Below are 54,145 nucleotides of genomic sequence, written 5' to 3' on the forward strand. Positions count from 1 at the left end.
TAAAGGTTTACAATCTCTTTTTCGTGTTTATTTCTAGAAAATAATTGACATGTGTCGGAAAATTTTCAAGAGGCATGTTAATAACCTTCCTTAACAAACTATTCAAACAAAACACGAAATTAAAAATATTTCCATGATTTTTGTTTTATTTCGATAACAAAACAGAATAATTTAGTCGTTCTTTAGATCAGTTTGTGAGAGACCATCGATGAAATAAAACGTAGTAGTAAAAAATTAAACTTTTATAAGAAAGAAACATATTTGATATGTGCTACGAAATTCAAAGTTTATGTTTTTTTGTTAAATAATTTGTTTGTTTTTTGCGAAAAAATATTAAGCTTCCAAACTAATTGTGCTATAAAAACTGAATATTAATAATATTAAATACTACAAATTATTTTAATAATAATATCATTAGAAACTATTTTAAGTATAAATAATGTAATTAAACATTGAAGTTTCGTTTTGTGTTGATTTTTTTTTAAAACTGATAGAAATTGAGTGACTTTTTACATTTTATCAGATAATGTTTAATATAATAATAAATAATAGCGAATAAATTTAATCTAATAATGAATAATATTATATTTTTAATAATATTAATGTAATATTTTTTCCAATTCGTTTTAGACATTCTAATAAGTACTACTAAAAATTTTCTGATGTTTCATATGAAATAGGTATTAAATATTATTAATAAATTAATATTAAAAACAAAACATATTTTTGAGATAAAAGTGAAAGTTTTGCGATTCGCCTAAAATTATGTATATAAAATAATATAAAAAAACAGAAATGTTTTATCGAAATTTTATGAATAAAAAATTATAAAGCATATTAAAAAATTAATTACAATCTATATGATTTGGAAATAAATATTATTTCAGAAATAATATATATTTTACCATAGAGTTTCCAATATCAACTTAATTTTTATTAATTTAAGAAAAAGTTAACGCAAATTTAAACTCTATTTGTTCCTTTTATTATTCTAGAAATAGTTAATAGTTATATAAATTATTCTCATAATTTATAATAATTTAAGTAATAAATTTTGAATCCTAATTGTTCTAAGTGTGTGTGTAAATAATGGAATAATAAAAATTAAAATTTAACAATTTCTTAAAATAGTTAAGGTAAAATCTTAATTATTTATTAGTTCTTAGATAACTAGCTTATTATTAATTATTAATTTTGAACATAAATATATATATGTATATATATATATATATATATATATATATATAGTATATAAAATAATTATCAAAACGAAAAACATAAAACAAAATGCCTGATTTTATCTGCCTTATTAAAATTATATTAATTTTATAGCTTACAATTACAGCATCAGGACTAGATTGTGGCCAAATCAAAAATCTTTTCTGTCTACTAAGAACATCAGAAGAAACTTCTACACAAATCACAGAATTTTTAGAAATCAAAACCGCTAAAAGAATTGTTATAAATTTACTCAAATCGCACCACATAATTGTAAAAAAATTAATTATTTAATAAATAAATAATTACAATTAGTTTTAGTATATCAAACCTTCTACAGTTTTCAGGATTGAATGTAAGGTGAAGAATTTTCTTGCATAAACAAGAGAACTGTTATATTTATTTAACATACGTTTTTTTTATTTTGCTTGAATTCAGGGTTTAAATTTAAATTTGTTATAATAAGCTGATAAAATATTTTAAAACTAGAAATAACTTCTACATTATTTATCGTATGTCATTTAACTTATTATATTGTCTTTCGATTTATTAAATGTTCACTAGGGACAGTTAAAAATTATATGTGATAAATAATAAAAAAAGATTATTTAATGCTAAAATAATACCCCCACATATTTAACTATATTTTCTAGTAATCTTCAAGAATATTTCACATAAGACATAGTCTTCAATATTATTAATATTTTTACGTAAACCCAACAGTAAGTAATTTTTCTCTTAAATAAAAATTCTAAGAACATTTATATTTTTACACCTGTCAAATTGAATTATATAATTTCATCTGCCAAACAAATACTTTATCTCATATTATTTTAATTTCTGGCACATCTCAGCTGCTTTTCGGCAATAATAATATAGACATTTCATTTTTCTTATTCATAATCATGAATTTATTATATTCTAATTTTACTTGGGCTCATATTTTAACCAAAATTCAAATTTCTAGTCAATCAACGTGTCTGGCAGATGACAGTTTTCATTTGTCAAAACGTTTTCGATGTCATATAATGATAAGTAGCTTTTGCAATTTTTTCCATTTATTTCTACAATATTGCTATAGTTTGTAATTCATCACATCTCAACAAGAGTCCTTAACATACTCCAAAAAGATTTATCAAAGTTCGAATAACCGTTCAGGAGGAGTTTGAATTCATACATCCGTACAAAAAAAAATTATATGATATATATAATAGGTTGTCAAATATCTCCCTTCCGCCTTTTTGTATTATAAACCAGGAGCAAAAAAGCGGAAGGGAGATATTTGACAACCTAATATATATATATATATATATATATATATATATATATATATATATATATATAGCTGTTTATCAGGCGTGTTTAATATTTTTTTGCCAGCAAACGAGAAGTCATTTTTAGATTACTTTTCGTTAAGTAATTCATGAAGAAATTTCAAAAAATAATTAAATATCGTGAGTGACTGTTTATGGCTGGACCTGCCTTCGCCAAAAACTAATCAGCACGTCTCCCTATCAGTGTGCATCTATTTTTTTAATCATTCTAATCGGTTGATTCGTGCTTTCGAAAACGTCGACAAAACTGTATCCGCAAATCTATTTTTTCTTATAGTATGCCAATATGTTCAGAAACCTATGAAACGTAAAAATATGCAAAAATGTTCAATTTAGATTTTTGGACAAATACTAGAACTTACCCTACGGGAAGTTAATAAATTTAATAAATTGACTGTAAATTTATAATTCTCAACCTTTGTCAAATCCACTTTTAAAATAAATCGAGTCGTTACGGATCCATTTATTTAAACTAGCAATTAACGCTCTAATTATTTAAACAAATAAATTGTAAACGGTTAAGACATCATCATCGTTGTTCAGGATTAACAGTTAACTATCGACTGATGGATAAGAATAACTAAAAAATAGAATTATTGAAAAAAATTAAAATTAAACGTGATATAAATAATTTTTAATTAAAATTAAATGTGCATAAAATTGTTTCACAATGATAGTAAGGTAAGCTTAATAAATTTATATCAAATAATATAATTAATAATAAATTTGTAAATTGTAAATATTTAGTAATTTCAAAATGTACACTTGAAATGAGATCGATGATGATTTTACAATTATAATTTAGAAATAAATTTTACAAAAAAAAAATTTTTGTTTTAAAAAATAAGCATAATTATGTATTAAATTCGAATATCAAATATATGTTAAATCTCTAATTCTAAAACAGATTTTTCAAGAAAAAACTAATGATTTATATTTTTATGCTTTTAAATTTAATATTTATAATAATGGCGCCTGATTATAAAAATGACTTAATACAATAAATTTTAATATCTAATTCGTTTTTTTTTCTAGATTATTGAACGTTTTAATATTGATATTGCTCAATATGGAAGTTATGGGAAATTCTCCAAATCACAACAGAATGGGAAAATATCTAACATTTCCACCTGGTGACAAAATTACTACTCCACAATTTGCAGTGAGTTAATTTATATGTTATAAGTATTATAATATTTAACTAATAGAACATCTTCAAAAATATATTTAACTTCCCGTAGGGTAAGTTATAGTAATCGCAAAAAATCGAAAATGAAATTTTTTTATATATCTTTACGTTACAGAGGTTTCTGAACATTTTGGCACACCTTAGAAAAAATGGATTTATGTGTGTGTGTGTGTACGTGTGTATATGTCTGTTCGGATACAAATTTTCGTCGACGATTTCGGGAACACGGATGAAGCAATTTGAATAACTCAAAAAACATTCGATTCGTATTGATAAGGAGACGTGCTAATTAGTTTTTGGCGAAGGCAGGTCTAGCCGTTCCGAAGATACGGGGCAAAAAGTGCCGAAAACGGTAACTCAGTTTTTAGGAGAACGGAGCGTCCGATTCGAATACAATTTTTTAAAAAAAGTAAATTTTTGTCAAATGTTCTCAAAAATCTAATTTTTCAGAGTAATTTGCCTTAAGGCACGATGCCATGCGTCCCACTAGTTTTTACTAATTTGAATAATTCCTATCAACCCTTTATCTATCTCTGACAATAATTTTAGTCATCTGATAAAAAGTAATCTGGTAATAACCCACAATTTGTTTGACTGATGATTATTTTTTTTTAACTAAATTCGATATTTGTGTAATATCAGTATCTTTGAGAATATAGTTGTAACTACATATCACCATACATACTATAACTGAGATATAAAATTTTCTATCAAGACTATCTCTAATAGAATGTAACAATCTCAAAATTTCAATTTAAAAATTAGAATATATTGGCATTAACTTTTTCTTTTTGCTATAATGGAATAATGAAAGCTTTTAATTTTTTTTTTTTAGTTTTTTGTAGCCATCGCCCTACCTTTGGCCAACCGTCAGGACATTTTCTTATCCTACAACTACGAATTCAACTACGATTTACCAGAAAATCACACCGAAATTTGGGAAGACGTCCCTACCACATGGGCGGTTAGTATAAAATACACGTTAGATAAACGAAAAAAATTAAAATCTAGTTTCACCAATTTTATACAATAGGAATTAGTGAGATAATAAAAAGGGATGCCACTTCCATCAAACCTGATACTTCTTATTGGAAACCCAACTAGTTCCAATTTGTAACTATGGGCTTTCAATCAGAAGTTCTAAATTCTATAGTAGTGGAATCAGTTTTAATTTGTCCAATTTATAAAAAATTTAAATTAAAATTGTATCTAACTTTTTTTCCCAGATTGAGGACCCTCCAGACCACCAAGACTTCTTAGAACGCAGAAGAAGAAGTCTGAATCGCACTACCGCCTATCACACCATACAGAAACATTTCGAACAGTAAGGAATGAAATGATAATAATACTATATAATATACTAAATATAATGAATGATTATTATTTATAATGATAATTAATAAATATTTTGTAATCCAGTGTCGGACTGGAGGGCAAACACTGTTTGCTGAGGACGATTTGCGAGGCCGCCGAAATGCCATTACATCATAATGGATTAATTGGAGATTTGTTTCATATATTTTTACTGTGAGTATTATTTATTAAAGTAATATATATATATATATATATATATATATATACATATATATAATAGGTTGTCAAATATCTCCCTTCCGCCTTTTTGTATTATAAACCAGAAGCAAAAAAGCGGAAGGGAGATATTTGACAACCTAATATATAAGGATTAGATTTTTTTGTTCAACGTTGAGACATATCTTGAATATTGATTTTCAGCCAATCATCGAAATAAAAGAAAACAAATAAATAATAATATTTATTTATAATATATGTTTCGACACGGATCGTGTGCCATTCAGCAATTTTTGTTAATCAGTATCACACCGATAATCCTTAGATATATAAAATAAATATAGAAAATAAACATATCAAGTGAACATGTTTTGTTTTTCATTTTAAAATAGAAACAATTTATTTATTTTCTATACTTATTTTATATATATAAGGTTTGTATGGTTTATTTTCTATAGATGTAATTAACAAAAACATATTTTTCTCTGATACTGATTAACAAAATTTGCTGAATGATGACACACAATCCGTGTCGAAACGTATATTATAAATAAATATTATTATTTATTTGTTTTCGTTTATTTTGACGATTGGCTGATAATCAATATTCAAGATAATAATAATTTTTTTTTGGAAAACTAATGCATATTTTCTCAAATTTGTTTTTTTATTTGAAAGTACAATCCTTTCAGTTAATGATGAAATTAATTCAGTTAATAATGATTATAAAAAATTCATTCAAAAATGAAAAAAAATCCTCGGCTGACCTTTGAAAAAAAATGAAAATGAGAAATGTTAGATGGCATACCCTATATATATAAATATAAATATATATATATATATATATATATATATATATATATATATATTAGGGTGGTCCTTAAAATGGTCGTTTTCGAATTTCCTTGCTCCAAGGGGCTCAAATGGTTCCAAATAGATGAAAAACAATTCTCTGAAAGTTTTAGCTCTTAATATTAACGTTTAGATAGAGGGCAATTCAATCAAAGTTTTGTATGGAAATAGCATGGAAAAATTTTCAAAAATTTTAAAAATGTTTTTTAGATGTAATTTAGCGAACAAATAAATGAATAAAACTCATTTATTTGTCGCTAAGTTATACCTAAAACATGTTTAAAACCAAAAACGCATATAATATAGAAATTAATCACTTACCCATTTATTCATGTCTATTATCCACTTCAACAATCACTTTTACTCCCTTTTTCACAAAAATTTAATATTTTTCATTTTTGATTTCCAAAACATTTTATGTAATTATGTAATCTTCTATGCAAGTCTATCAAATGCATTTTTAGGGTTGCATCGTGTTGCATTTGCATTTGGTGTTGTATGATGCTAAAAAGCTGTTGAGATTTGAATTGAGATAAATAATAAAATATTGTGTATATATATATATATATATATATATATATATATATATATATTTAAAATAGTATACTCACATTCGCTAAAATTGAGAATAGGCTGCCATTTCTTTTTTTTTTCATATAAGTGATAGGGGCTATCCACCTGGACATTTTTTTCTTATTTTTCGCGGCTATTATTTTCATTTAATTATTTTATAAAGCACAATAAAAAATATATGAAATCCTAAATTGTCACCCTGCTATATTGTTTGAATCATGCTTGATAACGTATCTTAGTCTTTTTGTAAATGTTTTTCAGTTTGCTTCGATTATAATTTTTCTGGGATGAAATTTTTTTGTAATTTTTTTTTATTGAAATACCAAAAATTTACCTCAAGTTACCAGTGATAGATTGTTTTAATTGCGATTTTTCTAAATCTAGACGTTATTCAAACATACCGGGCTTCGAATCCTTTGAATAACAACTGAGACTAAGGATAAGAACAAAGCTGATATCCTTTTTATTACAATCATGCATCAAATTTAGTAATGTACAATTCAATCAAATTTTTACTAACAATCCGTCATTTTATCCCTGAAATTCCCTGGAAATAACTTATGTGACAGAATTAAAAAAATCTAGATCAGCCAGTTTTTTAATATCTTATATCATGACCTTATACTACATGAACTGTTAGTCGAGCGCAAAATAAGTGCTCAAACATAGAAGGGTATGTGACATAACATGTCTGAGCGAACATTGCCGACGACAGTCGTGGACTCTCCCGATTGATCAAATGTCATATGTCATATGTTTTATTTCAATAACATAATGGTAATAGTGTTGGCTGATTCATTTGTAAGAAATTATATCAATAATATTATTAATGTACATAAAATCGAATCCACCTGTTAAAATCGATTTATATATAATAAGGCCTATGTTAGGCACGTAACATATGACATATTACATTTTATCAATCGGTAGAGAGTCTGCGATTGTCGTCGGCAACGTTCGCTCAGACATGGACGTCACATACCCAACTATGCGTGGGCCGGAAAACATAAGAGGACTAGCCATGTAGTGCAATGTCTATTTTTTATATTAATTTGTCTATTTTTTATTAATAGTCCTTCGACGAGCAAAGACGAAGGCCTGCCGAAGTCTTACGCCGAAGCCGAAGCTGCAGGAAACAAAGGCGACTGCAATTTTTACAAAAATAAATGCGATTTTGGACTTTTGGATTTAGTCAGTCAAGTCTTCTAAAAAAAAACAATGAAAAAATAAAAGAATAAATGAAAGAAAACCAAACAGATCGCAAACGCGGTCACTTTGCCATTACTTCAATTTTAATTGCTTTCCCGCTCCATAGAGGGCACCACCAGCCGTAGCACGTAAATTTACCTTTAGGTTCAATTCTAGATAATATTTAAAGAACTGAATTAATTTAAATAATTGAAGTGAGAGCAAAATACACATACTCTCTATTAAATCATAAAAATGTATCACAAAAATATATAATAAAAAAAATAATTTATATGTATTATAGAAAAAAACAGTTCTAAAGACAGACATAAATTTGGACATGGTAGACCCTCTATTGAGTGCGGAAAACACTAAAACAGGATAAAAGCACATTTGTACTAAACCCACCCTCATAATTTGTGACGTGTTTGTAATTTATTTTTTATATTGTATGTAATAATTTTATTTGTAAATATGATAAATAAATAATAATAATAATTGTTAAGACTAAATTTTACTATTATATTTAACAACTTAATTATTTTTATTAATTATAGAATAAATATTATAATATATATATCTTATATATAAAAATGGAGCTCTCGATCAAATGATTCGATAAAACTCGTAAACGGCTAAACCGATTTGGCCAGTCTTAGTCTTGAAAATTTCGTGCTAATCAGAAGGTTGTCGGAAAGGTGAGATATTATTTCAAAATCGCGTAGAAACTTTACATTTTTAATTTCAAATTTTTGTAGAAGCGTAATTTGAATGAAACAATGGACGGTGGCTAATACGTCAAATGTCAAACGTTTTTGACAGATGCTGTTCAATTACGTTTAATAGGATGCTTTACGTGAATATTATTTAATTATGATTAAATTATTATATTTAAATTAAATATTTATACACAAAAACGTTATTAAACGGATCGTAAGTGTTACTAGAAACTCAAAATATCTACTTTTTTGAAATGTTAATATGAAAATGCACTTTTTGGCATATTTTTCTCAAACACGGTGCTCTGAAAGATCTCATTTGTATAATTATATTCATTGGTATTTATAAAACATTTTCCAGGTTATATTATTTTTTATTTATGTTATTTAAATTCATTCAGTTAAAACAAAAACAAAGATTAAATAAAAAAATAAATTACTGATTTGTTATAAAATTAATTTATAACTATATTTATTTATAATCATAACACTTATCTTAATAATAATTCTGTTTAACAGATTTAAACCCTTTTCACTAAAGTGCACATCAATGTCTTTAGACATTACTTCATATTATTATATTTATAAATAATAAATGCATAAGATAACTATTATAAAATATCGCAAGTATCAAAAAATAGTTATTGAATTGAATATTTAGTTCAATTTTTACTCAGTCTGCAAGCAGAATTTAAGCAGTACATTTATTTATTTAATTTTAAATAAATTTCTCACAAAATGCCTAAAACCAAAGAAGAAAAAACTAAACAGAGTTGAAAAAAATCTTCAGAATATTTTTAAGGAAATGCAAGAAATAAGGGAACTCTTAAACAATTTAGAGACATGTGAAGAGGAACAATTTTTAAAAGTTAATAATAATTCTTATGTCGATCGCAGAAGTCCCCAAATACATCGGGATAATGTTAGAAACATTATATATCCAGATCAAAAATGCAAAAGTAATGATGATTCAAATATTGATTAAAACTTGTAAATTTAATTAACACAAAAATTAGCATATGCGCGATAGTAAATAGAACATCAATTTGTATGAAGAAGTGTTTGTCATATATTAAATAAAATAGTGAAAAAAATATTTATTTTGATGGTATAATGTGTATAAAACAAGTATAGTAACATTTGTATCAAAATATTTAAATTAATTATTGAAAAAAAACTTGAGTTTTTGGAGCCTAAATCCGCAGTGATACGAATTTATTTGTGAATGTGGAATCAAAGTTTTTGTTAATTTAATAAATAGTAAAAAGTGTTTAATAAAAAGTGTAGTATTTTTGTATCAAATAAATAACTAAAAATGAAAAAAAATATATATATATATACATTATTATATAATGAAAATTGACTTAATATATTTTTAATACTTATTACTTAGTAGCTATTTTAAAAGGCAAGATTATAATATATTTATAAAAATGTAAAATTTTGAATATTAAAATGTGAGTATTTATTTATAAAAAAAATAATAAGAATCGAAGCAAAAATGAACGAAAATCAAATAAGAATAAAACGTTATGAAATGTGACTTATGATACGTAACTGTTACGTACAAAAATAAATATTTAATTTTAATGAAGTATAATTTTAATGGAGTATTTTAATGGAGTAGATTTTAGTAAGTTAGCATAATAAATATTATAAATGATTAGATGAAGTAAAATTAAATTTTTAATATTTGGTCAATTGACAAGGATAAAGTTTGCAAAATAATTCTATATATATATATATATATATATATATATATATATATATATCTTCGATATTGTTTATTTCGACTTTGAAACATATTGTGATAAGAGTTTTCAGCCACAAGTCGAAAAAATAAAAACAGAACGAAAATTCAGTTCATTTGTGAACAAGAGGTTGACAATTCTATATATTAGCTTTTTAGATATTAAAATTTTTAGATTTAATAATAACAAAATTTATACAAAATGGTATCAAAAGCCAACTTGGTCCGGTCGTTACATTAATTATTTTTCCTTTCATTCCCGTTCGATCAAAATTTCTATTATTATTTCATTAATTGATAGAGCTATTCTTTTAAGTAATTACATCTTTTGGAATAAAAATTTAGATTTAATCCGCGAAATTCTTGTAGACAACTCATATCCGTTAAAATTAGTTAATAATATTATAAAAAACCGTATGAATTATTTAATTAATAATAAAATTAACATTAATAATACTTAATTAATTGTTGATACTAGTTTAATAAATTCTTCATCTTTTCTAAATTAATATAAAGGTATTATTATCTTACCATTTTTAGGCAGGTTTTCTTTTTTAAAAAAAGATATTTTCTGAAGAAGGTTTTCTTTTAGTTTCCAAATTTGAAAACAGTTTAAATTCTTTGTATACTTCTTTAAAATCAAAAACACCACACAATAGAATTGTTGGCTCCGTTTACAAAGTGAATTGTAATGATTGTGAAAAATTCTATATTGGGGAGAGTTCACAATATATATCTAATATAAGAGAATGCTTCAACATAAATATAAATCAAAAAATAAAAATTAATACAAAACAATGCTTTCAGACCATATGCAAAATTTTAAACACACATTTGATTTAAACAAGGCTGTTATTTTATATATTTAACAAAATGTTGACCTAAGGAGGTTTGCTGAATCTGTTTTCATTTTTTTAAATTCACAATGTGTAAATAAGAGATAGCTATCAAAATTTAAATAATGTATGTAAATCTGATTTTTTAATATTTGAACAATTTTTTACCACTTGATATTTTCTTTTCTTCTTCTTTTTCAGAATTCGAAATATTTCGATTACTCGATTTTATTTTTCAAAATTATATATATATATACATATTTTTTTGTTTTTGGGACAAAATATTGATGTTTTAATTGTCAAATTTCATATAAAATAATCTTAAACTGGTTTGGTATGTATAATTTCAATTTTAATTCTGTTTTATTTTATTTTGTTACTTTGTTTTATTACTCTGTTGAAGGTTTGCTGAATCTGTTTTTATTTTTTTAAATTCACAATGTGTTAATAAGAGAAGTTTTTCTTCTTTGCTTTTTGACAGCTATCAAAATTTAATTAATGTATGTAAGTCTGATTTATTAAATATTTGAACAATTTTATTACTCTGTTTGTATTTTAGCTGAATGATGAGCTAGTACAATAGCTCGAAACGTATAAAGAAGATTTTATATTTACGTTCTGTTTTTATTTTTTCGACTTGTGGCTGAAAAACCTTATCACAATATATATATATATATATATATATATACACCTAAGTCTGTTTTTACACGGTCTTTTTGTACACGGTTTTGATATAACACGGTTTGAAAAATGAATATTTTTAATTTTTTACACGATTTTATTCCATTTAGCACGATTTAAAATTTTATGTACTTAAATTTTTTTGTCAAACTTAATTTTTGCGAAGTATGTTTCTATTCTTTTTGTTCACAACATAGTTTTTTAGTTCCAGAACTTGCCATACATTTAATTTATATTACTTTTAAGATTAGAGTGCATATCTTATTTTTTATCATTAATTACTATGCTTGTGAAAATAAGCATTACATATTTGATTTAATAAAATAAACATGATTTCTTGTTCTTAAAAATTCTTGTTTTTCACTAATTTTAGAGATTAGGAACAAATCACCCATTTTTGTATAAGATCAATGTCTTTTTTTACACGGTTTTTTTACGCGGCTTCTTCTGGAACCAATCTACAGTGTAAAAACAGACTTAGGTGTATATATAAAATACTTAAAATAAAATATTTACTTTACGAAACGAAGTAAACGCATTGTCATAAAAATTGTTGATTACTTTATGTAAAAAAATACAAACGTATATATATATATATATATATATATATATATATATATATATAATAAATTATAATTAAATCCTACAAACTACTCTCCATCTCCTCCTCATCAGTATATTTCCTTCTCCTAAGACTATCTTCACTCTCACAATCCGAGTTTTCTTCCAAAATCTGCGTCAACCTGGGCTCGAATCCAAACTGATCCTTACCCTGATCCTTTCCCTGATCCTTAACCTGGTCATTATCCTGATCTTTTCCCAAAGAATTATCAACAGCCTCCTCAGCTCCATCAGCCGAATTTTCATCCCCTTCCTGGGTCAAATCGATGCTCAAAGGATATTCCTCCAAATTGACTTCAGGGTAAAAGTCGTCTTCTCGGTAGTAGATATCAAAACTGTCGGCTAGGGATGATGTGGTTGAACAGTCCAAAATATCATCGTGGCTGTTTCGGCAGCTAAAAAGTTGCATGTGAGAGCCCAATTGTTCCTCGGATGTGAATTCGTCGTCGATGTAAAGGTCTTCAATGCTGCGAGCATCCTGGGAAGATAATGGTTGTAAATGTTAGAGTTGGGCGAATTGGGGAATAAGTCACATCTGACTTCTCTAAAATTATCCTGCATTTGTTAACACGAACAGATATTTACTTGTGTCTTTCACTACAATAAAATTTTCGACATGAAAGAAGTGATACTCAGGGCGAGTGTTACACTTTGCCTGTGTTATGTTTGCATCTAAGATTTGATGTTTTCAAAAATATGAACTCCACATGTTTTATTTTTTTAAATTGTTAACTTAAATACGCAATATTATTATTTCATTCATAGGTTCTTTAAAAAATGTGATATTAAACATTTTATTAATTAGTATGTTTTTCCTTAGATTTTGGTTTATTTTTTTATTATATCTTACTTTAGGCGTGAATTTGAGAAATGAAAAAAAATTATCACATTCACATGTTGTATTTCATGGAAGAGGCTAATGTATTATCTAAATGATGAAAAAATCATCAAAGCGAAGAAACTATGGTCTAAATAATCAAAAGGATGAACAAGTTTTCCACAAGTTTTTGACAAAGTCGACTAAACACGGAAACAGTCATCTAAATAAAACCAAGAGTAGTCAGAGTTTTCCAAAAGCAGTCAGAGTTGACTAAAAGTCGACAAAGTCGTTCAAAATCCTCCAAAATTGTCGAATAGTCGACAAAGTCGTTCAAGAGTATCCAGAATCGTCTAAAAGTCGGCAAAGTCGTTCAAAAGTCTTCAGAATTGTCGAAAAGTCGATAAAATTGTTCAAAAGTCTTCAGAATTGTCGAAAAGTCGATAAAGTCGTTCAAGAGCCTCCAAAATTGTCCAACAGTCGTTAAAAATTTTCCAGAATTGACAAACAGTCAACAAAGTCGTCCAAGAGCCTCTAAAATTGTCGAACAGTCGACAAAGTCGTTTAAAAGCCTCCAAAATTGTCCAACAGTCGACAAAATCGTTCAAAAGTCTCCAAAATTGTCCAATAGTCAACAAAGTCGTCCAAGAACCTTCAAAAATTGTCCAACAGTCTACAAAGTCGTTCAAAAGCCTCTAAAAATTTTGAAAGTCGTTCAAAAGTCTTCAGAATTGTCTAAAAGCCGACAAAATCGTTCAATGGCCTCCGGAGTTGTCCAAGAGCCTCCGGAGTTGTTCAAGAGCTTCCGGAGTTGTCTGAGAGCCTCCGGAGTTGTTCAAGAGCTTCCGGAGTTGTCTGAGAGCCTCCGGAGTTGTCGGAGAGCCTCCAGAGTTGCTCGGGAGCCTCCAGAGTTGCCCGCGAGCCACCAAAGTTGCCTGGAGCCACCAAAGTTGCCCGGAAGCCTCCACAACTGTCCATGAGCCTCCAGAATTGTCCCATGAGCCTCCAGGGCCGCCACAGTTGTCTAAGAGTCTTCACAATCGTCCAAAAGTTTCCACAGTCGTTCATAAATCTTCAAAGTTGTCCAAAAACCTCCGAAATTGTCCGAAAGCCTCCCGAATTGTTCAAGAGCTCCCAGAATTGTCCTAAAGCCCCCAGAATTGTCAAAAAATCTCCAGAATTGTCCAAGAGTATCCAGGGTTTTCACAGTTCTCCAAGAGTCTTCAAAATCGTTCAAAAGTCTCTACAGTCGTCCAAAAATCTACTAAGTCATCCAAAAAAAACTCCAAAGTCGTCTAAAAGTCTCCAGAGTCGTCAAAATTTCAATAAAGCGTCAAAGTCAACAAAATCGTCCAAAAGTGAAAACAGTTGTCCAAACATGAAACAATCAACCAATAAACGTCCTAAAATTGTCCTAATTTTGCAACAGTTATCTAAACATCAAAAAAATCATCGAAATATTCTACGAATCATCCAAATATCGAAACAATCATCCTAATGTTGAAACGATTAACATAACTTCGGAAAAAATCATCTCATATAATCCCAACACATAAAAAAATAATCCTAATGTCGAAAAAAAGACTCCACCCTCGGCAAAATTCGCAAAGCCCAAAAAAACATACCAAAGTCGAAAAAAATCATCTCAAATTGAAATAACCATTCCAACGTCAGAAAAAATTAAGCAAATATCGGAGAAAAATATTAAAGCGACTTTCATCTTTCTTACCTGTATTGCTGCAAAAGCTTGACACCTCCTCAAAGAACCTCCATTCTGGGCCAAATCGATGGCGGAACTCAATAAATATCTGGCGTCCAAATCGGCGAATTGATCTCGTAACAAATTGGCACACAAATCTGCCAATTCTGGACTCAAAGTCAGGCGACGTCCTAAAGATTCCCTTTGCTGATTTTTGGAAGTTGTTTCTGGTGGATTGACATGGGAACCGCAATGGGTACACACTTTGTCAGCTGTAAGGAGAAAAGGACACAAAGTCAGTTAACATAAAAATTGTGATAATTGTGCCCATAATAATGAAAGTGGTCTAAATCAAAACTTAAACTAGTTGGTTTGGTATTTAGCCTTGAGGCAAGTTACATGAACTTCCAGATATGTTTAAATAATCGACTTAATCAATAAAAAATAAATTAATTTATAAGTCATTAAAAGTATTCCGAGTGGATTTATTACACATAATTGAAACGAACGAACACTTTGACTCGTAGTATTTTCTAAAAGCAAATTTTATATAATTGAACCAGTTTTCAGGACTTTAATGGTTTATTATGTTCAAGACCAAGTACTCTATCATTATACCAAGTAAATAGTCTAATTTTAATTTTAACAAATCTCAAAAGAACTACTCTTTTTCTCAAACTTTGATGAATTTTTCTAATCAAACTATTTGTCGTAAGGCCGTAATATTTCAGTAAGTTCTATAAGACCATGGTATATATCGCTAAAAAAAATCCATAAAAATCGGCTTATTTTTTTTTCAACAGTTAATTACAAGAAAACGGCTCGGTAGATTTTCACCTAAAATTAATCAGTACCATTCCCAACTAATATCTTTCGAACGGTTTTTGATTCTTTAAAATCGGTTCGGTAGGATGAGGTTAAATGTGGACGAAAAGTTTGACACTTTTTTTCAAATTATAAAGAAACGGCTTGGCAGATCGTCGCACAAAACTGACAAACGATAGTCCTCACCGAAATACATCAAATGGCTTTTAAATTTCTGAAATCGGTTAAGGCGTTTTTGAAAAAACGTCGATCAAAGATTTCATTTTGACAAATGTCAATAAAACGATACCAATTTTTGCAAACTTTGACGAATTTTTAAAGCTAAACGAGTTGTCGTAGGGCCGTAATATTTTAGTATGACCTAGAAAACTATGGTATCTACCGTCAAAAAAAAAATCATAAAAATCGTCAAAATTTTTTTTTTAAAAAACTTTATTACAAGAAAACGGCCCGGCCGATCTTTACCAAAAACTAATCAGCACGATTCCCAAGCAATATCTATCGAATGGTTTTTGAATTTTCAGAATCGATTCAGAATTGCGGGCTAAAACGTGGGCGAAAAATTTTTCACTTTTCTGCAATTTACAAAGAAACGGCCCGGCCGATCGCCGCACAAAACTCAGAAACGATAGTCCTCATCGAGATACATCGAATGGCGTTTAAATTTTTGAAATCGGTCCAGCCGTTTTGAAGAAAACGTCTATTTACGGCAAAAAATCTGTTCACACACACACACAAACACATACTTTTTCCAAATTTGGTCTCAATCGATTCAGAATGGCTTGAAACGTCGAGAAAACATAAAATTAGCGAATCGGATTTTTTGATGAAAACATAAACTTCTCCTTCGGGAAGTTAAAAAAAAATGAGTTTATCAGTTATTTCATACCACATTAGTTTAAACTAATGTTCAATGTAATTTTTACGAAATTGTCAAAAATGAACCATTAGATAGTGGTTGTAATTTCAACACTATGTGGAATTCATTAGGTGTTAATTATGAAAGTGGTCTAAGTCAAAAATTTTTGGTATCAGGTCATTCCTTTCTACCGAATGATCGTGATTTTGGGTTGATAGAAATGAAAATAAAAAAAGCAAATTACTTATACAACCCTGAGCATTATTATGAATTGATAGAAAAGTGCAGAAGAAGCAATACATTTTCGATAAAGCGAATGTCGCAGCCGGATTTTATTTCAACAAAATCATTAGAAGATACAATAACAAAGAGTAATAAATACCGCGGGCGAATCTGTCTCTTGGCTACAAATTCAATAGATGAGATTCTTGAAAAATGAACCTTATAAAATTTTTTATATTTTATAAAACTTCTTTAGACGATTCTACATTTTATGTTTTGGATCTTTCGCCTAAAAGAGGAAGACCAAAAATATACGGAAATATTAAATTACTTCCCTTATACACCAGCATTAGACCAGTATGGGAAGAAAAACAAACAAACAAATATTATGAGTTTACTACCGTACATCCCTCCAGTTTTTCAGGAACATTTTAAGAATCTTAAATACTCAAAATAATGATAAAAATGAATTACCGTTTAAAAATAATTAATAAATGCTCACGAATTATTTTAATAAAATTATTGTTTCAAATAAAACTCAAAGTTATTTATTGCTTTAAGTCATTTATAGGACATTCAGTTAATTTTGAAAATGGTCTAAGTCAATTCAAACTTTAAAAGCAATATTGTCGTATGAAATTCACACAAAATTTCATATTCATAATAAATTTCCATTAATTAAGACTAATAAAATTAAAAATTAAAATGTCGCATAATGTAAAAATATTTTTTAATTTATTAACTTCCCGTAGGGCAAGTTATAGTAATCGCAAAAAAATCGAAAATGAAATTTTTTTTATATCTTTACGTTTCAGAGGTTTCTGAATATTTTGGCATACCTTAGAAAAAATGTATGTGTTTGTGTGTGTGTGTGTGTGTGTGCGTAGTATGTATGTGTGTGCGGATACAAATTTTCGTCGACGATTTCGGGAACACGGATCAGCCGATTTGAATAATTCAAAAAGCATTCGATTCGTATTGATAAGGAGACGTGCTGATTAGTTTTTGGCGAAGGCAGGTCGAGCCGTTCCAAAGATACGGGGCAAAAAGTGCCGAAAACGGTAACTCAGTTTTTAAGAGAACGGAGCGTCCGATTTTAATAATTCAAAAAACATTTGACTTGTATTGACAAGATGAAGAATTGATCAAATTTTCATGAGGGCAGGTCTAGCGGTTTCGAAGATCTAACGAAAAAAGTAAAAAAAAATGCCATTTGGCGGTCAAAAATGATCATTAGACATATGCACATCAAATTATCAGATATTTTACAGAGATTTTAACAATAAGTATAAATTTTGTTTACATTCCTATGGGTTCCGTATCAATGTTTATTCGTTAGACGGCGACGCGGCGCTTACGCGCTTTGACATTTTGTCTCTATGCAGTTAAAGCAGTACGATCGCTTTGAAAAAGAGTTCAGATCTTCCAAAATATGCCAAAATAAAAAAAACATTATTTTTTTCAAAAAAAAATTAAAAAAAAAAAAAATTTTTTTTTTTCAAAAAAAAGTAATTTTTTGTCCAATTTATAGTTTCTCAAAAATCTTATTTTTTCGAAGTAATTTTTTTTAAAAATGTCAATCGTTTTTAAAAAAATAATAATTTTGGTACGGGAAGTTCCAGCAATTTGCCTTAAGGCACGATGCCTTAATTGCCTTAGGACAAAATTCCACTTACAGCTAGTTCAAATGCAATTCATTAAATATCTTGAAACCAGAAATATATGACTTAGACCACTTTCATAATTATGGGCACAATTGATGTTTTGTTTGTAGTGGTACTTACCATCCTCAGCATCCTTTTCCTCCAAAGCATTATTGTAAATAAAAGACTGGTCTAATCTTTTTCCGAACTCCGGAAACTCTGAACTCTTTCGGTTCTTCAAAAATTCAGCCTCGCTCGCAACTTCAGCACTAAACACTTCACTTTTATTAACATTCATTTTCTCAAACTCCTTCACGTTCCTTCTAAAGGACATCTGCCTTGTACGTTGTCGACTCAGGGACGAATCGTGGCTCAATTTTTCGTTTCTGGAATCTCTAGAACGTTTTTCAAATATTTTGGCTATTTCTAAGACACTCACACGCCTATTGATGGGCGATTGAGTTTCTTTCCTGCAAATCTGGGAGAAGAAACCACGATCTGGTGCTACTATGATCCTTGTGGAGATTTTGCTTGGTAGAGTTGTGTATCTGGAGAAGTCTGTTAGGGGAAAGTAGTCAGAAAATCTGGCTGTGGAAGACTTTGGTAAAGTGGATGAGTTATTAGGTTTTGGTAAAGTAGATTCAGGAATAGGCACATCTGGTGCATTAGATTCCAACGTTGCTTCATCGATAAACAGTTTTTCATTAAAATCATGAACACAATCTAAAATATCATCACTAGCCATTTTGGGAACAAGGCTCTTCTCACTTGTATCAAGATTATGAGCATCTAACTTCGAATTATTTTGGTCTTGTTGGATTTGGTCCACTTTTTCATTATCACGAGTCATGTTTGCATCATAGTTGTCGATAATTGGTTGTTCATAAATATTCAAACAATTTTCTTCGACCTGGTGTTCACTTATTTCTTCACAACTGTCTATTTTATCATCTGCAGTTTGTGTAGAGGAAGCCTTGAGATCTTTATCCATATTGTTGGCGATAAAGTCTGCACGTTTAAGTTCACTAAATAAAAATAAGTTGTAATAACAATAATTAATAATAAGGACTAGAGAATTTCAATGCCGGTTTTTCGGTAATTTTTCATTTTAAAACCGGAATACCGGTAAATTACCGTTATTTTTATTATCTTAGACAAACGTAAACAAAATTGAAAGTTACTAGTACAAATATAAAAAATTTCTATACAACTACAACTATATTCAACTAAACAATCAAAACAATCAAATAAAACAATAAATAATAATTTAACAAAAGTATATCCAATTTAATTAATTCATTATCACTATCCAGTATAATGAGACTTTTCACGAAAACAAACTTATGAATAAGAAAGACCAAAAACTCATAAAAAAACATATTACATTATTATAATAAACTGTATTGTCTGTATCCGATGTGTTAAATTAGCATAATCTCCAATATTTAAAAAAAATAATTTTTCTACACTAATTTAAGATCGGATTCTATGTCGAGATAAATAATAAGTTACTATAATTGTTGAGTATTGTTATTTAAAAACAATGTGATGCTTCTATAGTATTTTCAAACTTCGAAACGTTCTCTAAAAATAATATTTTATAATTGTAATAAGAAGCAAAAGTATTTAGTAATTATTATAATTATTATGCATAAAGTTAGAAAAAAATAAAGATTAGGCAGGGGTAATCTGTATGATATAAAATATTTTGGCGCAAATATCACTTAAAAAATCGTTACATTTTTACAAAAGAGGAAACAAACATCATAATCTATCAGTCCAATTCTATTTATTGTAACACGATATGAAGCTCTAAGTAAAGCAATAAATATTCAGTTTAATGACGAGTTGAGATAATATTTGACATTTGTTTATCCAATAGAATCACTTGAAGATATAGCTGTTTATGCGATTATGGAATTTAAAGATAAATTTGTTCCGAGAAATTTAAACTTTAGTATATTATGTATCAAATAGCGCTTATGTAAAAATATCGAAAATACCGGTATTTTTGGGATAAATACCGGTAAAAATACCGCCAAAAAATCGGGCGGTTTACCGTTAATTCGGTATACCGGTATTTCGGTATTGCATTCCCTAATAAGGACAATATTAAATTATTATTTTTTATATTTACCATTTGTTTTTCTCCATTTTCCAAAGCGAGTTTTCAAAATGATCGATGGCTGCTTGCTGTTGAATGTGTTGTACTTTTTTGGCTTCATCAGATATTTCTACCACAGTTGGTGACTGGCGACCAGAACTTGTAATGTGATCTAAAATAAAAAAAAACAATAAATAATTCGAATACAAGATCAGGTGTTACAAGTACTTTCTGTAATATTTTTTACCTCTTGGCAATGTATTGCATTCGTCATGATGATTAGCTGGTTTGATTGCCTCAACATTGTATGGTGGTGATAAATTGGGAAAACGACTAAATTTAGAATCCCTTGTCCAGTTTTGGTTTTGCAATACGAATGTGGTTTCTCGACTGTGACTTGCTGGTTTTACTGGGGACGCTTGTAATCTCCTGAAAATAAAATTATGGTAATAAATTAGCAAGAATAAAAAGTAAAATGTGTAATAAGTTAAATAAATTTGTAAGTAGCCAGAGCGCTGGTAATCAGAATTTTCAAGAACAAAGGTCCCAAAAGTCAGAATTTCCTAGAACAAACATCCTTGATATCAAAATTTCCAAGCACAAAGGCCCTGGAAATCAGATTTTTCAAGAAAGTCAGAATTTTCAAGAAAAAGGGTACTGAAAGTTAGACTAAAGGTAGTGAAAGTCCAGTGAAAAATTTCAAAGACTAAAGATGGAGAAAATCAGAATTTTCAAGAATAAATGTACTAAAACTCAGAATTACCAAGACTAAAGGTGGTGAAAGTCAGAACTTCCAAAAACAAAGGTCCTGTATAACAGATTTTCCAAGAACAAAGGTCCTGGATATCGGAATTTTCATGTACGAATGCCCTGAAAATCAAAATTTCCAAGAACAAAGGAGAAGAAAATTAAAATTTCCAAGAACAAAGATTTAAATATCAGATATCCCAAGGCCAAAGGTCCTGGATATCAAAATTTCCTAAAACAAAGGTTCAGGAAATCAAAATTTCCAAAAACAAAAATCATGGATATCAGAATTTCCAAGAACAAAGGTTCTGGTAATTATAATATCCAAGGATAAAGGTCCTGGATATCAAAATTCCCCAAAACAAAGGTCCTGGATATCAGATTTTCCAAAAACAAAGGTCCTGAAAATCAAGAACAAAGGTCCTGGATAACAGAATTTACAAGAACAAGCATCCAAAATCAGAATTTACAAGAACAATGGTCATGAAAATCAAAATTTCCAAAAACAAAGGTCGTAAAAATCTGAATGTTCAAGAAAAAACGTACTGAAAGACAAATTAAATGTGGTGAAAGTCACTTCCAACTTCCAAGACAAGAGTGCTGAAAATCGAAATTTCTAAGAATAAAGATGCTGAAAGTCAGAGTTTTCAAGAAAAAAGGTATTGGAAGTCAGAATTTCCAAGACTAAAGGTGAAGATAGTCAGAACTTATAAGACCAAGACTGCTGAAAATCAAAATTTTCAAGAAAAAAGGTACTAAAAGTCAGAATTTCGAAAAACAAAAGTCATGGCAATCAGAATTTTTAAGAAAGACCTGAAAATCAGATATCATCAGGTATCCAAAAGCAAAGATGCTGAATGCCAAGACTTCCAAGACCAAACATGTTGAAAATATGAATTTTCAAGAGAAAACCAGTTTCTAAGACTAAAGGTGAAGAAAGTCAGAACTTAAAAAACCAAGAGAGCTGGTAATCACAATTTCTAAGACCAAGAGTGTTGAAAATAAAAATTTACTAGATCAAGAGTGTTGCAAATTAAAATTTATGAGACTCAGAGTTCTGGAAATCAAAATTCTCAAGACTAAAGATGCTGAAAATCAGAATTTTCAAGACCAAGAGTGCTGAAAATTAAAATTTTAAAAGTCTAAAGATGCTGAAAATCAGAATTTCCAAGATTAAAGGTACTGAAAGTCAGAACTTACAAAACTAAAAATGTTGAAAATCTGAACTTCCAAGACCAAGAGTGCTGGAAATCAACATTTCCAAGACCAAAAATGTTGAAAATCTGAATTTTCAAGAAAAAAAGTACTGGAAGTTAGAATTTCCAAAATTAAAGGTACTTAAAGTCAGAATTTCCAAGACCAATAATGATGAAAATCAGAACTTCCAACACCAAGAGTGCTGGAAATCACAATTTACAAGACTAAGAGTACTGGAAATCACAATTTCCAAAACTAAAGGTGTTGGAAATCAAAATTTTCAGGAACAAAGATCTAAAAATCAAATATCCCAAGACCAAAGATGCTAAAAATCTGAACTTTTAAGACCAAAAAAATGTTGAAAATCAAAATTTAAAAGATTACAGGTGCTGAACTACCAAAACCAAAAATGTTGAAAATCAGAACTTTCCAACATCAAAACTGCTGTAAATCAAAATTTTCAAGAAAAAAGGTACTGTGAGTCAGTATTGAATGTTGAAAATCAAAACTTCCAAGACCAAGAGTGCTGACAATAAAAATTTACAAGACCAAAAGTGCTGAAAATAAAAATTCTCAAGACTAAAGATGCTAAAAATCAGAATTTTCAAGACTAAGAGTGCTGGAAATCACAATTTCCAAGACCAAGACTGCTAAAAATCGGAATTTTCAGGACCAAAGGGGCTGAAAGTAAGAACTTCCAAGACCAAGAACGATAAAAATCAAAATTTCCAACACTAAAGGTGCTAAAAATCAAAGTATTTAAAAACGGTACTGGAAAATCGTTGAAAATCTGAATTTTCAAGACCAAAGGGGTTAAAAGTTAAAACTTCTAATATCAATAATAGTACAAATCACAATTTCCAAGACTAAAATGTCAACAAACAGAATTACTAAGACCAAGAGCACGGGAAATATCTAAAACTTTTGAAGGAAAACAATGTTAGATAAGAAAATTTATCCAAATTATTTGTGCATTTGTTAATATTCCAAAACATCTTTAGTTAGGGTTTTCTTGGCCTTAGTCTTAACAAAATAAGTAAATTTACTGTTTTATCTCCTAATATTATTTTTCGATTATTTTACTTACTCTTTCTGTCCAATATCATAGTTAAGAGACGAGCTTTGTATCCTCGAAGGAGTGCTGGTCGTCATACAACTGGCACCACAAGTCAAACTCTTCGACAGCATATCATTCAACTTCGTCTTCACATTATTAATCCTTGCCAATCTTTCCCTTCTTCTAATAGCCCTAACACTTTCACTCCCCTGATTCACAGAATTAGCTTCAGGGGTGCTAAAAACCTCATCAGCATCAGACTTCTCCGAGTGCAACAGTTTAGGAGATATGTGTTTTTTGATCAACTCTTCAGCTTCGGGGGTGCTAAAAACCTCATCAGCATCAGACTTCTCCGAATGCAACAGTTTAGGAGAGATATGTTTTTTGATCAACTCTTCAGATTGTTGATTTTCTAAAATTTTATCAAACGTTTTGTTGATATCGTCTCGTAGACGTTCCATTTCTTCATAGACTTCACCGGGGTTTACAAAAGCGTCGCTGAAGTTCTTGGTTCCGTTGAAATTTTCACTAATGTTCCTGGTTTCATTCAAGTTTTGGCTGGTGTTTTTGTGTTTTGGTTCGGACAACCAGGCATTTTTGCGTATCTTGGTGTTCCTGGCAATCGGAGTCTCCGGTAATTCGTAGTCTTCGATATCAAAACTGTACACCGAATCTTGGCTTTTGGCATTGTTGTAGTTGGTAACAGACAAATCAGTAACCGGTGTTTGTATTTGTAGAGGCGTATAAAATTTTGGTGTAATGTTCAGTAAAAATTTACCTTTTGGATTCGAATCACCGTCAACTATCGGTGACAACACGGTATTGGTTAGATTAGTTTTATCATTCATACTGTAGTACTGTGAGTTGTTAGATTCATTCACAAGTGGACTCGAAAACATGTTATAACTCTGGTTTTTGGTTTTCAGATCTTCAGTTTGGCGTTTGAGCTCATCCAAGAAATCAGAACAAGTCATTCTTCTTACATCTTCATCACTGAACTCGATTTTGTTTGCGTTTAGTTCCGTATAGTATTTTTGCATATTGGATTGTTTTTTGTCGATGCTGTCCTGAGTTTTGTTAAAACAATCGTCGATATTGTATGTATCCTCCTGGTGGTTAAAATAAGATTCCTCGGGTTCAGTTTGCGAGATGGTTCTGTTCTGGATAAGGATGCTCTGAAGACGTGAATGTGAACCAAAATTTTCGTTCTGGTATGGTGTTTGGACATCTAGATCATCAGCACCCTGGAAATTAGTTTGAAGTTCTTCCATAAAATCGGAGACCGTCAAAATCCTCAACTTGGGCTTCAACACGGTCGCTTTGATAATTAAATTGGTATATTTATTGTCAACTTTAGCAGGGATGTCTACGCTTTCTGAATTTCTATACTTTTTTGATATCTCTTGCAAACTTACTCCTCTCCATGGAACACAACCTGAACGAAACAAAACAATCCTTAAAATAAGGTGCCCATAATTTTTTTTAGAGTCTAAACCGGAACGGCAGTTTTTAGTTATGCTGATCCCGGATGGGAGAGGGGTGAACTTTGAAATAATAAATGTCATTTTAGGATACAATGAAAAAAAAAAGTTTTGAAGTAAAACTTCTTTAGGCGCGACTAGGGTGTCAATCCGTACGAATGCAACGGAAGTGCGTTACGGCAGATAAGATAAGATAAGAGTCGAGTGCCAATGCTTCGTCATTCGCTCTCGATGATATCATTTCTATGCGGGTCGATTGTGATTAGTCGTTGTGTATGTGAATAGAGATCTGTCGTTGTATGCGTACCGATATCAACAAGGAAATCGGCATAGATAAATAAACATTTTAATGTTACATCGTAGCACGAATCTTGATTTAATGAAAAATGTCTGAATCGGAAGAATATTTTACCCTGTTCCTAATATTTTTTAGGCAAAACAGATTACAGCTTTTCAAAGAAAATATCCAAGAACAAAGGTCCTAGAAATCAAGAAAAAAGGTCCTGGAAATCAAGAATAAAGGTCCTGGAAATCAAAATTTATGCTAATACAGGACGGGAAGGGGGTGAGCTTTAAAATAATAAATGCCAATGCCAGGATAAAATGAAAAAACAGTTTTTTATATGAATCTTTTTTTTTTAAATCAAAATTACGGATTTTTAGTAAGTACTTCAGTGTTCGATTATATATAATACTTTTTTTTAACTTCCCGTAGAGTAAGTTATAATAACAGACCGAAAATTTTGTATATCTTCACGTTTTAGAGGTTTCTGAACATTTTGGTATATCTCAGAAAAAATAAATATGTGGATACAATTTTTCGAAGACGATTTCGGGCGCACGGATCAACCGATTTGGTTGATTCATTTCCTATTCGATTTCTATTGATAGGGAGATGTGATGATTAGTTTTTGGCAAAGGCAGGTCCAGCCGTTTCGGAGATACGGTGCAAAGAGTGCAGAAAATAGAAATCGAGTTTTCGAGAGAACGGAGTATCCGATTTGAATGATCTAAAAATCATTCAATTAGTAATGATTGGGAGAAGTGTTTATTAGTTTTTGGCAAAGGCAGGCTCAGCCATTTCGAAGATACGGAGCTAAATGTGGAAAAAATGGCAGTTTTTGAGAGAAATAAGCGTCCGATTCAATTGATTCAAAGAACTTTCTGCTTGTCTTAACAAAATAATTGATTTTGGAAAAAAAAATTTGTTTCAACTTTTTTTTTTTTTTTAAATTTTTTGTATATCGAAAATAATTCAGATTTTATTTTTAATTCTGACTATAGTTCTAATATACTTTACAAATAATTTCAACTCTGCAATTCAGTTTATATAATTCTTATAAATATTAGACAATGTTACAATATTGATAATAATCTATTTGAAAATATTCAATATTCCTCGAACATTTCGTTATGGTACGGGAAGTTCCAGCAATTTGCCTTAAGGCACGATGCCACCCACCCCACTAGTTTGTCGTTTTTTCGTTGACGGAATAAGCGATTTGAATAATAAGAAAAACATTCGATTTCTACTGAAAAGATAGGTCTAGCCGTTTCGGAGATACAGGGCAAAAAGTGCCAAAAATGGTATTTCAGTTTTTGAGAGAACTGAGCGTCCTATTTGAATAATTCAAAAAATATTTTACTTGTATTGACAAAGTGAACAACTGGTAAAATTTTTATAAAGGCAAGTTCAGCGTCTCCTGAGATCCAATAAAAAAAGTAGCGAATAATACCATTTGGCGGTCAAAAATGAACATTAGACATATATACAACGTATTATCACATAATTTATAAAGATTGTAATAATAAGTATAAATTTTGTGTACATTTATATGGGTTCCGTACCAAAGTTTATACGTTAGACGTCTGCGCGTTGTTGAAATGAAAGACCAAACGACAATATTACAACATCTTCGAGTCAGAATGTTAAAAATATTAAAAATAATACTATTACTAACGATTAATAAGCATCATACCAATTTTTCAGTCCATACTATTAATGAAGTAAATGAATTTAAATAACCCAAACAATTAATTTAACATTTACATATAATGTATTTCACGGATATACTTGTGTCATTATATGTTAATATCAATTTTAAATTTCAAAAGCGGAAATCGGGCTTTTAACAATACGTAAGCAATTTGACGGCATTGGCGTATTTAAACAATATTTATCTGTAAAAACTCTATTTATATAATTAGCTTAACTAATTACAAGCATCTGTAGAACTGTTTATTTCGAGGGTGAATTAGCACTAATATGTATATCTTCAATTGTGGTAAATTTATAGGTTCCACTGTGATTTTAACCTAAACCTCAAGTGTAAGTAACTTCTGTACTATTACTCCACTTCCTTTGATATTTCGACACCAAAATTTTCAAAAAAAATCAAAATACAAAACAAAATATTAAAAAATCAAATTTGTCAAAAATTTCAAAATTTTTCAAACATCTAATTTATTCGAAGTTTTGCAAAAAAAAAATTTTCTAATTTAGTTTTCGGTATGGAAGTTGCCTTGAAGCAAGACTTCATACACCACTAGTTATCTTTGATATTTAAGTTTTGTATAAAATTATATTCAATTTTCTTCATAATTCATTTGAAAAAATCATGCACTTGTTTATTTTCATAATTTTTGTTAATCACCTACCAATTTTCGAAAAACCAGGACAACGCGGACCAAAAAATCTAAAACCGTAACAAAAATTACTTTCATAAAAAACCCGAGATCCAAAAAGTAAATCCGGGACTGTCTCGGCCAAACCGAGACCTATGACCACCTTACTTAAGATCTATTTACAAACTCTCATCAACCATCCATCCATCTACTTACCAGTGCAGCATTCCAAAACAACCAACCCCATAGAATAAATATCAGACCCTAAACAAGGTCTGACAGAAGTAGAATTGGTTGTGTTAAATAATTCAGGAGCTTGCCATTGGTAACTTGCCAAAACAGTTCTGTCGGTGGCCCTCTGTTCTTCGCCCCAAATACAAAAATCCCAGGCTTCACCACCATTATTTGTCGGATCGATTTTTGTAAATGTGAAATTTTTATTGCAATCTACGGATGTGGTGATGTCTTCGGAAGAGGGAAGCTTTTCATTTGATCTCGTGGCCTTTTTGCGGATTTCCTTGTTTGTGGCACTATGGCGACCTGGGTAAAGGAAATAAATGATTAATGTTGATATTTATATTTATAATATTTATATTTATATTTATAATAGTATTTTCTTAATTGAATTAATTACAGTAAAATACAACTATTGAACAATATTAAGCCTAACATTAGTAATATCTAATACAATAACTTGAAGAAAAAAAAATGTAATAAAATTCAAATAGTTTAATTGTTATAGATCATGAAAGTCTTCTTATGGTAAAAAAAAATCCTTTAAATATCCGTTATGCAATTTTTATTTGAGTATCATATCTGAAAAATAAAAATTAAGAGCAGTATCAAAAAAGAATATACAATATGAAAATACACCTAAGTCTGTTTTTACTTGGTAGATTGGTTTCAGAAGAAGCCGTGTAAAAAAGACATTGATCTTATACAAAAATGGGTGATTTGTTCCTAATCTCTAAAACCTATTAAAATTAGTGAAAAACAAGAATTTTTAAGAACAAGAATTCATGTTTATTTTATCAAATCAAATATATAATGCTTATTTTCACAAGCATAGTAATTAATGATAAAAAAGAAATGCACTCTAATCTTAAAAGTAATATAAATTAAATGTATGGCAAGTTCAGGAACTAAAAAACTATGTTGTGAACGAAGAGAATAGGTTATTACTTAAATCTAACCAGTAAATTTTATTGTATGCACATAAAGGGAATTCCCCTAAATTAGTGCTATTCACATATGCTTTGACGAGTAAAAATTGTTTGTACGCGCTAAAGGGGAGTTAAAAAATTAAATTTGACAAAAAAAATTAAGTACATAAAATTTCAAATCGTGCTAAATGGAATAAAATCGTGTAAAAAAATTAAAAATATTCAATTTTCAAACCGTGTTATATCAAAACCGTGTACAAAAAGACCGTGTAACAACAGACTTAGGTGTAATTGTAATGATAAAATACTTAAAGTAGCAAAATGTTAAAATAATTTAGAATAAAAATTAGAAAAAGTATTGAAAAGGGGGAAAAAATTGTAACTGTTGGAAAAAAAAATTATCAATTATTATCGGAAGGCATTTCATTATCAAAATAACGTTTGATATCGAAATTGGCAAACTCAGAAGTATCGTAGAAACTTTGAGCTTTTAAAAGTTTAACAATGGTATTATGAAATTGACGATCATTCAGTTTCCTAATATGTAGTGGGAGTAGATTAAAAAGCTGTACTCCTCTTCCGTCTATGGTATTAAAAGATGTTTCAAGTTTAAAAGTTGGTCCTTTTATAGTCAAATTTCTTGTTTTATAATAGGAATTTAACATGGAGGATAGGTTGAAGCGTTCAGGATTATTCTTTATGAATGACAACGTAATTAGCAAAAATATACAGGGAACAATGAGAATGTCAAATTGTCGGAAAAGATTCCTACATGAGGACAAGGAACTGAGGTAAAAAATTATTCTTAATGCTCTTTTCTGTATTTTGAATATATCCTTTAAGGATGAGGAGAATCCCCAGAATTGTATTCCATAAGCGAGATGCGAATAGAAATTAGAATAATAAATTGAAAGAAGGCAATTTAAACTAACTTTTGATTTAAGAATTCTCAACATGAAACAGGTTTTAGTTAACTTAGGTACAAGTATGGAATGAATATGATTGTCCCAGTTTAAGTTTTTTTTGTAATTGGATACCTAGAAATTTTAAGACTGAGGAAAATTTAAATTGAATGCTATTGATAGTTAAAGAATTGATCTCATGACTTATCCTATTTACTGTTCAAAAAGACATAATTTGAGTTTTGTCATTATTGAGCAGAAGATTATTAGAATTGAACCAATTCGAAATTGACTTCATAACTAGATTTAATTTATTATTTACTTCTTAAGAATTATTATTCCAGAATTATTTTCCAGAAGCCTAAAATTTTTTATTGATTTACAAAAAGCTTTCGACACAGTAGATCATGGCATATTACTCAATAAACTAATAGATTTGGGTGTAGAGGGTTTGTCTTACAGCATTTTCAAAGATTTCCTCATGGAAAAGGTGGTAAGGACAAAGGTGGGAAATTTCACAAATAGAAGATATAGCATAACATGTGGAGTCCCACAAGGTTCTGTATTAGACCTTTATTATATCTATTAGTAGATCATGGACATATTACTCAATAAACTAATAGATTTGGGTGTAGAGGGTTTGCCTTACAGCATTATCAAAGATTTCCTCATGAAAAAGGTGATAAGGACGAAGGTGGAAAATTTTACAAGTGCAAGATGTAGCATAACCTGTGGAGTCCCACAAGGTTCTGGACTAGGGCCTTTATTATATCTATTATACACCAATAACCTTAAAGACGCAAAATTAAAAGGAAGATACATATTATATGCAGGCAATACTGCAATAGTATATGCAGATGAGGATAAAAAAACTCGAAGATACTATAAACACGTACATGAAAATATACACCGAGTGGCTAACTGAAAATAAACTAACAATTAACATCGATAAAACAAAATACATATATTTCAAACATAGAAAAAATACCGAGAACACTAAACTAAATATTAAAGTAAATAATAGATAAATAGAAGTAGTGGAAAGCATAAAATACTTAGGACTGATAATAAATAAAAAACTGACATGGACAGAGCATATAAACAAAATAAAAAGAAAGATAGGAACATTAACAGAGGCATTGAAAAGGATTCACTCTTTCGGCAAAAAAAATAAAATACTAATTCTTTAAACGCAAATAATACTTCTAATTGATATCGTGAGAGCCGAATTATATGTATTCATCTTTACTTTCCCATTTGTTGTTATAAAATGAAATTTTTACTAATTTTGAAAATATTGTGGAAAGATTAGTAAAATATGCAAAGAAGTTATATATTGAAAAAAAAACTATATTGATAATTTAATATCCGTATCTTGTGTTGGCGCCCCCTAAGGCGTGCGCTCGTATTTTTTGCATGCATTGCATTAAAGGTAGGACTGGCCCTGATTAATACTTAATTTCATATTTTAAGTGAATTAATTTGTCATATCCTGTTCATATGTGTATCATTCAATCTGCAATACGTATACTATATTTTATATTATTTTAATTTCTTGCACATCTCAGCTGCTTTTTGGCAATAATAATGTAGACATTTCATTTTTCTTATTCATAGGTATTTCAAATTTTTGGCAGATGATAGTTCTTATTTGTTTTCAATGCAAACAATGACATGTCGTTTTTTGCAATTTTTTCCATTTATTTCTACAATATTGCACGTACATCCGCCAGTACTTAATAATCACATACATCCTAGAAAATTTCCTTAAACTTCAGAAAGATTTATCAAAATCCGAATAATCGTTTAGAAGGAGTATACAGTGAGTGCTTGTAATTTAATATAAACTTTATATAGCAAAAAAGCTCAAATTGATTCTACGTCCTTAGTTAGAAAACGTTTGTATGAGAAAAAGAAAAGGGCTGTTTTTAGGGTTGTTTCGGCAATTCGATTTTTTAAATCCGTAAGAACCATCCTTGGACTTCAACAAACATTTAAAAAAAAGAATTGCCCAAATTGGTCCAGGCGCTGTTGAGTTATGCGCTTACCAACACATTTTGCGATTCATTTTTATATATAAAAAGATAAATTTTATATATTTTTATACAAGTGGAGTTTATACTTTCATATACATAACTACTGCCACATATTAATGAAATAGTCAAATGAAATGTATATATAAAATATGAAAACTGTTTTTCATAATCTCTCATACCAGGCACCTCTGTCTGACTGAGATATGAAAATAATGTATATATACAAATAAAAAAGAAAAAAAATCTTTATTACCTAATATACTTGTCGATTCAACATCGACCTCCTCCGCTTCACCATTTGGATAATAGTGCTGTTTGAAATCTCGATCTACCCTACTGCTAATTCGAAACCTGATAATTTGGCCCTCGAATTGGCAAAATCAATTAAAATGCAATGAGACGAGATATTGGTGTGTATGTATCCCCTGTTGTGCAGGAAATTCAGAGCTGAACAAATCTGATGCAGGATCATTGTGTATTTGGAGAGATTCCAGGGAACTTGGTAAGGCTGAAACCAGATAACAGATAGATGATATATATTTTTAGTTATTTATTATACTTGTTTTTATAGATTTTTACCTGTTCGTGCAACAGCTGGTACAACGTATTCGTAAATGGTTCCATTATTGTTACAACTTGGTCATCGTCATCGTAAGCCAAAGCCATCAACAAGGCTATGTTTTTGTGTGGAACGTTTCTGGAAAAAAATATAAAATAAAAAATCATATCATCGAGAGCGAATGACTCTCACTTCAGCTTGGTGTAACAATTTCCGTTGCACCCATGTCGCGCCTAAAGAAGTTTTACTTCAATAAACATTAAAATTTATTAAATTCCCGTAGGGTAAGTTATAGTAAACGCAAAGGAATCGAAAATGAAAAGTTTTATATATCTTACGTTTCAAAAGTTTCTGAACATTTTGGCATACCTTAGAAAATATTGATGTATGTGTGTGCGCGGATACAAATTTTCGTCAACGATTTCAAGAACACGGATGAACCGATTTGAATAATTCAAAAAACATTCGATTCCCATTGATAATGGGATGTGCTGATTAGTTTTCGGCAAAAGCAGGTCTGTCAGTTTTGAAGATACGGGGCAAAATGAGACAAAAAGCTATTTCACTTTTTAAGAGAACGTAGCGTCCGATTTGAATAATTTAAAAAATATTTTATTTGTATTGACTAAACGAAAAACTGTTTACATTTTTCGAAAGGCATGTCTGGCGGTTATGGATTCTCAATAAAAAAAATATTGAAAAATGACATTTTTCGGTCAAAAATATTTATTGGACATATGCACATCAAATTATCGGATATTTTATCGAGATTTTATAATAATGTGTGCACATTTTGTGTCATTTTTTTGGGTTCCGTACCAAAATTTTTAATTTTGAAAAATTCATTTATATGGTTCAAACAATTGTCCAAGACATTTTTGACAGTATGGAATTTTGTATGATTGAAAAAACCTTCGGTTCGTACTCGATCGCGAGGCGTTTTTGCAAAAGGCATGTCTTGCTGTTTCGGAGGTATGGAGCGCAAAGGGTGTAAAAATGTTTATGCAAATTTTGAGAAAACGGATCATCCGATTAGATTAATTCCATAAACCTTCTGCTTGTGTAGACGGTGTGCAAAAAATGCTTTTACAAAAAATTTCGTAACTTTAAAAATTTTCAAAAAAAAATTAAATTTTCAAAGAAAATTTAAGTTACGAAAAATTCAAATTATCAAAATTTTCATCATTTTCAAAAGAAAAATCTAAATTTTGAGAAATTTCGAAAAATATCAATATTAAAAAAAACGATTTATTGAGATTGAGAAAAATTGAGATAATTTCAAAATTAAACAAAAATCGAATCGAAATTTCAAAAAATTTAAATTTTGAGAAATTTCGAAAAATATCAAAATTTAAAAATTTATTTCTTACAAAAAATTGAGAATATTTCGAAATTTTCAAAAATTTCTAAATTCTCAAAAAAATTAAAAAAATCGTTTTTTTTCAAAAATTCCAAAAATTTTCGATCTCTATAATTTATAATTTTTATAATTTCAAAATTACACAAAAAAATCAAATTAAAAAATATTGAACAAATTTCTTGTAAAGATACACACAAGTTGTTTGTAGAATACGCTCGTCCCCAATTTAATAAATAAATTTAATAAAGCACTTATAAATTTACAGTATGCATTTATAATAATCTGTTTAAAATTATTTAAAACAATTCTTGATTATTTTCATTCTACGGAAAGTTCCAGAAATTTGCCTTCAGGCACGATGCCATGCACCACTAGTTTGTGTCTATTTACCTTAGAACGTGTACATCTCTAGCCATGGCCGTTTGCGTCCTGTGCAAATGTATCAATTCAGGTTTGGATGATCTAATAAAAACTTCCTCTTTGCACCAGGTCGCCTTCCTCCATTCCAAAATGCTGTCTCTTTGTTTTAGGAAAGGCTTATCTTCGATGAATAGACAACCGATGTGGATGGTTGGACAGTTTAGGAAGTCAGACGAAGGATCTATCGGCTCTAGCTGGAATAAAAGACAATTGGTAAAAATTGGACCGCTAAAACTCTTATCTTATATATAAAAATGGAGCTCTCGATCAAATGATTCGGTAAAACTCGAAAACGGCTAAACCGATTTGGCCAGTCTTAGTCTTGAAAAATTCGTGCCAATCCAGAGATGGTCGGAAAGGTGAGATATTATTTCAAAATCGCGTAGAAACTTTACATTTTTAATTTGAACATTTTTGTAGAAGCGTATTTTGAATAAAACAATGGACGGTGGCTAATACATGAAATGTCAAACGATTTTGACAGATGATGTTCAATTACGTTTAATAGGATGTTTTGCGTGAATATTATTTAATCATGACTAAATTTTAGCAAGTAGTTTTGTTTGTAGTTTTATTTATATACAAAAACGTTAGTAAACAGGCCGCAAGTGTTACTAGAGACTCAAAATATCAACTTTTTTTAAATGTCAATATGAAAATGCACTTTTTGGCATATGTTTCTCAACCACGGTGCTCTGCAAGATCTCATTTGTATATATATATATTATATATATATATATATATATATATACATATATATATATATATATATATATATATCTTATATATAAAAATGGAGCTCTCTTTCAAATGTCCGAATAAAACTCGAAAACGGCTGAAGCGATTTGGCCAGTCTTAGTCTTGAAAAATTCGTGCCAATCCAGAGAAAGTCCAAAAGGTGAGAAATTATTTCAAATCCGCGTAGAAACTTTACATTTTTAATTTGAAAATTTTTGTAGAAGCGTAATTTAAATAAAACAATGGACGGTGGCAATTTCGTGAAATGTCAAACGCTTTTGACAGATGATGTTCAATTACGTTTAATAGGATGTTTTACGCGAATATTATTTATTTATGATAAATTGGTAGTAAGTAGTTTTGTTTGTAGTTTTATTTATATACAAAAACTTTAGTAAACGGGCCGCAAGTGTTACTAGAGACTCAAAATATAAACTTTTTTGATATGTTAATATGAAAATGCACTTTTTGGCATATTTTTCTCAAACACGGTGCTCTGAAAGATCTCATTTGAATTTATTTTTTATTTATCTTATTTAAATTCAGAACCTAAATTTGGTATCGATCAAATGGACATTTTGTCGAATAACATTCGTTTCCAGTTATAATTTCCCAGAATTTATCGCAGAATAGATATTAATATATGAAGGTCCGGGATTAAAAAGGTCCACCACCGATGTGCCAAAAATCAGTAAAGTTAAGCATTGTTTAACAACAATATTTGAAAGTAGAGGAAAAAAGATGTATAGCCAGCTACAAACTTGATTTGAAAGTGATAATCTTTGAAATGGGGGAGATAAACGGTAATCTTTGAAAATCCATAATAAAAGTATTTTCTTCCGTTGGTAGTTTTAGCATTAGTTAAAAATGTAATTATTTTGTAAAATACCTTTAAAATTATAATAAGGCTTTAAACCTTTTGCCATCTGCCCGTTACAAGTTACCCCGCATATAGGATAAAAAGGTCTAGATAACAAATTTTTGGAAGACATCAAAAAAGCACATTTCTACAATGATGAAGTAAAAGTCAGTTTACTGAACGTAATCAGATAATTGTTCGTTTGATATGTGTTATTTGTTGTGATATAATTGTTATGGTTTTCACAATATAATTTATATTGGCTCAAAGTCAAATTGGAACTTTGTGCTTCGGCCTGCTCTACATATATACTTTATATTAAATTTACTTTAATACATCGAATGTTACTTGAAACTTTTCAAAAAGCAGATCAAAGAAGAAATATATATTTCATTTTTTATCTCTCCTCGCAGAAATTTGAAAATTTTGTATAAGCTCAGTAGTATTATTTACAATTATACACAAACTCCAGAATCCAAAAAAAATCTGGAAAATTTAAAACGTAATCAATAAGTCGAAAGACCAAGAAAGACTTTGATTGCATTATACCATGTTTCCCATAGAAAGTGTAAAAATCTTCCAGCTTGAATGTATTGACAGAATATAGACAAACTAATGGGGTTTATTGTTTTTATAATACCTCATTGTATATAGCATTCAAACAACACATCCTTATACACTTAAAGTATTAATATTTTTGATTCTCTAGAAATTGTTTAGAATATACCTTACTTAGCAAAACAACGTTTGCCGGGCCAGCTAGTATAACAATAGTTTATATAGTCAATAAATAGTTTTTTATCTCACCTGAGACAACATTACAGGAACATTGCAGTTTTTCCTGACCTTTCCCAGACCACCCTTGTCCTCCAGTTGCCTTTTAGACCAACGACCCAAGCTCACCAGATCGTCAATCGCATCCAAAAACTCCTTATTATGATCATCAGGCTGCACCTCGTCCACCAAAGATTGTCTATTAACATGTCTACGTTTCTCCAAAGTACTCGTCGCTGATTTCATATCAACTTCAGACAACCTTTTACCGACTTTATCATTAGGCGCGTTGGTGCCACACCTGGACACCAAGTTTGGCACGTTTTTCCTCGTTTTGGTGTCGATGGAATCTGTTATGGAGTACGTATCGTTTTCCTTGGCAGACCACCGATCGGAATTTGATTCATTTTCTATGATATCTGATAAATCTCGTTTGGTGACATCAACAGAACGTTCCGTATAAGGCAAGGCGTATTCCACTACATCACCATGTTTATTGACAACGTACTGGTAAGTATCTTCAGTCGACTGATAAGGTAAAGAGTTCTCCCGTTGCAAAAATGCATCAGGCACTTGGTCATCGACATCTCCGTTTGTTGGTGACTCTAAATTATTTTTGTTCCTGGATTTTCGCCTTTGGCTTTTATTGAAACTTCTGTTGAACGTCATGTCGATCCTGGCGAGTTCCCTCGATTTTTTAACAGGATCTGTTTGGGATCTATCGGTGACGTAGATGTTTTCTGCATGTTTGGTTCGATTTTGAGGCGTTGAAAAGTTGATGTCGTTGATTTCTAAATGCTTATACTGCATGTGATGGTTGTCCAAGGAGTAACGGATTTGTTTGGAAGATTCTGATTGTGGTGTGAAGTCTGCTTGACTTGTACGTCTGACATTTGGAGTTTTATCCTGGAAATAGAAAAAATAAGTAGTATTTAACTTCCAGTAGGGTAGTTATAGTAATGGGCCGACAATCGAAAATGAAAATTTTTGCATTTCTCGACGTTTTAGAGGTTTCTGAACATTTTTAAGGGGCATCAGAAACCAAATGGATGTGTGTGTGTGTTTTGTATGTCCGCATATTAACGTCCACGTTTTCGGGCGCACGGATCAACCGATTTGAATGGTGTAAAAAGCATTCGATCCCTATTGATAGGGAGATGTGCTGATTAGATTTTGGCAAAGGCAGGTCCGGCCGTTACGGAGATATGGAGGAAAGAGAGCAGAAAATATATATCGAGTTTTTGAGAGAACGAATCATCCGATTTGTATGAACATTCAGTTCGGAATGATGGAGAAAAGTGGTTATTAGTTTTTGGCAAAGGTAAGCCCAGCGGTTCCTAGTTGCTACTGCTTGGGCGAAGCGACTAGGGCGGATGCAGAGCACATCATCATGGAGTGTAAACGTTGGGAAAAGGGCAGACAAAAACTATGGGAGGAAATAATTAAACAAAAAATATCCCTTCCAATTAATTTTATAACAGATACAAGATTATATGGAGCTCTTTATATTTACATCAAATGTAATAATATAAAATTATAAATGCAATATACATAAAACAATGATATACGTGATATAAGTAATTTAGTATATGGCTAATGTACCAGTTTATAAAGCCAATAAAATAATAAAAAATAAAAAAAAAAAAAAAAAAGCCCAGCGGTTTTGGAGTTACAGAGCTAAATGTGCAAAAAATGGCAGTTTTAGAGTGAACTAAGCGTCCGATTTGAATGATCTAAAAAAAACTCTCTGCTTGTATTGACAAAACAATTGCTTTTGAGGATAAAAAACTATTACAACTGTTTTTTATTTTTTATAAAATATTTTTGTAATTTTGGATTAAAAATTCAAAAAATTACCCAGGCTAAGCACAGTCTAAGCGCCACTCTGGTACAAATGTTTACCCAAGTGCGTTTAGACTGTTTATGTACTAGAGCTCTTTTCCAATTTTGTGAGTATAAAAAAAACTGTGAAAAATGTGAAAATGCCGCCAAGCTAAGCACAGTATAAGTGAAAATGTCGCACAGAATTATTTGCAAATTAGACTGTGACTATACGGGAGCACTTTTCCAATTTTGTGTAAATTAGGCAACTATTTTTTTTAACTTCCCGTAGGGCAAATTTTCCGTCGACGATTTCGGGAACACGGATGAAGCGATTTGAATAATTCAAAAAACACTCGATTCGTATTGATAAGGATACGTGCTGATTAGTTTTTGGCGAAGGCAGGTCTAACCGTTCCGAAGATATGGGGCAAAAAATGCCAAAAACAGTAACTCAGTTTTTAGAGAACGGAGCGTCCGATTTGAATAATTCAAAAAACATTTTACTTGTATTAACAAGATCAAACTTTCATGAAGGCAGGTCTAGCGGTTTCGGAGATCTAACAAAAAAGTAAAAAAAAAAATGCCATTTGGCGGTCAAAAATGAACATTAGACATATGCACATCAAATTATCAGATATTTTATAGAGATTTTAACAATAAGTATAAATTTTGTTTACATTCCTATGGGTTCCGTACCAATGTTTATCCGTTAGACAGCAACGCGGCGCTTACGCGCTTTATATTTTGTCTCTATATGCAGTTAAAGCAGTACAATTTGAAAAAAAGTTCAGATCTTCCAAAATATGTCAAAATAAAGAAAACATTTTTCAAAAAAAAAAAAAAAAAATTAAAAAATAGTAATTTTTTGTCTAATTTAGTTTCTCAAAAATCTAATTTTTCAGAGTAATTGTTTTTTCAAAAATGTTAATCTTTTAAAAAAAAAGATTTTCGGTACGGGAAGTTCCAGCAATTTGCCTTAAGGCACGATGCCATACACCACTAGTTCATTTATCCCTTTATCCCTTTATCCCCTGGTCACTTACCCCCTGGTCGTTTTTCAATCCGACTTGACTGGACCTCCATTCGTTGAATTTCGACAGCTTTCTCAAATAGTCTTCGTCTCTGCTGAAATCGTTTAAATTTCCATTCTGTTTGTTCTGCGGTGAATTAATTTGTTCGAAGCCCAAACTGCTTTTACTTCTTTCGCGGCTGCCGGACCTCAATTCGCTGCAAGATACCACAAAAATCAGAAATTACCACAAAATAATAATAATAATAGATAGGTAATTGGTTGTGGGTTTATTTACAGGCATTTTGCACTTAGCATGGTACCCATAATTAATGGATTATTTTGAATTTAACAGTTGGAAAGATGATTGTTGGAGTCCGGAGGTATGGATGATGGTTATAGACATTTTGGAACTGTCATAAAAAAGTGGAAACAAAAATTGGAATTTGTAGTATTTGTGGATGGGTTATGTTTACGCATTTAATTTCGAGTTATATATATTTATTTATTTATATAACAATACATTTTTTATAATTTTTATTTTTTTATAAAAACAATAAAAAAACTAAATGTCATTTAATTATATTGAAAATTCAAAAATGTCAAAATAAATTATGAGACACGTACGTGTAAATAATCGACTTAATCAATAATGTTTGCGATTTAGCTATTTAGATAAATTTTTCAAGACTTTTTGCTAACAAAGTACTTTAGATCATTATCTTCATCGCTTTTTTTTTATTAATATTTGATTACAAAGAAACCCGACCGATCTTTTCCAAAAAGTAATTAGTCCGATTATCCCAACTAATACATCTTTTGAGTTTTTAAAATCTATTCTGAATGTTGGACCAAAACAAAAAAAAATATATAATGTTATTATAAATAGCAATATTACATTATAAAGTTTATAATAGGTTATATCAATATTATTAACTTCCCGTAGGGTAAGTTATAGTAATCGCAAAAAAATCGAAAATGAAAATTTTTATATATCTTTACGTTTCAAAACCTTCTGAACATTTTGGCATACCTTAGAAAAAATTGATGTATGTGTGTGTGTGTATGTGCGTGTATGTGTGTGTGTGCGGATACAAAATTTGTCGACGATTTCGGGAACACGGATGAAGCGATTTTAATAATTCAAAAAACATTCGATTCGCATTGATAAGGAGACGTGCTTATTACTTTTTGGCGAAGGCAGGTCTGGCCGTTCCGAAGATATGGGGCAAAAAGTGCCAAAAACGTAACTCAGTTTTTAAGAGAACGGAGCGTCCGATTCTAATAATTCAAAAACTTTGTACTTGTATTGACAAGATGAAGAACTGATCAAATTTTCATGAAGGCAGGTCTAGCGGTTTCGGAGATCTAATGAAAAAAGTAAAAAAAATGCCATTTGGCGGTGAAAAATGATCATTAGACATATGCACATCAAATTATCAGATATTTTATAGATATTTTAATAATAAGTATAAATTTTGTTTACATTCCTATGGGTTCCGTGCCAATGCTTATCCGTTAGACGGCGGCGCGGCGCTTACGCGCTTCTATGTTTCGTATCTATGCAGTTAAAGCAGTACGATTGCTTTGAAAAAAAGTTCAGATTTTCCAAAATATTTCAAAAAGTCTTTTTTTTTTAAAAATGAAGTAAATTTTTGTCAAAAAGTTATAGCTTCTCAAAAATCTAATTTTTCAGAGTAAATTTCTTTCAAAAATTTTAATCTTTTAAAAAAAAATTTTTTTTGTTACGGAAAGTTCCAGCAATTTGCTTTAAGGCACGATGCCATGCGCCCCACTAGTATTTATATTTATATGTAATAATTTATATTTATATTTATATTTTTATGTAATAATCTATATTTGTATTTGTATTTATATTTACATCTATATTTATATAAAATCTATGTGAAATAGTGCTTTTATAAATATTAGTATACTTTATACACAAACATTAATCGCATAATAAATTAAATTGCTAAATATTAGTTGTATTTTAATAAACATTTTTAAAATTAGAAATTTGTAAACTATATCGATTTTAGTTTTATTGATTTTTTATTTTATTTTCATTCATTACACTTTTTGAACTTTAAAACAAAATTCTTTCGTGCAATTTTTAACTTTTTAACAAAAAAAATCCCTCCCAACTAATTTTATAATATTGTTGACAAAAAAAGAATATATTGTGCGCTATAAAAATAAATAAATAAAATAAAATTGTAAAGTTGATTGATAAAATGTATATGACTAATGTATATGACTACTTGTATACAAAGTCAAAAAAAGAAAATCTAACCATTAAATTTAAAAAAAAAATTAAAAAAAATTATTAATAGTTTATATGTATATATATATATATATATATATATATATATATATATATATTTATGTATAGTATTTTTTTCTATAACAATTTCATATAATAAGGTTTTAGTTCGTCCCTGTAAAGTGTCGCAAAATATTTAGGTAGATCCCTTTTATATTCAGAGGTATAAAACAAGTTGCAAAATATTAACAAAGGGATTATAAAGCTTGTTTGATACAAAAACTAACTGTGAATTCGCATTTCAATATAAAAAGGTCGATCAGGTTTAGGTAATAAATAAACCTAACGACTATTTAATTCTTAGAAAATTCACCCTTGGCAAAATTTATTCTAGAAATTGTAATATAAAGTTTGATAATTTTAAAAACCAGCTTCCAAAAGATAATTATAAAAAACTAAAAGTCCTATATTAAAAATTAAAAGTTATCATTTAAATATAAATAGATACTAAAAGAATTATTTCTCATAACAGTTGAATTGCTTAAAAAATTGAATTGGAAATTAACGTTACTGGTAGTTTTTTAATAGAAAGAACAAAATTGAAATACAATCGAAACTTTACAAACAAAAAATTAATATTAATATAATTTAGTATCCAAAATTCGTAAAGAATTGAAATTTAGTACTGATACAACTACCAAATAAAATATTAGAATATTAACAAGAATTGTAAAATTTTTTCAATACTTTTAAATTCAGTAAAAGTTATTTAAATCATGCATAAAATTCGCATTAGCCTTACCAGTTAATTAAAGCAAACATTTAAATTAAGATAATTAAAATATCAAAATTATATTTTTTTTCCTTCTGCACTGTATTTAATTTAGTACAGGAAACTGCACAATCAAAATGTTTTATTATGCCAACAATGTTTTTTTCCTGCCAAACAATAAATGGGATAGGCCTGTGCATTCGGCTATTGATCACAAAAAGTCGATACGATTAGTTAATTTATCGATACACAATGATAAATGATGAATAAATGAAAGCGGCGGATATATTATATATAGAAAAAAATGTTACGACAACGGAAGAAAAGGCAGTTAAAAAAGTAATTTGTATATATATTACGAGTAGATTGGATTATATTTTTATTTAGTTTTAATAGCAACGTTCTATTTGTTGTTAAATAATTTTGCAGGAGCTCTAAATTATGTAATCCAATATTTTTAGTTTTTTATTTCTAGTAAAGTTATCTAAAATGATTTTTTTTATATATAGAGGTTTCTGAACATTTTGGCATACCTTAGAAAAAATGTGTGTATGCGTGCGCGTGTGTGTGTGTTTATGTATGTGCGGATACAGTTTTTCATCGACGATTTTGGGAACACGGATCGACCGATTTGAATAATTCAAAGAACATCCCATTCCTAATGATGAGGAGATGTGTTGATATTTTTTTGGGAAAGGCAGGTCTAGCCGTTTTGGAGATACGGGGCAAAAAGTGCCAAAAATCATAACTCAGTTTTTGAGAGAACATAGCGTCAGATTTGAATATTTCAAAAAACATTTTACTTGTATTAACAAGATGAAGAACTGATCAAATTTTCATAAAGGCAGGTCTAGCGGTTTCGGAGATCGAGTATAAAAAGTAGAGAAAAATGTCATTTAGCAAACAAAAATAATCATTAGACATATGCACATCGAATTATCATATATTTTATATATAAATAAAATATATATATGAGAAGGTATAAATTTTGTTTTCTATTGATTCCGTACCAATGTTTTTTCCGTTAGACTGCGACGAGGCGCTTACGCGCTTTGCTTTCAAAAGGCTTTTTAAAAAAAAATATTTTTGGTACGGAAAGTTCCAGCAATTTTCCTTAAAGCACGATGCCATGTGCTACTAGTTTTTTTCATATTGAAAAATTTACTAATATGTAAGTTCAAAATTTTTATTTTTTCTAATGAAATATTAATCTTCAAAGATTTGTGATAAATATTTCAACCTATTTTGAGAATAATGAGAATTCAACAAAATTTTTAAAATTCCTAAAGATTGATTTTAGTACAAAGTTCAAAATTCCCAAAAATTTTCGTAATATAAAACAAATCAATTTCATCAAACATTTCAAAAAATTAAAAATCCCTTCAATAATAATTACATTAAAAAAAATTTAATATGTAAATTCAATTAATTTATTTTTCCTGATAAAATATTATTCTTCAAAATTTTGCATAAATTTTTCAACCTATTTTGAGAATCTAATAGATTTTTTTTTAAAATTGTTAAAAATTAATTTTAATACTAATTTCGAATTTAATACAAGTCAATTTTAATGAATAATAACTTTTTTACTTAAATATTAATAAACACTTTATAATTTGAAAACAATATTTTGATATTGCATTTTGATATCTTATGAAAATTATCAAAATATAAAAGTCTATGAAAAACAAATAATATTTATATTGAATAGCATAATATTTGATAATTATTCCAAAAACATATTACTCACCTATTATCGTTCTAATTATTCTAAATCGAATTATAAACAATGACTAATTATAGCAAACACTTTAGGAACAAAATATTATTGGAGTTGTTTTAAGTTTATAATTATAATAAGTATTTATAACTATTTTTTTCATGAAATATTTTTTTTAATTTAAATATTTATACAAATCTATAAATAATAAATTCAAGTAAAAATCAGCATAGGTTCCTTTTGATTTTGTTGGACAAATTTTTACTTTTAAACCATAATTTTAACAATAATATTTTTGGTTTTAAATAAATAAAAATTAAATGTATAAATAATAAATTTCATTATAAACCGGTTTTATGTTTCTATGAACAGAAATTCCATAAATATTTATAACTCATTTCAGATTGATTTTTAGTTCACAACTGTCAAAATTTATAGAAATGTTTAAAATTTCAATATTTCCAATATGAATTAAAATTTCCAATATATCCTATAACATAAATTGGATATAAATGCACAAGGTGAACAAATCAAATTTAAAATCGGTTCAGCAGTTTAGGAGACTATTCTAGTCAACGTGACCCAAACCTTAGATATGAATATATTTAAACAATTTATATATAAATTTATTTTATCCAGGGCTTTGAACTCGTCTCTGTCATCAGACAGAATCCGTTACATAATAATCAGCAGCAATTTTATTCAACAATGAATTTTATTTAACAAGCGCATTTATTCCACAATTGTTGTAAAAATAATGAATAATTAAAAAAAAGAATAATTAAGAAAATGCATGTGACGAGGTTTAAATGAATGATTACAATGGATAGTTTATAAATAAATTAATTTTATTTTAATTTTTGAAACTAATATAAAATTTGTATTTAAAATGAATAAAAATTGAGGATTTAAAATTAATCAATATTAAAAATTCAAAATTAAACTGAGAAGTTAATAATTTTCGATAAAATAAATATTCAAAATATCTAAATAATTCAAAATTTAACTAAAAAATTTAATTTTAGAAATTCTTAAAATAAATTAAAACTTAGAAACAAAATTTGGATTTTTGGAATTTAAATCTCAAATTTAATTGATTAAAAATTATAAATTCTTGGTAATTTAAATTCCCAAAATCTAAATTTCGTTTCTAAATTTTAATTTATTTCAAGAATTTCTAAAATTATACTTTTTAGACCAATTAAATTTTGAATTATTTAGATATTTTGGATATTTACTTTATCTAAAATTATTAAGCATCATAAACTTTTCGCTTTAATTTTGAATTCTTAGTATTGATCAATTTTAAATTCTCAATTTTTGTTCATTGTAAAAATTAATTTTTATTAGACTTGATTTAATTTTTTATTAATTTAACATGCATAATTTTATGTCATATTTAAATTCCTTATAACTTTTCAAAATTTCTACCACCAATAATTTTACCACTTTTACCCAATAAATAATTTTTAAATTTTACCTTCTAAAATTTCATTTAATTATAGCTTAATTTTTGTATTATCTAAATTTTGGTTTGAAATATAGAAGAAGATTTTATATAGAAGAATATTTTTTCTTAATAACTTTGCAAGATTTCTACCACCAATAATTTTACCACTTTTTTTTTTAATTTAATACCTTCAATAATTTCTAAATTTTACCTTCATTTAATTATGACTTAATTTTTGTATTATTTAATTTTGAGAATGCAGAAGATTTTAGATGTATTTCTTTTGCATTTCAAGCAAAAAGTTCAATTGAAAATTATTATTTTGTATTTTTTTTTACTTCTCATGGTCAAATAGTCTTTTATTATAATTCTATAAAAATGCTTATTGAAACTCATGCTCTTATTTTTAATTAGACTCGAATAAAAATAATTATAATAGTTTTTCGTGGGAAGAAATTGCGCAACCGTTTTAATTGTAACTTTTTTATATATTGTTTATATATATATATATATATATATATATATATATATATAAATATATAATTTTATGAATGAATGAACATTTGGTGAGAATGCAGAATATTTTATAAAATTAGCGTTGTTCAAATATGTATTAGAGTGGGTTTCAGACAATATGGAATAATAATTTGAATATAATTTATATAAGGAAACTTGATCGAGTGAGATTTGGGATTTTTTTATTTGGCATTGAAATATAGTTTTGAAAGTGTTGATACACAATTTGTTGTAAATAAATATATAATTTATATAAATGTATCTCTTGGTAGTTCTAAATTTGTTTAAATAAAAGAAATTAAAATTGTCACTATATAATTTTATTATAATCCTTGAACGAATAATTATATCTGGACTGCTAATTATGAAGAAACTGCTCGACCTATTTTTACATGTTAACAAGAACTAAAACCTCTAGCATTTTTATATTGACTAATTTTTGAAGAATTTTAGTATCAAAATAGTGACTATTATCAACTATTTTGCTGGTAAAACTCTTTGAAACCAATAGAATTTTTGAAAAAAAATTGAACGCGCCAAATGATGAAAAGCCATAAAAAAGAAAATATCAAATTAAAAAATCCTAAAGTAAATTAGAAAAAATCAATTAAGCAATCAGGCGACCAGACAATTTATGAATAAATAAATGTCAATAAAACAATTGATTTTATAAATGTTGGCAGACGATTGAATTAATGCCATATATTTTTTGCAGTAAAGAAAAACTTGAGAATCAAAATCAATTTTATAATTATTTTTGAGGAAAAAAAATAGAATTCTTTGAGTATTTTTATATTTACATGTAAATCATGCTGTAAACTTTATGTATGAAGCAAGAATAAATATGTATAATTATAAATTTTTCTATCATTTCTTTTTCGGTTATCAATTGTATGTCAGATAGTTCGATTAGCATACTATTACTTTTAGACAATTATAAAATCATAATTGAAAACCATTGAAAGAGGTCATTTACGGACAAGGATTATCGAACATAAAATATAGTATATAAAATTGCATTATTTTGAGACATTTTATATCTAAAAATGTCATAAAATTGCTTGTGAGACGAGAAATCGTCAGCTTCTTTCGGAGGAAATCACTGTATTAGTAATAAAACTAGTGGGGCGCATGGCATCGTGCCTTAAGGCAAATTGCTGAAACTTCCCGTACCAAATTTATTTTTTTAAAAAGATTAGCATTTTTGAAAACAAAATAACTCTGAAAAAATTAGATTTTTGAGAAACTATAAATTTTTGACTAAAATTTACTTTTTTTTGAGAAAAAAAAGTTTTTGAAGAAAAGTGCATTTTGAAATATTTTGGAAATTCTGAACTCTTTTTCAAAGCAATCGTACTGTTTTAACTGCATAGAGACGGAATGTCAAAGCGCGTAAGCGCCGCGCCGCCGTCTAACGGATAAACATTGATACGGACCCATAAGAATGTAAACAAAATTCATAGTTATTGTTAAAATCTAAATAAAATATTTGATAATTTGATGTGCATATGTCTAATGATCATTTTAGACTGCCAAATGGCATATTTTTTACTTTTTTTACTAGATCTCCGAAACCGCTAGACCTGCCTTCATGAAAGATTTGATCAGTTCTTCATCTTGTTGATACAAGTAAAATGTTTTCGAATTAGTCAAATCGGACGCTCCGTTCTCTTAAAAACTGAGTTACCGTTTTTGGCACTTTTTGCCCCATATCTTCGGAACGACTAGACCTGCCTTCGCCAAAAAGTAATCAGCACGTCTCCTTATCAAAACGAATCGAATGTTTTTTTAATTATTCAAATAGCTTCATCCGTGTTCCCGAAATCGTCGACCAAAATTTGTATCCGAACACATAACACATACATCCATTTTTTCTAAGGTATGCTAAAATATTCAGAAACCTCTGAAACGTAAAGATATATAAATATTTCATTTTCGATTTTTTTGGAATTACTATAAATTGCCCTACGGGAAGTTAATTAAATCAAATGTCTGTACGAGTAAACAGATTTAGTATCAGTTTAGAAATGTCGGATATGACAAAATATCCGATACAACTCAGCTCGGACTCGGATTCACTCCGAAGGTGAGGTTGTATCGGAGTGATAACTCCGATTTGAGCCCCACAGTCAACCAACAAACATAGCTCTCCACTGTCCTATTTTTTCTGCGAATTTATGTATCTTCACGTGCCACATACTTCGCCATCAGTAGCACATCGGCAACCATAAAACCGATAATGATAAACGTTCGTTGCAAATAATCGCCACAGTATGTGCAAATTAATATATAAATGCACAGCTCGTTACGTACTATTTGTTATGTGGAATGATTTAATAATTGATTCGAATTGACGAATCTTTTCATGCTTTCCTACTTTTTGTTTCTAATAGAAAGCAGCAGACGATGGAAGAATGGATGGACGCCTTCTTGAGCTGAAGAAGGTGTTGGTAATAGTTGTTACTGAGAGGCAACGGGTCGTGTAAATTCGAATTAAATGGATGATTTTATTAAATTGATACATAGATGAATAATAAAGTATTTTTGAAGTAAAACTTCTTTAGACGCGACTAGGGTAAAAATCCGTACAAATGCAATGGAAGTGCGTTACGGCTCTCGATGATATCATTTCCATACGGGTCGATTGTGATTAGTCGTCGTGTATGTGAATAGAGATCTGTCGTCGTATCAACGTTGTATGCGTACCGATATCAACAAGGAAATCAGCATAGATAAATAAACATTTTAAAGTTACATTGTAGTACAAATCTTGATTTAATGAGAAATGCATGCAAAAGAATATTTTACCCTGTTCCTTGAAAATAATAAAACCAATTAAACAGTTGTGCCGTGTACTAAACGTGAGTTTATTGATTAGAAATTACTTCTATATTATTCGTAGTTTCTATAAATCTTTAAAGTTATTGAAATGGAAAATATATTTTAGATATTACAGCTGTTCAAAGAATGAGATTATATCGCCAGCGAAAAAGTAACAAAAATACAAGCAGTCAATAAATGTACATTGATTTTAATTACATGAAGTTCTTCAAACACAATTATTACATGATGAGTAAAATTGGGTAAACAATATTTGTTTAGGCGTTGTTTAACATAATCCACTGTGTGGACGAATATTTTAGAATTTATTAATCAGCAATTACTTCATTTCTCTAATGGAGGTTCAAGTCCTAAAAGCTAATTACAATGACAAACCGATCATGTCATATTTGAAACATGACTAATTACATTATTATTTTTAAATGTAATACATATTTTTAATGCTATTATATATATATAATTTATAATTTATAAATGTGTGCTCACGAGTGTTACCATAAACATTGTTCAAAATTGTTATATGAAGTATTTATTTTTACTCAACTTAAATTTGCTACTTTGTACAGTAGCAAATAAGTTTTACTTCAATCGCATGTGAATCTTACGCGCCCTCTTTTTTTGTTAGTAGAGAGTTGAAAGGGTAATATTGGTATTTAGAAACAAAATTAAGAACAAAATATATTGTCAATGTTCTATAAATTTTTTAATAGATTATTTTAGGACCCAATTTTTGTTTAAAATCGAAACTAGTAGTCCACGGCATCGTGCCTTGAGAAAATTGCTAGAACTTCCTGTACCATGCAAAAATTTTCATTTTCGATTGCAGAGTTGAAATTATTTTTCGTAACATTGTCTAATATTTATAAGAATTATATAAACTGAATTGCAGAGTTGAAATTATTTGTTTAAAGTATATATAAGACTATAGTCAGAATTAAAAATAAAATCTGAATTATATTCGATATACAAAAAATTAAAAAAAAAAAAATTAAAACAAAATTATTTTTTTCCAAAATCAATTATTTTGTTAAGAGAAGCAAAAAGTTCTTTGAATTAATTGAATCGGACGCTTAGTTCTCTCAAAAACGGCCATTTTTTGTACATAGATCATACAAATCGGATGCTCCGTTCTCTCAAAAACTCGATTTCAATTTTCTGCACTCTTTATCTCCGTAACTGCTGGACCTGACTTTGCCAAAAACTAATCAGCACATCTCCTTATCAATAGGAATCGAATGTTTTTTGAACCATTCAAATCGGTTGATCCGTACGCCCGAAAACGTGGGCGAAAAATTGTATCCATACATACATACACACACATCCATTTTTTCTGAGGCATGCCAAAATGTTCAGACACCTTCAAAACGTCGAGAAATGTAAAAATTTTCAATTCCGATTTTCGGCCCATTACAATAATTTACCCTACGGGAAGTTAATACTTAATAAAACCTTCGAAATATGAACAAGCACAGATTATTTGTGTCGAGTATTAGGTTTCGAAGTTGTCGGAGTCGTCGGAGTTGTAAAGTGGATATAACTCCAAATCCTAACCGATCCGGTTTCGGATATGATAAGCCCATCCTTAGTATCGACACATGACGAGTGTATTCGTCAATCGCACTTAGCTAAATTTCAGTTCTACTTGATTGTGTATTAGGAAAATGCCACTTACAACTAGTTATTATTATTATGATTATTATTATTAAATTTGTTCGTCTATAAATTCGCGCAAGTGCACCGGTGCATGAGAAGGAGAGAGGTCTGTAGTATGATGTTGTATGTAGTATTGTGGTGTTGCCCGATGCGTTTTCCCGCGCCGACACCGACCGGAGACACGGTCCACCGTACACCGTACACCGTACACCGTCCGAGTCAAGTATACCAGGAACACATTACACTACACTATATTCATTCAGCGCTTTGTCGACGACGACGATTGTTATTTTACAAATTCACATAAACGTACGTGAAATACTAATTCAGAAGTAACTAGCTGTAAGTGGAATTCTGTCTTAAGGCAATTAAGGCATCGTGCCTTAAGGCAAATTGCTGGAACTTCCCGTACCCAAAATTATTTTTTTTAAAAACGATTAACATTTTTGAAAAGATTTTACTCTGAAAAATTAGATTTTTGAGAAACTATAAATTTTTGACAAAAATTTACTTTTTTTGAAAAAAAAATGTTTTTATTATTTTGACATATTTTGGACTATATATAATTCTGAACTTTTTTTTCAAAGCAATCGTACTGCTTTAACTGCATAGAGACGAAATGTCAAAGCGCGTAAGCGCCGCGTCGCCGTCTAACGGTTAAAGATTGGTACGGAACCCATAGGAATGTAAACAAAATTTATACTTATTGTTAAAATCTCTATAAAATATCTGATAATTTGATGTGCATATGTCTAAAGATAATTTTTGACCGCCAAATGGCATTTGTTTCTACTTTTTTTTACTAGATCTCCGAAACCACTAGACCTGCCTTCATGAAAAATTGATCAATTCTTCATCTTGTTAATACAAGTAAAATATTTTTTTGAATTATTCAAATCGGACGCTCCGTTTTCTTAAAAACCGTGATACCGTTTTTGGCACTTTTTGCTCCGTATCTTCGGAACGGCTAGACCTGCCTTCGCCAAAAACTAATCAGCACGTTTCCTTATCAATACGAATCGAATGTTTTTTGAATTATTTAAATCGGTTGATTAGTGTTTCCGCAATCATCGACGAAAATTTGTATCCGCACACACATACATACACGCACACATACACACACACACACACAAATGTTCAGAAACCTACAAAACGTCAAGAAATGTAAAAATTTTCATTTTCGATTTTTTGCGATTACAATAACTTACCCTACGGGAAAGGTAAAAAGCTAAAAGCGGATAAAAAAATGATTCACATACCAAAATGGTAAAACGGATTAAGTGGAGGTGAAAATTTAGGGCTGTATGTATATATGTATAAGAATGATTCGGTAGTTCAAACTAAAAAAACACATACTCAAAAGGGAAATAATTAGATATATACATTATATAATATTTAAATTTGTATTTTAATTTTTGTTCGACAACACTGGTGAAACTTTCTATGGTAATAAACACCTCAATTTAATGCAATGAACATCCAAAAATATTAGAGGCCTACGAAAAGTACTTGATTTTTGGAAATTTGGAATAATGGGCTTCGATTTTAGCACATGTTTGTACAATATTAATACAATTAATATTATTTTATGTTTGTTGGAAAGACTTGAATTGGAAATCGCGTTGATTAGTTTTTAGTGAAAGCAAAACCTTACAAAATTTTATCTAAGTAAGCATAATTTCAATTTATATTGATTAATTAAATTGATTGATATCAGAAAGTTTTTGCAACTTGCCTCAAGGCAAAATGGCACATCTAGATTTTATTAATTTTATTTATTTCTGTTCTGAAACAAACATTTCTGTGAAATTTTTCTTTCCTAATTGTAAATATTTTCTATTTACTTTGAATAAAATTTATTTCTTTAGAATAAATGTATATTTCTAATGAATTTTAGGTATTTCTATGGACTTGTAATTTATTTTTGCAGAATTTGTATTTTGATACTTTCGTTAGACTTTACATGAATTTCTGATTAAATTCATTAATATTTTTTTTTTTGAAGAATTTTATTTACCACTTAAAAAAGTATTATTTTGAAAAAAAATGCTTGTAATATTTATTCAGAAATATATATTTCTGAAAAGAACTATTTATTTCCATAAAAGTTTTATTTACTTCAGGTGCATTATATTGTTTCCGAGAATTTTCATTTATTTTCAAATGTATTGTATTAGGATAATTATGTTTATTTATAATTTTGATGATGATGATTTGTATTTTATTTTTGTTTATTTCTAAAGTATACGTAAAGATATACAAATAATTTTAGACTCCGAAATCTAAAATATTTATGACAAATTTTTAGAATTATTTTGTCATTTGGTATTAAATCCATAATATTATAAACTATTTCTCGTATGTTAAATAAATAAAATAGCATTCCAATTTTTTTTATTTGCTAGAGTGAACATAATATTTAATATTATTGTGTACTATTTATAAAATAATACATTTTCTCAGCTGCAACCGCATTTAAATAATAATATAGGACGCATTGTCGAGATTCTTTTGCATTATGCATTATTTTTATATCCGAGGAAAAAAGTCGAAAGAATTTCCATTAGAAATGATCTTCTGTGCGTAATATTTTTTAAACAAATTATTCCGTTAAAAGATAGCAAAAAATTCAATAAGATAAAATGGATATAGTTGTTAGTATACATATATCTACTCGTTTTTCTCGAAACAGCATTTTCCGAATTCGCTGCAGCGATTACTCAAAAACAAATGATCCGATCACTACCAAATTTTTTTTACATGTTCTATATATAGATCTTCGTAAAATGAACTATCGACTTTTTTGATCGGATCAAAAATCGAATTTTGGCAGTCCAAAAACGACCAAAACTTTGGGTAAAATTCGACTTTTTTTTTTTAAAAAAACGTCGCCATTTTGTCAATTTTGTCAATTTTTTTTAAATTTCATCCACGTAGAAGACCGGAATCACTGCAGCAGTGAAGGGCCTTTTTTTGTAGCGCCGTTGCGCATTTTTTTTCTTCAAAAATTTTACTATATATTCTTAAAACATGTATAAATATATTCTTAAAATTTTGAAATGATTGTTAAAGTAGTTTTTTTAATACAAATTCCCAAAAATCACCATTTTTTAGGCGGTTACACTAGTTGTGCCCCTTAATCAAAGTACAAGAAGATGAAAAATGTTCTATTATTAAGCCAATTGGTTTTAGGGCTCGTAAATGTTTTATATTCCTCGGTTGCATATTCAAATTAATTTAATTAATTCATCAATTAACATATATGGGAGGCCATAAAAGAAGACAATGGACATTAAAGTAACGGAAGATAATGCTTTCTTCAAGATAATCACAAACTGGTGATGGACACGATGAAAATTTATTTAAAGAGATCTTTATTACAACACCTAATTGGATTGGATATCTTTATATATTAATTATTAACTTCCCGTAGGACAAGTTATAGTAATCGCAAAAAAATCGAAAATGAAAAATTTTATATATCTTACGTTTCAGAGGTTTCTGAATATTTGGCAT

At 29.0% G+C, this 54,145-nt stretch overlaps 3 protein-coding genes across 3 annotated transcripts; 1 reads left to right on the forward strand and 2 right to left on the reverse strand.

Moving 5' to 3' along the window:
* The first annotated feature begins 3,621 nt into the window (after positions 1–3,621).
* LOC113367737 lies at positions 3,622–7,905 on the forward strand. The gene is made up of 5 exons (XM_026609317.1): positions 3,622–3,714; positions 4,577–4,705; positions 4,968–5,065; positions 5,161–5,268; positions 7,770–7,905. The coding sequence occupies exons 1-5, from the start codon at positions 3,622–3,624 to the stop codon at positions 7,903–7,905; spliced, it is 564 nt and encodes a 187-aa protein (XP_026465102.1).
* Positions 7,906–12,513: 4,608 nt separating this feature from the next.
* LOC113367738 lies at positions 12,514–31,075 on the reverse strand. The gene is made up of 8 exons (XM_026609318.1): positions 31,036–31,075; positions 27,984–28,307; positions 23,692–25,096; positions 20,908–21,089; positions 20,694–20,832; positions 18,698–19,581; positions 15,038–15,279; positions 12,514–12,969 (listed from the first exon to the last, which is right to left on the reverse strand). The coding sequence occupies exons 1-8, from the start codon at positions 31,073–31,075 to the stop codon at positions 12,514–12,516; spliced, it is 3,672 nt and encodes a 1,223-aa protein (XP_026465103.1).
* Positions 28,174–39,738, reverse strand: LOC113367739. Its single transcript, XM_026609319.1, has 7 exons — positions 39,710–39,738; positions 39,446–39,629; positions 36,612–37,484; positions 34,178–34,401; positions 32,448–32,565; positions 32,122–32,376; positions 28,174–28,307 (listed from the first exon to the last, which is right to left on the reverse strand). Exons 1-6 carry the CDS (start codon positions 39,736–39,738, stop codon positions 32,197–32,199), a joined length of 1,608 nt encoding a protein of 535 aa, XP_026465104.1. The 3' UTR covers positions 28,174–28,307; positions 32,122–32,196.
* Between the last annotated feature and the right edge of the window lie 14,407 nt (positions 39,739–54,145).

Source organism: Ctenocephalides felis, unplaced genomic scaffold (assembly GCF_003426905.1).
Source record: "Ctenocephalides felis isolate EL2017-DRISC unplaced genomic scaffold, ASM342690v1 CF-g0.4_SCAFFOLD_01170, whole genome shotgun sequence".
NCBI classification, from domain to species: Eukaryota; Metazoa; Arthropoda; class Insecta; order Siphonaptera; family Pulicidae; genus Ctenocephalides; species Ctenocephalides felis.

What these genes read in the sequence shown, in the direction of transcription:
- LOC113367738 (XM_026609318.1), bottom strand. Translation starts at nt 31,075, where the DNA reads ATGAATACATATAATTCGGCTCTCACGATATCAATTAGAA. An exon ending in TGTTTTGGAATGCTGCACTG is followed by an intron (nt 25,097 to 27,983) that starts GTAAGTAGATGG and finishes TGTTTCGTTCAG; the next exon opens with GTTGTGTTCCATGGAGAGGA. An exon ending in GGAAAAGGATGCTGAGGATG is followed by an intron (nt 15,280 to 18,697) that starts GTAAGTACCACT and finishes TTCTCCTTACAG; the next exon opens with CTGACAAAGTGTGTACCCAT.
- LOC113367737 (XM_026609317.1), top strand. Translation starts at nt 3,622, where the DNA reads ATGGAAGTTATGGGAAATTCTCCAAATCACAACAGAATGGGAAAATAT. An exon ending in TTACTACTCCACAATTTGCA is followed by an intron (nt 3,715 to 4,576) that starts GTGAGTTAATTT and finishes TTTTTTTTTTAG; the next exon opens with TTTTTTGTAGCCATCGCCCT. An exon ending in ACGTCCCTACCACATGGGCG is followed by an intron (nt 4,706 to 4,967) that starts GTTAGTATAAAA and finishes TTTTTTTCCCAG; the next exon opens with ATTGAGGACCCTCCAGACCA.
- LOC113367739 (XM_026609319.1), bottom strand. Translation starts at nt 39,738, where the DNA reads ATGGGTACCATGCTAAGTGCAAAATGCCT. An exon ending in AGAGATGTACACGTTCTAAG is followed by an intron (nt 32,566 to 34,177) that starts GTAAATAGACAC and finishes ATTTTTTTCCAG; the next exon opens with AAACGTTCCACACAAAAACA. An exon ending in ACCAGCTGTTGCACGAACAG is followed by an intron (nt 32,377 to 32,447) that starts GTAAAAATCTAT and finishes ATCTGGTTTCAG; the next exon opens with CCTTACCAAGTTCCCTGGAA.